The sequence below is a fragment of the Meriones unguiculatus genome, chromosome 7, assembly GCF_030254825.1.
Source record: "Meriones unguiculatus strain TT.TT164.6M chromosome 7, Bangor_MerUng_6.1, whole genome shotgun sequence".
In the NCBI taxonomy this organism is placed as follows: Eukaryota; Metazoa; Chordata; class Mammalia; order Rodentia; family Muridae; genus Meriones; species Meriones unguiculatus.
The window spans coordinates 46,983,427-47,044,341 of record NC_083355.1 but is presented as its reverse complement, the minus strand read 5'-3'; the positions used below and the strand labels follow the sequence as shown (position 1 = coordinate 47,044,341).

At 53.0% G+C, this 60,915-nt stretch overlaps 3 protein-coding genes and 1 long non-coding RNA gene across 7 annotated transcripts; 3 read left to right on the top strand and 1 right to left on the bottom strand.

The window, feature by feature from the left end:
- The first annotated feature begins 1,278 nt into the window (after nt 1–1,278).
- On the top strand, nt 1,279–5,036 carry Ggt6 (gamma-glutamyltransferase 6). Its single transcript, XM_021657352.2, has 4 exons — nt 1,279–1,888; nt 2,493–2,695; nt 2,773–2,886; nt 3,198–5,036. Exons 1-4 carry the CDS (start codon nt 1,752–1,754, stop codon nt 4,235–4,237), a joined length of 1,494 nt encoding a protein of 497 aa, XP_021513027.2. The 5' UTR covers nt 1,279–1,751; the 3' UTR covers nt 4,238–5,036.
- A 1,665-nt stretch (nt 5,037–6,701) lies between these two features.
- On the top strand, nt 6,702–17,867 carry Mybbp1a (MYB binding protein 1a). Its single transcript, XM_021657363.2, has 26 exons — nt 6,702–6,950; nt 7,046–7,141; nt 7,738–7,821; nt 7,901–7,975; nt 8,068–8,175; nt 8,870–9,045; nt 9,137–9,304; nt 9,413–9,530; nt 10,089–10,384; nt 10,532–10,642; nt 10,979–11,104; nt 11,238–11,405; nt 11,493–11,592; nt 13,008–13,104; nt 13,190–13,341; nt 13,614–13,700; nt 13,795–13,956; nt 14,038–14,211; nt 14,285–14,445; nt 14,905–15,148; nt 15,244–15,375; nt 15,461–15,529; nt 15,971–16,084; nt 16,217–16,318; nt 16,926–17,074; nt 17,178–17,867. The coding sequence occupies exons 1-26, from the start codon at nt 6,759–6,761 to the stop codon at nt 17,773–17,775; spliced, it is 4,059 nt and encodes a 1,352-aa protein (XP_021513038.1). The 5' UTR covers nt 6,702–6,758; the 3' UTR covers nt 17,776–17,867.
- A 67-nt stretch (nt 17,868–17,934) lies between these two features.
- On the bottom strand, nt 17,935–55,611 carry Spns2 (SPNS lysolipid transporter 2, sphingosine-1-phosphate). Of its 4 annotated transcripts, none has more exons than XM_060387344.1 (13): nt 55,060–55,611; nt 40,995–41,060; nt 29,770–29,906; nt 25,318–25,469; nt 25,048–25,114; nt 23,449–23,591; nt 23,087–23,239; nt 22,818–23,007; nt 22,620–22,685; nt 20,503–20,601; nt 20,258–20,421; nt 19,743–19,934; nt 17,935–19,309 (listed from the first exon to the last, which is right to left on the bottom strand). In XM_060387344.1, the coding sequence occupies exons 1-13, from the start codon at nt 55,427–55,429 to the stop codon at nt 18,811–18,813; spliced, it is 2,298 nt and encodes a 765-aa protein (XP_060243327.1). In that variant the 5' UTR covers nt 55,430–55,611; the 3' UTR covers nt 17,935–18,810. The 4 variants fall into 4 exon arrangements, 3 of the variants coding, with proteins under 3 accessions (XP_060243327.1, XP_060243328.1, XP_021513062.1); XM_060387345.1 differs by having other exon boundaries at nt 19,743–19,913; XR_009592924.1 differs by having other exon boundaries at nt 19,208–19,309; nt 19,743–19,903.
- Nucleotides 23,922–32,557, top strand: LOC132655214 (uncharacterized). The gene is made up of 2 exons (XR_009592925.1): nt 23,922–24,820; nt 27,417–32,557. It is a non-coding gene; the product is annotated as an uncharacterized LOC132655214 (long non-coding RNA).
- Nucleotides 55,612–60,915: the final 5,304 nt, after the last annotated feature.

Sequence of the window (60,915 nt, the reverse complement as noted above, 5' to 3'; positions counted from 1 at the left end):
GGAAACACAATTGCTGGTGTTTTGGAGCCAACAGTTCAGCTATGCAGTCACTGTGATCAGACACAGTGTGCTATTGGCACCGCCGTCTTAGATTCCCTAATATTAACTTTTCATTTTGTCACTCACAGCCATTCACATTTTGATGTTAATTTTTTAATTAAGCTAGGCATTGGGGAGGTAAAGGCAGAAGTTCAGGGCCATGCTACCTCAGCTACACAATGAGTCTGAGGGTAGCCTGGGCTACATGAAACCTGTCTCCAAAGGGGGACTGAGATGACTCAGGGGATAAAGGTGCTCACTGTCAACCTGCAGCTTAAGTTTGGTGTCCTGGGTCTAGGTGATAGAAGGAGAACAACGATTGCCTCAAGCTGTTCTCTGACTTCCACATGCATGCTGTGACATCCAAGCACCACACCACAAGAATACAAACACACACACAAGAAAGAAACAGAACTTTTTTTTAAAACTTAAAAGCAAACATAGCAGCACAAACCATTAATCCCAGCCCTCAGGAGGCAGAGGCAGACATATTTCTGTGAGTTCAAGGCCACCTTAGTCCACATGTGAGACCTTTCTCAAACAAACAAACAAAAACTCAAAAAAACTTTTAGTTTAATAAACATTAGTAATCGTTAAAAAAAAAAAAAAAGATAAGATGGCCAGGTGTGGTTGCCCATGTCTTTCATGCCAACACTGGGAGGCAGAAGTAGGCAGATCTCTGAGTTCAAGGCCAGCATGAAAGCAAGTCGAGGACAGCCAGGGATACACAGAGTAACCCTGTCAGGAAAAACCAAAACAAAAGAAAAAAGAAAGAAGAGAAAGAAAAGCAGACATCACCAGTGTCTTCCCAGATACCCTGCTTCTATTCCTACCCCAGCTGAATTCTGACTCTAAAAGCTAGTCTTTCCTGGTTTTGAGCCTTGCATGAGACACCCAATGTGTTCCCTTTCCTGCCTGGCCTCTTTAACTCACTCTGTTCCTTCTGATTCACATACAGTATGACACATTAATTGTAGCTTGCTCATTCTTTCTGCTACAGATAGCCCATTGACTGAAGGGTAGCTTATTCGATTCATTTTCCCAACAATGGGTTTTTGAGTAGTTTCCAATGTGGGACGGTTGCAAATAGCACCTCTTTGCCCAGGGCCAGGTCAGGTCCTTGATGTGAGTTGCAGGGAGAAAGAATTGGAGCCATTTTTCCAAGTGTTTCCCTACAGAGATCTCTGATGCCACCTTCTGGACAGGATCCACATGACACACCCAGGGTGGCCCTCACCACCCAAGTTGTTCTCAAGATCTAAGATTGGACCCTGACCCTACCTGGAAGCCACACCCTGACCCTATAACCTGGTTGGTGGTACTAAGCCACCACCCAGGCCACCCTTGTAACCATAGTTCTAACTCATGCCCCTGGTTCCTGGAAGCCTGGGTAGGTTAGGGATCTCAAAGGTTAAGGGGACATCCCCCAACCACCCCCGTGGTCTATATAACTACGATGTGGGCTCGTCCTAGACCTGGATCAATTGTGACCCCTGTATGGCAACTGCTTGGGGAACCTTTATGGGAGCCCCGTGTCCTAATGAGGAAGGCCCATAGCAGCCTCCCTGGCCCCGCCCTGCCCAGACCTGTTCTCTTTTCACCACCTCCATTCCCCAAGGCCACCCAGCAGCACCAGCCACAGCCTGCTTGCCTACCTACCTGTCACTCTCAGCAATCAAGGCTCTCAGCAGAGGTCTGGGGCAGCACAGGCCATGGAAGCCTCCACAGGGGCCGTGCTCTACCATAAGCTACAACTCTGGGAGCCTGGCATGGAGTCAGGAGGGGAGGAAGAGGAAGAAACAGTAGAACCTCTGGTTCTCTCCCTAAGAAGACTCCAAAATAACCCCCGGTGAGTCAGCAAGGGCCTGGGAACCCCATAACTCAGGCCAGAAGGCTGGCAAGGTCCTCTCTCTGGATCCCCTAGGCGGGATCAGGCAATCCACACTTGGCTGAGCTCCAGGGACTTTCTACATGAGTGGGAGAGGGGGCTGCAGACCCAACATGGCACTTAGCCAGTCAATACTCTGTGTATCTTGAGAGGTGTTTCTATTAAGCTGGTCCCTATCCTGTCCCAGCTTTGCCAGCCTCACCCCACACCCATGCGACAGCACCTGCTGAGCAGGTTGGGACCTGGCTACACCTGGCTGAGTCCTGCTCCTCAGCCTCCTCTTTCCTGTGTGCCAATCCTCTTCTAGGCTTCCTTCTGACTGCCTGGTTCCTTCTTCCCCCAGCTCTTCGGTAGACACTCCCTCCAAGCCAGACTGCTTCTCCAGCTTTTCCCACATCTGTGTCTTTGTCAATTCAGTCCCCTGGGCCTGGACTCTCTCTCTTTCTCTCCTTGGCCAGTTTATACTCTTGCAAAACCAAACATTTTGGGAAACATTCATTGGGTCCTCTTGGGATTCTTGGGTGCTCCTCCACCCCACCCTGCCTCAGGACTCCTTTTTCTACAGAAACCAGGTTGGTGGGCTGCCCGGAGCCTGGGCCCGCCTGCTGGCAGGCCTGTTGCTGCTGGCTGTTAGCAGCTCCCTGGCTCTGAGGCAGCTGCACAGGAAGGATAGCCCAAAAGGAAACTTGGGCCCCGCAGCCCCTGCAGCCAGCAGACACTCCCATCGCCCTGGTGTGTACCACCACAGTGCCATTATCAGCCCCGCAGGTCAGTGCTTGGGAAGGGGGTGGGGGTTAGTGGTCCAGGGCACCTCCCCATCACACACAGACCTTTCCTTACTGCAGCCACCTGTTCCCAACTGGGCCAAGAGCTGCTTGTTGCTGGAGGCAATGTCGTGGATGCTGGAGTTGGAGCAGCTTTGTGTCTGGCGGTGGTACATCCTCATGCAACAGGGCTAGGTCAGTGTGATCTGTGGGCCCTGAAGACAGACTCCAACCTGGGGTCCAGTCAGTGACCTGGAACTCATTCGGGCATTCAATGGCTATTACCTCAAGATTAGCTAGTGAGTAGGACATAGGATCTGAGCACCAGGCTTAGTCTTGGGTGACCTTTGACCCCAGGCCTGGTTAGTAACTCCTGATTTCAGGCTTAGTCAGTGACCTCTATTGCAAGCAAGAAAGTGACTTTCCACCTGGGACCGCTAGAGGATCCTGACCCCAGTTCTGGCCAGTGTCTCTGACCCCTGTGTGGTTTCTATGTCTCCCAACAGGTGCCATGTTCTGGGGTCTCTTCTTCAACAGTTCCTCGGGAAACTCAACTGCCCTGACAGCAGGTCCCACCCAAATCCTGGCCCCTGGCCTGGGGCTGCCCACAGCTCTCTCTGCCCTGCACTTGCTTCACACACACTTTGGCCGCCTGCCTTGGCCACACTTGCTGGCCAAGCCTGCCATGCTGGCTCAGAAGGGCTTTGAGGTAGATGCACTCCTGGCAAGCGCACTAGCAGCTCAGGGCTCAAAGGGGCTCTGCCCACTGTTCTGCAATGCCAATGGGACCCCACTGGGTCTTGGGGCTCTAGCCACCAACCCCAACCTAGCAGCTGTGTTGCACAGAGAGGCCCTGGCCTCCAGCCCGCATCTTGCTGGGAGTGCCTTGCTGAATCTGCTGGTCAAAGACCTGGGGCTAGAAGAGCCCCCTGCTCAGCCCATGCCCTCCCTGGAGCCTGCACTGCAGCTTCTCATGCCACAGGGCGTCGTGTTCACTACTCCTGGCCCCTCAGCAGGCCCCAGACTCCTGAAACTGCTGGAGTCGACCCTTCACTCCAGCACACCCAGCCCTGCTTTCTGCCCATCACACCTGCAAATGCCTAAGGCTCCAGTGAGCAGTGCCCTAGCCAGCGTGGACAGCAGTGGCTCTATGCTCCTTCTAACCTCCTCAATCAACAGCGTCTTTGGCTCTGGACACCTGTCCCCAAGCACTGGCGTTCTGCTCAGCAGCCTGGAAGCCAGCTCTACACCGAGTGCCTGGGCTTGCCCACTCATTCTCCGTGGCAGCTTGGATGACACAGAAGCCAATATGTTGGGGCTGGTGGCTTCAGGGGCCCCCAGAGAGGCCAAGGCCATGACTTGCACCTTGCTCAATCATCTGACAGTACCCCAAATCCAACAGCAGCCCCAGCATCAAAGCCAACAAAGACCCACAGAGAGCCCTGGCATTTGTGGTCAAGGGACTCTACTTCAGGTGGCAGTCCATGCAGAACACGCCTATGTCTCCAGTGTCCCCAATGGCTGCAGCCCCTTTCGGGGGTATTAACAGAGGGGCAGAGCCTGGAGAGGGCAGAGCTGTCTGGAATCTGAGGGCCAGACAGAGAAGGCCTGGCAGCAATGAATGCGTAAAGAGAATGTATCTGTGATGTGTTTGCTGCTCTATCAACCTGCCTGCCATCCTGTTCTGGTATCTGACTCTAGCTCTGGCACCCAGGACTGGTCCAGTCATGTTTCCTGATACCTGTACTGATGGAATTCCTGGCTTTTTTAAAAAATCAAATTATGGACCCAGGGAGTGACAAAAAGAGCCTGAGTGCAACTTCCCTTCAGGAAAGTTCATTGCAAGGATGCTGATACGCACTTCAGCCCCTGTGTAGTGTTTGGCAGGGTGGGAAGCTCCATCTTCCACTGGATCATTTCTGCTGGTCTTTGGAATGGAAGCTAACTTTCTCAATAACCTTTGAGATTCCTGATGCCATGGGCAGCACAGATGATGAACACCAGACACAGATGGAGCCTGGCCTGGTCTCTTTCAGCTTCTCTTGTTCCATGCACCTTCTGCTTCCTGTGTTCCACCTGTGCAAGGTAAATGTCTTAGTTTCACGTGTGGAGCAGATGGTGGAGAAGTGCTGGGAAAGTGAATAGGAGGTGCCCTAAGTACAAAAGGGCTGGAACTGGGTTGGCCCCGCCCTTCCCTGAGATCTCTTGGATACAACTCTCTAGAAATAGTTCTTCAGACCTAGGGCAAGGACATCCAGTAGTACTTCCCCTAGCTGACAAAGTAAAAGCACTCCGATGTAATGTTTTGAGCGTTTAATTTTTTAATTAAAACCTTATTTTATGTGTATGAGTGTTTTGACTACGTATGTGCATGTGCAGCACATGCATGCTGGGTCCAAGGAGCTTTGGCTCCCCTGGAGCCGGCGTTACAGTGACACCGGTGCCGGGGACTGAACCTGGGTCCTCTACAGTAGTAGTAAGTGCTTTTAACCCATGAGCAGATCCCCAGCCTCTATAATTTTGGGGTTTTGTTTGTTTGTTTGGTTGGTTGGTTTTGGTTTGGCTTTTCTTTTGTTTTTTTCTAGACAGGGTTTCTCTGTGTAGCCTTGGTTGTCCTGGGCCAAACCAGGCTGGCCTCAAACTCACAGAGATCCTCCTGCCTCCTGAGTGCTAGGATTAAAGGCGTGAGCTACCACTGCCTGGCAAGAACTTTGTTTTTTAAGGCAGAGTCTCACTAAGTAATCCAGTCTGACCCAGGCACTAGGATTACATACATGGGCTACCAACACACTCAGCTAATTATTTTGTTTTGTTGAGTTGGGGATCAAATTTAGAGCCTTGCCATGCTTAGCAGGTACTCTACAACCATACCATGTCCCCAAACCCAAGCTAGTAGAACTCTTGATTGCACCCTCTCCACCTTTCTCTCACACAAAACACCCCTAGACTCAAAGATTCCACCATCTTCTCAACTATTGTAGCTTTTAGCCTGGCATCCTCTCTAGTTAATCTCCTTTCAGCCTGTTTATTACTCACCCTGAGCAGTGCCAGATTAGCCCAGGACTGACTCCAGCCGAATTCACTCTCTGTATTTACAGCCACAGGCCATGCCTGCTCAGCCAATAGTTACCTTTTTAAAAATGTAAATCCTTCTTTCCACACAGGGAAGAAATTCTGAGCCTGGCCTGGGGTCCTAAACAACCTTGCTTCCCAGGCACCTGTGCCTGCATCCCCTAACTGACCTCACTCCCCTATCTTCAGAAATGAGGACCCTTTGAAGTAGAAATGTCCTTGGCCTGTTCTTTTGTCCCCTCTTCGATTTTTTTTACCCTGGCAAACAGTTGAGTCCATCTTGTCCCTCAGCTGTCAGCCCACGTGTCACAGTCTTAACATAGTCTCATCGAGTTACCATTCTTTGAAATAGTATCTTAGCATCTATTGAATTCTCCTTTTAATTTTTGTTGTTGTTATTTGCCCCGAGACAGGGTTTCTCTGTGTAACAGTCCTGGCTGTCCTGGAACTCTCCTTGTGGTTTCGTCTGCCTCTGCCTCCCAAGTGCTGGGATTAAAGGCGTGAACCACCACACCCGGCATTTTTTTTTTTAAACAGATGATATTTTCACGTATTTTAACATTTAAAGGGCTCCCTCTGCGCTCCGCCTTTCTTATTCTCCTGGTAATTGTAGTTTTAAAGGTATTCGGCTACTTCAACCATCTCTTCCTACTAAAAAGGAAGTGCTCGGAAGCCGCGGCTGTGTCCCCGAGCACACAGCAGACGCGGAAGAGCTGCTGCACGAGTCTTGGAACGCCTCCCGAGCAGAGCCGGGTCCGGGAGGACTGCAGGCACCGCCGCTGGTCCGCAACGCCTCCAGCGTGGAGGAGGCGGCCCACCCCGCGGTCCCCACGCACGAGGGACGCCCGGACGCTGCTCCGCCCACGGCCCCACCAGAAAGGCGGGGCGCTCCCGGCCGACCCGCCAGGCCCCGCCCCGGCCGGCGCTCCCAGTGCGCACGCGCCGAGCCCTGACCTGGAAGAGACTGTCTGCCGAGCCCACGTGTTCCGAGCAGCATGGCGGAGATGAAGAGCCCCTCGAAAGCTGAGCCTGCGCCTCCCGCAGAATCTCCACAAGGCGACCGCCGCGGTCTGCTGGAGCACAGCCGCGAGTTCTTGGACTTCTTCTGGGACATCGCGAAGCCGGAGCAGGAAACGCGACTCCAGGCCACGGAGAAACTGCTGGAGTACTTGCGCGCAAGGCCGAGTGTATGATGGCGGGGCCTGGACGCCTTCGCGGTAATGGGGCAGGGGCGGGCCCCTCAGGTCACTGTTGAACACAAGGGATGTTCTTGGTTCCGCAGGGTTCAGAGATGAAATACGCCCTGAAGCGCCTGATCACTGGGCTTGGGGTGGGCCGAGAAGCCGCTCGGCCATGCTACAGTCTCGCGCTGGCACAGGTGAGGCGGTGCGTCTGAGCAGAAGGTGGGGTGTAAGGATGGGGGCCATCGCAGCTGCAGGGTCAGGAGAAATCGGGGAAATGCTTCTTAGCGGATGCAGGCATAGGTGGGAGGAGGTACCCAAGCACGGCCTATCTACAGCACAGTCCAGGCCGGTGGGAAGTTTGAACAAGTCTTCTCTCTGATACATGTTTATCAGGGGTGTTGGCTACAGTTACTGGAAGTAGGGAGTTTTGAGGTTGGCTTCTGCAAGGTTGGGTAGCTAAGTTAGGAATGTAGCTGGCGACAGGCTACTTAGAAATTTGTACAACAAAGCAATGAAGACTCAAAGCCTCAGCCTCAAGGCAGCTGTGAGCAGGATCTGTGGGTAGGATGGAATTTTCAAGAGGTACAGGTGAGCAGCCTTCGCCTTCTGAAGACCTTGGTGGAGACGGCTCTTGAAAGCAGGATATGCTGCCTTGGCACTTATGGTAGGGGAAGGGAGTAGAAGGGAGTAGTGATTACACGGGAAAGCTGAAGACAGGAAATAGACTTGGACTTGGCGGAGGGTCACTTCTTGGGCCATTCCTCTGAGCATGTTTTGGTCTTGCTGGCAGCTGTTACAGTCTTTCGAGGACATCTCCTTGTGCAGCATCCTGAGTCAGATACAAGAGAAACACAATCTGCAGAGCGTGAACAAGGTGAGTGTGGGCCCAGGCAGGCCAGCTTGCCCCGAGCAGGTGTGGGGCGTCCTCACCTGTGTTTGGGATCTTCTTTCAGGCAATGATGAGACCCACTCTCTTTGCAAACCTGTTTGGAGTGCTAGCCCTCTTTCAGTCAGGCCGCCTGGTGAAGGTAAGGGCTTGGGATACAGGAGGCACAGGCTGGCTTAGGGGTATTGGGAAACTAGGGTGCCCCATTCACACTCTGCTTTCTGTGGGTACTAGGACCAAGAGGCCCTGATGAAATCAGTGAGATTGCTGAAGATCCTGTCCCATCACCACAACCATTTGCAGGGCCAGCCAATGAAGGCCCTGGTGGACATCCTATCTGAGGTGCGGGATCACGGTCATGCTGTCTGTTTTTGGAAACATTGAGATTTGGGTTGACATACGGGAACATGAGGACAGATGGTGACCGTGCATATAAGGAGCTGTTCTACGTTCCTTTTTCTGTGATGTCTTAAATCCAAGCCTGTCTTTCAGGTTCACAGTACAGCCCTATTCAGTTAGGCACTTCAAATGCTCCATAACCCTCTATGGTGTTATCTTTGGATAGTGAGGGTCTGGAACAGTGCTTGCAATGTCTGAATATATAAAATACATTTGCCATAGTTATTTTGGCCAAGCTCTGGTCTGTACTGTCTTCCTTGGGAGACTGAGGCAGTTTTGTATCCAGAATTCTTTGGCAGTAGCTCACCCCTGATTTGGCCTTTCTGCACAAATGAAGAAGGACCAGAGTTCAAGTTGCAGTTTCCATATAGGATGCTTGTCTATGAAACAGGCCGGTTCTCTAAAAATCAAAAGAGGAATAATTTTAAGTGCAGCCTCAGGCCAGTTAGCCCTTAGTAGGATGCTGGAGGGTGTGTGGGTATGTGGTTGGGGAAGGGGACAGTGCTTTCCTATGGGTCTGATGCTTAGCAAGTTGGTTGACTAGTGTTATATCAAAAGCCTGTGGGTAGAGCAAGACCCAGAGGAAGAAACCAAGGTGCTGGGAGAGCTACCCTCTCCACCCACTCTCCCGCTCCAGGTCCCAGAGTCCATCTTCCAGGAGATCCTGCCGAAGGTCCTCAAGGATGACTTGAAAGTGATCCTCAGCTCCCCTAAGCACTTGGAGCTCTTCCTTTTGGCTCAGCAGAGGGTACCAACAAAGCTCGAGTCGCTGATGGGCACTGTTGACCTGTTCTCAGAAGCAAATATTCCCAGGTTTGAGGAAAGTGTGGGTGGGCTCTTGGTGGGAGTGCCCTGTACTCCTAGTCCTCTAGGCAGTGTTTGCTCAGTCCTCTCTGCCCTCTAGTCTGGTGAACATACTGAAGGTGGCGGCCAACTCTGTGCGGAAGGAGCACAAGCTACCCGATGTGGCTCTGGACCTGCTCCGCCTGGCACTTAAGGAAGACAAGTTCACAGTGTTCTGGAAGGAGGTTTTGGAGGAGGGGCTGCTGAAGAAGCCCTGCTGGACATCCAGGTGTGTGTAACACTAGCCTCCTCTCCCCACCAGCCTGGGTGGAACCTGTCCTGAAACCCGCCCAAAAGAACAGGCTGTCTGAGCAACCTCTGCCCCAACCCTTCTTAGCTACATGTGTTTCCGCCTGCTGGGTGCATCCCTGCCCCTGCTGTCAGAAGAGCAGCTGCAGCTGGTAATGCGGGGAGACTTGATCCGCCATTTTGGGGAGCACATGGTGATTTCTAAGGTAGGTGTCATCCTTTCCCAAAGGCCAGACACTGGGTTCTTTCTCTGATGATAATGACAGGATAGGGAACTTGACAAGAGTTTGGCCCTTTAGTCCTGCAACCCAGTCACCAGCAGGTCCAGCCAACCATCTATTTGGAACACTGCTGGGGTCACACTGGTTATGACCCTAGTGTGTTCTGCATTTTTGTGCCTTTTTCCCACAAGACAATGTGCAAAGGGTTGTCAGAAAGCAAATATCCTGCTGCTTGGCACATAGGGAGTAATCATGAAAATTGGTAGGTATTGGTCTGTCAGGATTTGAACCTAGGTCCCCCCATGCCACATCAAACCAGGAAAACATCTTGTCTTCAGTCTTTCAGGCAGAATGGCAGCCTTCTTGTGCTGGGGGTATAGGAATTTGAGGGAGCAAAGATAGGTCTTAATGGGAATGTTAGAATCAGCCCTGCTGTGTACCAGTACAGGCGAAGTCGTGGGGCTAAGTACAGGGGAGAGGTAGGAAGGCCGTGGTGCCTGCCTTTTCACATTGGTAACCCAAACTCATGCTCATCTCTTGCAGCCCCAAAACCTGTTCAAGTTCATCCCAGAGATAAGTACATATGTGGGTACCTTCCTCGAAGGCTGCCAGGATGACCCTAAGCGGCAGTTTGCTATGATGGTAGCCTTTACGTCCATCACCAACCAGGGTCTCCCCGTTATGCCTACCTTCTGGCGTGTCACGCGGTTTTTGAATACTGAAGCCCTGCAGAGCTATGTGGCCTGGTTGCGGGACATGTTCCTCCAGCCTGACCTGGATGCCTTGGTTGACTTCAGCACTGTCAACCAGAAGAGAGCTCAGGACGCCTCGATCAATGTGTATGTGGCAGGTGGCTTCAGACTGGAGGGGGAAGGAGGAAAATTAGCTCTTGATGGTGGTCTTCGTGTGTCCTGACTGATATTTGGAGGTTGGCAGGGTGTAGGTGGTCCTGCCACATGTTTGACTTATGTGACCTCTGCTCCCAGGCCTGAGCGATCTGTGTTCCGGCTCCGGAAGTGGATCATCCATCGTCTGGTCAGCCTTGTGGACCATCTGCACCTGGAGAAGGATGATGCTGTTGTTGAGCAAGTAGCCAGGTATGTGAGGGACATGCCCTGCGGGTGGCATGGCTGTCCTTGTTTGGGTTCCCTTGGAGCCAGTAGCCTTTGGGTTAAGTTGTTAGTGGGGATTTAGGGGGTACCTTAGCCAGTGAGGGAAAGAAACCCAGAAAATCTACAGCTATGGAGCCCCAAAGGTTCAGGCTTGGTCCATGGATCGATCCTTTGGACAGCTTTGCCCACAGTAGCTGCATCTGTGTTGGCTCCAGGGAGCAGCTCTGGTTCTGCCAACACCTTACCTGTGTTCGAGGGAGACACTGGGGAAATGGCCCTTGTAGTTGAGTCTTACCCATGCCGCTGCTGGTTTGTGCCCAGGTTTTGCTTGTTCCACGCCTTCTTCAAGACAAAGAAGGCCACTCCCCAGATCCCAGAGACAAAGCAGCGCTTCTCCTTTCCTTTGGACAACCGGAACCGGGGGTTCATCATTGGTGCCTTCTTCAGGTAGGCCTGGGCTGCCCAGGAGATAGGGGGGTGCTTGTTCTTTCCTAAGCTGCAAGCAAGGTCAGAGAACCTCATGGGTCCAAGGGTTGGATGTACTAGTATAGTCTTGTGAACCCGATTTCCCCTTACGCAGCCTGCTACAGACCCTCAGTGTGAAATTCAGGCAGACGCCAGACCTGGCCGAAGGTGGGAAGCCCTGGACGCACCGCCTGGTGCAGTTGGCAGACATGCTCTTGAACCACAGCCGAAACGTAACCATCGTGACACCCTTCACAACACAGCAGCGCCAGGCCTGGGACCAGTGAGGGCGAGGGGTGTCTTGGGGTGGAGGAGGGTACCCTGTCTGCCTGCCAGTGGGGCTCACGTGTGTGTCCCTGTCATCCTTCAGGATGATGAGTACTCTGAAGGAACTAGAAGCCCGCTCCTCAGAGCCCAGGGCCAGTGCCTTCCAGCACCTGCTGCTTCTAGTGGGCCTCCACCTCTTCAAGGTACTGTGGCGCTGCGCTCTGAGGCACCGTGGGCTTCCCCTTCCCGAGAGGCTTGGGGGGCAGTGCGAGATAGAGATTGAAGTTAGATTCCCTAAGCCAGCCCAGACCTGCATGAAAGTTACAGCACGGGGAAACCATTCCATCTCTTGAACACTGGCCAGCATCCCACGTTTTCCACCTGGGGTTGCCCTCTGCAGGTGCCAGAGGCAGAATAGCCCGCTTTGGGCCACCTGGTGGCCAGGACAGTTCCTCCTAGACAGGATTTACTGATTGGAAGTGATGAGTTATGAGAGAAAGTGTTGCCTCCTGCAGGAGGGAGGCCAGTATGGCATGTAGGGCGCTTGCCCAGAAAGGGCTCCCGGGCTTCTTTATGTAACTGAGGGCTTCCCTCCACCCCAGGCAAGGGACAGTCATGGCTGAGGTTAATGTTTCCCAAAAAAGACTCTGGCCTGCTCCAGTTTCCCAGTGCAGCACTTTCTGCAGTTTGTTTGCGCTCTAGTCTGGGCCCTCCAGTACCATGCTGTCTTCCTCTCTGTTTTGCTTTAAGAAGCTTAAATTTTTCTAACTTTAAATTTTATTTTGTATGGTGTTATGTGCTACAGTGCACATGTGGGGGTCAGAGGACAACTTGGGGAATCTACTCTCCACCATGTGGGTCCCGGGGACTAAACTCAGGGCGGCAGGTTTGGCAGCAGGTGCCTTTGCCCTAAGTCATCTTGCTAGTCCCCTGAGCTCTCTTACCAGTGCTACTTGAGGTCTTAGTGGCCTGAGGATGCAGGACTCTTGTTAGCTCTCTTTTGGCTACGTGGCTGTAGAATTTGCTTCTGGTGCTTGCTAGCAGGCCTTGTTAGCAACAATCCTGTGGTTTTCAGATATGTGTCCCCAGACCCTCTGCATCTCTGAACTTGACTGGCAGAAAAAAACTACAGTTTAGGTTTATCAAACCCTTGGAGAAAAGGCACAACCCAGAGAGCAGATACCTGCCAGTTCTCAAAGCCAGGGAGTTAGAGACTGCTGGCCAAGGCTTGGGTTCCTGCCTCTCCGCTCACAGTACTATTAGGCAAAAGAATGTTTTCTTGGTACCCAAGCATATCCCCAGCAAGATGCATTTAAGTTTAATTAAAACTAATGATTTTCAAGTTCTGTATCTAAAACCAAGATGCAAGGATAGATCAGCATGGTGGGGTTGGCATTTGTTAGTCCTGTGGCCCAGGTGTCCTTTTCAGCCTTGACTGTGGGTGTTAATGGGGGACTTGGCCTCCATGGTCTTCTGGTTATACACAAGGTGTGAAAAGGCTCTTGGGGTGCCTATTTTGAATGGTAAGGGTGACTGGCCAGCATAGGCCAGTGCCTGGCATACATACCTAAGGACTGATTCCAGTTCCTCTCTGACATCTGTTTTGTCCTGCCTACAGTCTCCTGAAGAGGCCTGTGATGTCCTAGGTGACATCCAGACTTGCATCAAGAAAAGCATGGAGCAGAATCCCCGCCGATCACGCTCTAGGGCCAAAGGTATGTCATTGCCCCTGGGGCAGGCTGGGTAACCAGGTTGTAGCCATGGAGCCTATTCAACCTAAATCTGCTTTCCCATTTGTAGCCTCCCAGGAGCCAGTGTGGGTGGAGGTGATGGTGGAGATCTTGCTGTCCTTGCTGGCTCAACCCAGCAACTTGATGCGCCAGGTGGTCCGGAACGTATTTGGCCATATCTGTTCCCACCTTACTCCACGTGGTCTGCAGCTGATCCTGGCTGTGAGTTAGGGCCTTTGGAGAGATAGATTAGGAGATGGGTCCACTGAGGTGTGGGAGTGTGGCATCTTCCCATCCTCTGTACCTCTGCAGCATCACGATTGGGTACCGTTCTACCCAGGCCATTTCCATAGGCTTGTCAAAAGACACTCCTTTTTCTCCCTGGGGTGGTGGGGGCCTCTGGCCAACATAGAAGAGACTGCAGGAGTGGCCTAAGGAGGGTGGGCAGTTAGTCAGGGTGGCAGGTGCAACTGTGGTCTGGGATTTATTCTCAGGTCCTCAACCCTGAGAAAAATGAGGATGAGGATGACAACCTGGTGGTCACTGATGATACCGATGAGAAGCAGCTGAAGCATGGAGAGGTAATTATCAGTGAGGTTCGGGCAGGGTAGGGTGAATGGCTAGAGAAGCTGTATGGTGTCATTAAGGTGTGACTTACCTGCCTCCCACCCACAGGAAGAAGACTCAGATAGTGAGGACAATAAGAGCTCAGCGAGTGATGCGGAGAGCGTGGAGAGCGAGGATGGTGAAGAGAGTGAAGAAGAGGACCGTGATAAGGATGTGGACCCAGGCTTCCGTCAGCAGCTAATGGAAGTGTTGCAAGCTGGGAATGCACTGGTGAGCAGGAGCCAGGGGAGAGAGGGGGTTTGTCCATCTACTACCCAGGGCCAGGCTGATGGCTGTGCTTCTGTACCTCAGGGTGGAGTGGACGATGAGGACAATGAGGAGGAGCTTGGGGATGAGGCCATGATGGCCCTCGACCAGAGCCTGGCCAGCCTCTTTGCAGAGCAGAAGCTGCGCATCCAGGCCCGGCAAGAGGAGAAGAACAAGGTGCAGAAGGAGAAGAAGCTCCGGCGGGACTTCCAGATCCGGGTGAGTATGCAAGTAGTTGCTGGGCACCCTGAGCTGCCTCTGCATGAGCTGACTCCCAGCCTTCTGACCGTAGGCACTAGACCTGATCGAGGTGCTGGTGACCAAGCAGCCTGAGCACCCCCTGATCCTTGAGCTACTTGAGCCACTGCTGAACATGATCCAGCACAGCATGCGCAGCAAAGGCTCCACCAAGCAGGAGCAGGACCTTCTGCACAAGACCGCCCGCATCTTCATGTGAGTGCACAAGCCCCTGGCGAACACAGAGCCCTGGCTAGCCTTCTTTCTCATGTTTGCACTCCCTGTGCAAAGACTAGGGGTCCTGAAGCTCTGGTCTCATCCCAGCCATCAGTGTTAAGCTGGCTGAGAGTTCTGACAGGAGGGTAGGGCTGTCTTCACTCAACCCTGTGCCAGTCAGATCACTGCGTGTTCAGACACTATCTGGTTTGTCCTTGCCCCACTGTGTCTCTGTCCCTGAGCACATAGGATTTGGTCTTGCTTTACAGAGGTCTAAGGCCACTATCCACAAGACAGATCCAGATGAGAGAGGTGGGCCAGGTCAGAGGCATCAAGGCTCTGTCCATCTCTAAGTCGGTTTCCTAATCAATGCCGTGGGACCTAGGGCTGTTCTTGCTGTTTGTGGCAGAGCAGAGTGGGGAGCCACCTTTTGACCAACTTTGCCTTGCCCATCCCCAGGCACCATCTGTGCCGTGCTCGCCACTACTGCCATGAGGTACAGCCCTGTGCAGAGGCTCTGCATGCCCAGGTGGAACGGCTTGTGCAGCAGGCCGGAAGCCAGGCTGATGCCTCTGTCGCCCTTTACTACTTCAATGCCTCTCTGTACCTGCTGCGAGTCCTCAAGGGCAACACCACTAAGAGGCACCAAGATGGTCAGAAATTACAGGGCACTGATGCCAAGCCTGAACCCACGGACTCGAAGGTGAGTTGGGGTCCAACCCAGGCCATTTCCAACGAGCACTTGAGGCCAGTTCTCGCCCAGGACTTCTTCCGGTCTCACCCTGGCTCTCTCACCAGGACCACACTGCCAACTGCTTGGACTTGGACTTTGTGACCCGGGTGTACTCAGCAGCACTGAAATCTCTTCTGAGCAAGCGTAACAGCCCACTCACTGTCCCCATGTTCCTCAGCCTCTTCTCCCGATACCCAGTAAGTGCGGGAGCCAGCCTGCTTCATGGGAACCCTGTCCAGCCCAGTCCCCAGCTAATGGCTCCTGTCCTTCCCCAATCCCTAGGTGATCTGTAAGAACCTGCTCCCTATCCTGGTACAGCATGTGGCTGGCCCATCACGGCCCCGCCATCAGGTAAGGGTCTGTCTGAATCACTTGTGCAGACCTTCTCACTTGAGTCCTAAGATGCCTGCTTCACTGACCTTGGCTGTGCTCAGGCCACAACACATGGTAGGCACAGAGGAACTGAAGGAACCTTGCTGTCTTGCCAAGGCCTCCAGCTCTGCTGAGACCTCATCTCTGGCCTGCACAAGAAGGCATCCCCTATCTGCTTAGATGCCTGGGTTCTCAGGGAGATAGTTTGAAGTCAGTAAGGACCAGAGCTCCAATATGAGCTCTTGCTTCAATCCAGTTGGGACCAGTCTTTGCAGGCCTCAGCAGCCCTCTTCCCATATACAAAGAGAAGAAGTGTTGATTGTAAGGCCCAGCACAGGCAGCTTCCTAAGGTTGTGTGGATTCCTTAGCCTTGGCCCAACATTCTGGGGGGCTCCAGCTGACTACATTATCTTTGCTCAGGCCCAGGCGTGCCTGCTGCTCCAGAAGACCCTGTCTGCACGGGAGCTGAGAGTATGTTTTGAGGATCCTGAGTGGGAGCAGCTGATTGGCCAAGTCTTGGGAATGGTCACCCAGGTAATAGCTGTGACGCTGTTCCTGGGAGCTTGAGGCTCCAGACATTTCCTTTCCTTGCCACTGTTCTATGTGGGGTGTAGAAAGATGTGGAGTTGTTTTCAGGGGTGCCTCAGTGTTGGCCTTCCTCCATAGAGCCTGCAGACACTTGGGGAGGCCCAAAGCAAAGGGGAGCACCAGAGGGAGCTGTCCACCTTGGAGCTGCTCAACACGCTCTTCAAGACAATCAATCACGAGGTAAGGCAGCTGCCTAGATGGAATGCACAGCATCTCAGGGTGCTTACAGCAATCCTCTGGGGAGGAAGCCCACCAGCTGTGTGGCCTGGGAGCCACATGGAGGGGCTTCAGGGGGATGAATCTGGCCTTTCAAAAGATTACAGCGCCACTGTGTTGATAGAAGTGATTGGTTTGAAAGGGTGGAGGGCCACATCTGGACCTGGCAGATTGGGGGTGTCACTGTGTGCCAGAAAGAAAGCCAAGAAAGAAGGCTTTAGTGACCATGAGAAGAGTCAGGTGGGCAGCACAGAATACAGGGGCAGGGAGGAATGGTGAGACAAGACCAGGAAGGAGCAGGACTTACTCATGGCCCATCAGGGTAGAGGCCAGGAGGCCACTGGAGATGGGCATCCACTTCTGCAGGTGACTGAGGAGCTCCAAAAGCAGAGCCACAGGTCCCTGGCTATGGAAAGGGAAACAGTGTGAGGGGCTCTTGTTTCCTCTACAACAGAAGGACTAGTGACTTAGAGACAAGAGTGGCTAAGGACCCAGAAGCAAGTGGGAAGACCCAAAAGCTGGCTAGAGGCCAGGCCATCCACTGCTACTACAGGCTGCCTTTTCTCTGCAGAAGCTGTCTGTGGACCTCACTGCTCTGTTGGCCTTGCTGCAGAGCAAGCAGCAGAGGCTGCAGCAAAACCTACAACAGGGGAATCACTCTTCTGGCTCCAACCGCCTCTACGACCTCTACTGGCAGTCCATGAAGATGCTAGGAGTACAGTATGTTCTGGGAGAGGGACCCACACTTACGGAATATAGCTGAAAAGACCCTCATCAATACTGGTTTCTCTCTCTTTTCTCCCCTCTCCCTGTCCCCTTATAGGCGTCCCAAGTCAGAAAAGAAGAATGCCAAGGATATTCCTATCGATACCCAGAGCCCCATTAGCATGAAGCGAAAGAAAAAGGGATTCTTGCCGGAGACCAAGAAGCGAAAGAAGCTGAAATCTGAAGGCACCACACCAGGAAAGGATGCTGCCCCGGGGCAGGGTGCAGTACCAGGGGATGCCACGCCAGCTGCCACTGGTCAAGACCAGACCCCCAGCACAGGCAAGAAGAAGAGGAAGAGGATGAGGATGAGGGCCAACACCCCATCCCAGGTGAATGGGATACCTGGGGCCAAGTGTCCAACTCCCAACAACCCCACTGTAAGCCCCAACACCCCTGCCAAGACCCCAAAACTTCAGAAGAAAAAAGGGAAGCTGTCACAGGTGAATGGAGCCACTCCTGCGTCCCCCATAGAGCCTGAAGGCAAAAGGCACCATCAGAAGGCTCTGCCCACAAAGGAGGTCGTAAGAAAGTCCCCCCAGTCTGCCCTACCACAAAAAAGGGCCAGGCTGTCTTTGGTTAGCAGGAGCCCCAGCCTGTTACAGAGTGGGGTCAAGAAAAGGAGAGTGGCCAGGAGGAAAGTTCAGACACCTTGAGTGTGGTGTGGTCTGTTTTCCCCCTGCCTTCACCAGCCCCAGAGACTCCTATTTTTTCACCACTATTTTAATAAAGAAGCCGTGATGGATGATACCAGTCTCTTGGCTTTGGGAAGTGGGTACTGCCCCTCCCCAAGATGTTCACTGGAGAGCCACCCAAACATTTAAATAGGTTTATTTCTTCATTTACAAGAGGAATATATATTTGGCTTCTCTCTTAAGACTCTGAAATTCACAATCAGCAGCTCTAAAAAATAAAGGAGCAGTTCAGCTTCCGGAAGGAAGAGGAGGCAACACTTGGACCTGGTTCTTGTACAACAAGAAAACATCGCTGGGGCCCCTGCTGGGATTAGGGAGGGAGCCAGGCTGGTCTTTAGAGCTAGCACCCTCTGCCCACCCACATCCAAACCCTTAGGGTGCCCCAGAACTTGTGGGGTTGGTACCACTATGCCACTAAAGCCACAGTCAGCAAGTGGGGGACAGCCACAGGGACTGTTGCCCAAGCTGGTTCTAGAAGTTTCCTGTAGGTTACAATGGTACCACAGGACCAGAGCCAGCTCGGTCACGACGTGCAGGGGGTGTGAAGCTGGGGGTAAGTGCCCAGAGGTGGCTGAGGTGGCTGCAGACAAGTGAAGGGTATATATGTGTGGGTAAAAGCCTGGCCCCATGAGTCAACTGGAGTACGAGCAGTCTCCAGCAGTTAAATACCCTAGGTCAAGAAGCAGTATGGACAGCTGGGAACTGCGATCTGACTACTCATTGGAAGGGCTATGGTGGTCATCCTTTAGGAGAAGGGGGCTTCTGGGGGGCTGCAGGGCTTGGGGTGAGGAAGTAGATTCTCAAGGTCTCAGCCCCTGGTGCAGCTGCCTGCTGCCAAGGCCTTCGCTTCCAGTGCTGCTGCTGCCTCCAAAGGGGTCGTCCCACCTGGGAGTATCCTCTTTGGTGACTGTCCTGGCCAGGGTGACTGTCCTATCCAGCAGTGGGCACCCAGCTAAAAGTGGGGTGGATACCAGGCCAAATTTGTTGTCCCCAAGGTCAGAGCCTAAAAGTTGGGACGTGGTCCCATACACCAGGGCATTTGGGGGACTTTAGAACCGGAACTGAGGTCCTGATACCTGGGCTATGTCTGTACAGCCCAAGACCTGTTTCTTCAAAGCTGTGGAGGGTGCCTGGTGTGGCACACAATGGAGGAAGCTCCAGCTCCTTGGCTCCACTGTCAGGGAGGACAGGGGCTCCCTCAGGATCGCTTGAGAAGGGCAGGCCAGGCTCTCCCCAAATACCCACTGTAGGCTGGCTTCTCTCTTGGCCCCAACCAGGGCTGGAATTGTGTCCAGCTAAGTGGCTCCAGCACACATAGCCCTCCGGGTTAACTGAGGGTGCAGCTTCTTCTTGGAGATAGGGCCACTCAGTCCTAGGCCAAAGAGGGTGAGTACCCAGCTGTGAGTCGCACAGGAAGCTTTGGGACAGTCCTACAGGTCCAGGATGCTGGAGGACCTCTCCCAATCCGAACTGTAGTTCATTGTCCCAGCGGCACCTGGAGGAGGGGTGTCAGGTCAGAGGTGGAGATTTGGGAATTGTTCCAAAGAGGTCTTAGCTTTAGACACTGCTGTGTGCTTAACTGGTTTTACATTACTAGGAAGCTTTAGCCTCCAAGGGCTAGGCAGCTGGGAAGGTCAGGGTGGGAATTGTACCCTGACACATCTAGGAGAATTTAGGAGGACAGCAGGAGTTCCTGGCATGTTCCAGGGATGACCTGTGCTCACAGCCCTTCTAGGGAAAGGGAGGGAGCTGATTTACTGGAAGAAGCCAGCTCCCACAAATCCACAGATGCTTTGTCAACACCTCAGAAGGAAGAGGGCAGACCCAGGGCAGAGGGGATATGCTGAGGGAGGAGGTGGCTTGAAAAGTGTTTGGTTCCCTGCTTCTTCATGGCCTCCTCCCACAGGGGTGTCCTGGCCTGCACTCACCACCTCAGACTTTCACGGATGCAGGCGGCATCACCAGCTGGTTCACCCTGAGGGAGAGACGGGCGGGGGTCAGGGTGGCACGTCAGCGGGTACTGGGCCCAGGCACGGCTCTGGCACGTGGCATCACTGGGGCCGGTAGACCGGAGGCGCTGGGCAGGGACCTCGTCAGCCCCAGGGGGAGGTGGGAAAGCCCAGGGGGAGGGAGAGGAGAGAGAAAGCAATAGAGAAAAGAAGAGAAAGAAGTCAGAAAGTGAGAGAAGGGTGGGTTCCCAACTCTAAACCCCTGTTAACTCCGGAGAAAAGCCATGTCTAGAGCTGGCACGAAAGGGCTTGGCATCTGCCAGCCTGGGCCACCGTGGGCTGGGCTGGGGGCATGGGAAGACCTGGAGACAAATGTTACGGAGCTGGCCTGGCCTCCAGAAGGTCACCTCGGCCTAGGGGTACAAAGTAACCACTGTCTCCTTCCCCCCCCCCCCCCCCCCGGTTTATAGCATGCCCATCCCCACCCTACTCACTGCTGCTCAGCCTTGGCACGATCACTGAGGAAGAAGAGAGCAGTGGCAAGGAAGAACATGCCACCCAGGACCACAACAAAGGGGCACAGCATGAGGGCATAGCCCAGGCTCAGGAACTCCCAGAGCGGGGAGTCCTTGGTGCTCTGGCGGATTAGGTCTGAGATCTGTGGAGATTGGGGTACAGGTGTCAGGACAGGACTATCTTCTGCGCCCCACCCAGGCAAACCTCACCCGCAGCCACTCACAAAGCCAATGAGGTAGGGGCTGCCAGCGTCCCCCAGCAGATGGGAGGTGAAGCTCTGCAAGGCCACGGCAGTGGCTCGTCGCGTGGGGATGACCACGTACTGCAGGAGAAAGCGCAGCTCAGGCTAGACAGTCCAGGGCCATGCCTAGGCTCATCTCTGCCACTGTGACACTTCTGAAGCCCCACTGCCTCGGCTTCCCATCCTGGTATCCTCACCCCTCCCACCCAGCCCTGTACTTCCCTGCCCACCACATAGGCATGGCTGCTTTTGTCAGCTCCTTGGGGCCTCTTCTCCATTAGAGCCTCCTCTATGGAATCTTGCAGCACCCACATGCACCTTCAGTCCCCATCACCCCGACAGCTCTGACAGGACCTCCTCCTCCTCAGTGATGGGGATCTGCACCTCCCTCCCTACCACATTCAGCCATGGAGCACAATTTGGGCATCAGTTAGCCCAGGTCTTGAGGCCAGAGCTCTTGGAGCATGGAGGAATTGAACTGAAATGCCCAGAGGCACTTTTTCTTTTCTTTCTTTCTTTTTTAAAGATAGAGCCTTCTTGCTTACCCCAGACTGACCTCAGCTTGCTATGCTCCTGGAGACAACCTTCATTTCTGAGGGATCACATGTGGAGTTGTGCAACTCTGGACGCAGGATTCTGGCCTCTAGGCTTCCTGCCCTCCCTTTCTATAAGCTAAACACCTGTCTTGATTCCCTCCCATGAGGACTTGGCAAGGCTTATGCTGTCTGAGGTGGAGAGGATGTGAACGAGGATCCTGCCCCTAAGAGCCTCTATTTGAACTCAAGCACCCCAACACAGGAGGCTAAGAACCACTGGGCCCAAGGCCGTCCTGGACTAGACACTTTAAAACAGATGGCAGAGACTAGGACACAGTACCAATGTCCCTTGCCCTGGGCTCCAGCTACTCTCTCTGTCCATGAGACCTGTCACTGTGCATGGCTGGAGCAGCCAGTATCCTCAAAGTATCCTGCTGGTGGTGAGGAGGCAGGGAGGGATCTAGACCCAAGGGTATTGCATGGCCCCATTTCCACCACTAATTAGTCACTTAGACACTTACTAAAACTGGGACATGATTTCCCTGGGACCCAGACCCTGCCGACAGCTCTCAGGGGCTGATGGGGGAGGGGGTTGTTGTCAGGAGAGGGCATGATGCCCAGTCCCGAAGATGCTTGATGAGTCTTGCCACCCGCACTCAGGTAGTGCAGTGGCCCAGCCCTAGCCCTGAGCTTGCCCAGCTCCTTGTTGAGGCACATGTCTGAGTGCCCCCCCCCAGAGTGCACAGATGGGAGGAGAACAGAGGCCCGGGTGTGTGCGGGACACAGGCATGTAGGAAAGTGCAGAGTGGAGCAAGGAGGGCTTCCTGGAATGGAGGAACCACAGAGGCCTGAGCACCAGCCCTATGCCCAGAGGTATTTCTCCCCCTGCCCCACACCTACCACTCCATCTCCAGTCCTCTGGAGTCTTCTGACCCCCATCTAGTGGTCCCCACAAGGGCCAAGGACAGGAGTCACACTCACTCCTGCCCTCTCAACCCTGCTTCACTCAGAGCTACAAGTCACTAGGCCCACTGCCCCTCCCTTGTCCCTCCTATCCCCACCCAGGAACACAAGACCAAGCAGGCTACTCAGACAACCCTTTGTCCCTGGCCTGCTGGTCTGGAGGCCATTGTTGGGCCCGTAAAGACAGCCTCTGTCTGTCTAGCCAGCCGCAGGCACTCGGCAGGCATGCCTGGGACCCAGCCTGAGCTGGCAAAGCAGAATGCAAGGACACTCCACTCCTGGGGGAGGAGTGCTGGCAGGCAGCACTACCTCGGTGCCAGCCTGGCACCACCAGCCTCCTAGCCACAAACCTGAGATTGGAGGCAACCCTGCCCCTGCACCCCAACATCTACCTGCTCAATTCTGTTTCCAGGCCCTTCCCAGATCTAACCCCCATATATCTCTGGTCCCCTTCCTGCCTCTGGGTTCACCTCTCCCACCAACAAGAACTACTTTCTCTTCACCCACCCTCCAAGCCACCCCAGTGAAGTTTAGAAGCCTGAGTCACTTCTAAAATTCAAACTTTCTAAGCACAAGGTGACTGTGGCCTTCCTGGCTTACCATGAGGATGTCTGCAGTGATGGCCCAGTTAGAAAACAGCAGTGTCTCCCCAACAAAAATGCAGATCTATTCACAGAGGAGAAAGCAACCATGAGGGGCACAGGGCAGGGACATAAGTCCATCTCTATGGGGACAGAGGGTCCAGCAAGTCAGACTGCACCTCTAGCCCATCCCCAACCCAGCCTCCCCCGCACTCACATAAGCTCCCACAATGCTAGTCTTGGCAGCCACAAAGATGAGGCAGATGAAGATGGCAGATCCCAGCATGCCCACAGCACACACTAGTGGGTCAGCGCGCTGAGTCCGCAGACGGCACCAGCGAGTGGCTCCCGCACCTGTGACTACGCCCAGGAAGCCAGTAAAGCAGGTGATGGCCCCAAAGATGAGGCTGTAAGGACAAAGAACAGTGATTTGAGCAAGGCTGTGGTTGAGACAGAGGCATCCAGTCCCTTGGTACCAGGCTTTACCTGTCTTTGGCGCCACATGGTGGGCTGTTACAAGTCTCTGCTGTCTTTTGTACAACTTGAGCACGGTGCAGGTAGAGGGGAATCCACATGCCCAGGGCCCCTGTGGCGAAGGACACAGCAGATGTGGCCAGGGAGGAGAAGACGTAACTGCGGCTGGGGGAAAATCCAGGGAGGAAAAGTGAGCCAGCCAGCCCAGGAGGCAGCCTGTCCTCAGAGCCTGCTGCATTCCCCAGACAGAAATGCTCTTTCACAGGCCTGGGAGGGTTCAGGGTACAGGAACAAATGCCATTCAGCACCACAGGCCATGGGTGGCAGGTCAGCTGGCCCCTCCTACCACACCCTGCACACACGGCAGCACTCACTTTCGGATCAGAGCCTTCATGTCTCGGAGCCATGAGGTCCGTGCTTTGAGCTGGCCCCCGAGTTGATCAGCATGGCCTCTCTTAGTGGCTGGGACCAAGATGAGAATGAGTGTTCCTGTGATCATGCCCAGGACGGGGGATACCTGGTAGGATGGGAAATTGAAGTTTAAATGCCAAATTGACTCTGTGCTCCACAGGAGGGCTGAGGCAGCTCATCTGGGCTCAAGCCCTTTTCCTAGGATAATATTTGCCTAGCAGAGTAACAGAAGGGCTGAGCAAAGCCACTGGGGATGAGGCCAGGGAAGTGGTTACAGGGCTCAAAGTGCATAGTCCAGACCAAACGCAGGACAGGAAAACAGGTTCAAGAAAGAATGACCAAGTTTGGGAATGGAAGAAAGAATGAGGAAAAAAAAGAGAGAGGAGGAGGAGAAAATGAGGGCAGAGAGGGAGAGGTGGCTGAACAGATGGATGAGAATAGACTGAAGAACAAGGAGATGGATAGATAGATGCTCTCACGCATGGACAGGTGGACAGATGGGTTGATGAGTAATAAGGAAAAAAGACGGGTAGATAAAAAACACAGGGAATGATGTGTTTGAGTGGAAGAGAGTTCATTCATGGTGGTAGAGAGCCATATACTAACTTGCTTAATCCCTGCGGTAGGAATGTTCCAAGATGTGTCCCTTAAACATGGACCTTAGGGAGGGACTGCCCAGGCAGGTGGCCTGTTCTTTACAGGGCCCTCTATGGGCTTTGGGTCTTCCCTGTGTCTGACCTCACATGAAGAATGAAATCCCTGCCAATAGCAATGGTGCATGCCTGTAATCCCAGCACTCAGCAAGGCAGAGGCAGGCAGATCTCTGTGAGTTGGAGGCCAGCCTGGTCAGTCAAGGACAGGACAGTCAAGGCTACACAGGGAAACCCTGTCTCCAAAAACTAAAACACAAACCAAAAAATGAAATCCCCAAACCTCTCTCCACACAGAACCAAACAACCATCCCAGGAGAAAAGAGAAGATTGTTTCCCCTGGGTCTGGATGTTGTGAGCTGAGAGGCTCTTCTGCAGGCACTCCCCATCTCCACCCCATGGCTCACCCCCCTCCCCATCATGAAATTCCACGGTGGCTGCTTCCTTCCTGCTTTTGAGGAAAAAACACTTTGTCTTAAGCTTCCGGTCCTCTGAGAGACAGGGGATCTCTGTTTCCTCCGATTGCACTGTCCTTGGGCCTTGGTGACTTGCCCCAACCCTCCAACAGAGCAGGAAGTGGCTCCAGACCTGAAGGACCCACACACAGAGGTCCTGTCCCAACCTCGCCCTAGAACAGAGGCTGGAAGCAGGAAGCTACGCTGTGGACCTGGAATTTCCTGACATGGTGAGAGAATCCTTACCCTCTCCACTCCCGGGGGTTGGGGGTAGGGTTCCAATCCTGGACTGAGGCCCAGTGATGGCAGGACTGTCTAATGCCCCTGATACCTCAGCCTGAACTGATCTAGAGAGACAAGGCCTTAGAGTCCAGGCTAGAGAAGGAGGAAGCATGGAGGTCTCAGCCTGGCCTCTGCGGATAAGGACTGGAGTGGGGAGGGAAACAGGAGGCCTTACCCTCAGAGCCCAGTGCCAGTCTCCGGCTGCCTGCTTCACGCTGGAACCTGTGATGTAGCCCAGGCCACTGCAGACAAGACAGACTTATGTCGGCTAGAGCAGCAAGGCTGAGTGGGAAGTTCTCGCCTTCCTCCCTCCCAGCCAGCCTAATGGAAGAGCAGGTCTAGGAGTCCCCTATAGCTGCCTGCTTCCATGTCTGCTTCCTGCAGGTGTTGGTGAATTCGAGGGGACCTTAGGGCTCTCCCACTAATCATGGAGCACCACACTTACCTTCCCAGTGGGATGGCAAAATAGAAGACTGATAGCATAAGCGTGCGTGTATTCTTGGTAAACAAGTCACCGATGATGGTGGGTGCTATGGTGGAGTAGCTGGCTTCACCGATCCCTACTAGCCCTCGGGATAGGACTAGCAGCCAGAAGTACTGTGGAGGAGGACAGAGAATGCTGAGGGTCAGATCATTCTTAGGCTTGCTCATCCCTATCCCATTACACCGTAGCCCCGGCAGGGTCCAAGAGCCAGGGGGGAGATGAAGTCGGACTAGCCTAAGCAGTGACCATGCAAGGCCCTGGGATACCATCAAAATGATGATGTAACTGGGACTGGTCATTCCCAGGTTGGGAGAAGACAGGGCTCTGGGTGCCTAGAAGCACCAGGGACTACTGTCCACTTGGGGCATCTTTGCATCTCTGGCTTCACCTCAGGATTCCAAAGTCACCTTTGCTCTGTGCTCCTCTCCAAGCAGGGAGTCTGAACCACACTGGCCACACTGAGGACCCACCATGGCAGGGGAGAGTGGGCACAGCTGCCTACTGGGCTCAGAGCCCCTCTCCCATGCACACATCAAAGGCCAGCAATGGGGGAAGGGTGTGGCCATGCCAGCTGCCAGTGGTCCGACCCTTTTGAAGTGGACTTGTCCTCCTCCAGCCCCCAGCTGCCCAGGGCCTGAGAACCCGTTGGCAATGATTTCCCCACCCCACCCTTACCACCCATCCGGCCAGCGGTGCCCACATCCAGCGTTCCCCTGCTGTCCCTGCTGTCTCCCTCCAGCCCTCTCCGGCCACCGCTCTGTCCCCAGCTATCTCTGCTGGGGGCTGCTGACCCTCCACCTTGACCTCATCTCTCTCCCTGGTTCCTTTCCCTGCAGATCAACTGCCCACAGCCTTTGCCTATTTCTCTTGGATTGTCTTGTCTGTTTTGTATAGATCTACATTAGCTTTTCCTACATTCCAGGACTAGGTCCTTGTCATCTGAGTCACCAATGTTCTCTCAGCCTTTTCTTTCCTCTGTTTACCCAGTTGCACCATCCACAGACTTCCTGATGTCTAATTTAATGTTGTCAAATCTTGATTTCTTTTCCTCCTTGCCTTGTTCAAGAAAGCCTACTCCAGCTCCAAAAACATCCTCTTCTATTTAGGGTTTAAAATAATTTGGAGAGGGACATCAATCTTTCTCAGCAAAACAGCTCCTTCCCCACCCCACACAGGGGCCTGCAAGATTGATGCCATCTCTGCCGACGCTGCAAACTTATGTCCCAAGAACCAGCACTTCCAACAAACTGACAGATGCTTCATCATCTCTTAGATACATGAACAATGACTGGCATCAGCTCCTTCTGCCACTAGCCAGTCAATATAACACACCTTGAGAATCTGCACAGGCCCAAGGCTGGTCATCTGAGTCATTCCTTCCTTCCTTCCTTCTCCTTGTGTGTGCATGAGTGTGTGCAAGTACACATAGATACCAGGAGTCAATGTTGGGTGTCATTCTCTATCATTGTTCTCCATCTTATTTTTTGAAATAAGGTGTCTCACTGAACCCGGACTCAGTGGGCCCCCAGAAGCCAGCTGTCCCAGCCCTGGGGTTACAGGAGCACACACACTTGGCTTTTACACAGACTGCTGGGCTCTGATTCAAGCACTCTTATATACTGAGCCATCTTTCTGGCCTTTCTTTTCTTTCTTTTAAATGTTTTGTTTTGTTTTGTTTTTTGAACAGCTCTGGCTGTCCTGGACTCGCTCTGTAGAACAGGCTGGCCTCAAATTCATAGAGATCTGCCTGCCTCTGCCTCCCAAGTACTGGAATTAGAGGCGTGCACTAAAGATTTATTTTTAATTATGTGTATACAAGAGTGTTTGTGGTGTGTGTGCCTGTGTGTGTGTGTGTGTGTGTGTGTGTGTGTGTGTGTGTGTGTGTGCTGTGCCAGAGGCCAGAGGGCAGAGGAGGAAGACAGATGCCCTGGAGATGGAATCATAGGTGGGTCAGAGCCACACTTACTTACTGTAAGTGTGGACTTACTATATGGAGAGCAGTAAGTCCCCCTAACCACTGAGCCATCTTTTCATCTTTTTTTTTTTTTCCTGTCCCCTAGGAGAATCCTCACACTTGTTTGTCCACACACTGGAGTGTTTCTTGGCTGTGTCCCTCCAGACAGAAGCTGGGCTATGCAGGGACACAGCAGGAATTTACAGTATCTTGCCATTGTGATCTCCAAAGAGGCTCTTCCAATGTCCGCACCCACCAACAGCAGGCATCTCAGCGTCTCCACAACTGTACCAACACTTGGCATTGTCAGCTTTACTTGTTGCTGATCTGCTCAGTGTGAAATGGTATCTCGTTGTTCTGCTCTGCATTTCTCTGATTCCTCCAGGGGCTGAGATACCTCTTCCTCCACTCATCGGCCACTGCGCATGTGGAACACCCTGGAAACCCTTTGCTTATTTTCCCATCAGTTATTGTCTTTTTCTTGTTGGTTTATAGTGGAGGTTCCTTAGTCTTGTTTTGGCTTTCACATCCTCACTTGAAGTTTATTCTGCATCATGGTTGACATAGTTCCATAACTGATTTTTCAGTCATGAGGGGTCACCCATTTTCCTTGGTGCCACTGGTGAGAGATATGCCCTCTGCCAGCTCTGGCTCCTCACTCCCCAGGGACTCACTTCATGGATCAGTCCTTACTTAATCTGTCCCTTGGTTGCTTTAGCCATAATGTTCATTGTTTTAACAACTGATAGGGCAAGCCCATTCACTGTTATTTTTTCATTGTTCTTGGCTGATTGAAGTATTTTCTATACCAATTAACTTTAAAATCACATTTCCAATGTCTCCCAAAAGCCCTTGTGGTGCTTGGATGGTGATCACAATGAGTTCACAAAGCAACTGAAAGTGAACTGTTTCTCTCTTTGCCTCTACTCATCTCTTCTCCCCTACAGAGAGGGCATCAAGACTCATTGATCAGTCCCAGAAGCAGTCCCAGCCAGGGACCATGCTCAGAGGGCACTGAAGACTCCTGGACCAACCTTTGTTTCTACAGTGGCCACCAGGATCCATTCTGCAGTGGGTCTGGAGTTGCCACTTCCCTGGAGCAAAGGCTGCCCTACAGACCTGTCTGGTCCACTTCTGAGCATCTGGCTCCTCCTTGTCCTTTGGACTCTTCCAGGGCTCAGCACTGTCATAGCAAGAAGGGCTCAGCCTCAATCCTGGCACGCCTTCCTTTTGCCATGACACCCTTGCCTTTCTCTCAACACCATCCACCATCCCTGCACCTCTGGGTCTGGTCCCCTGCCTATATCCTTATCACTGTAGGTCCTGGCTTCCAAGTCATGTCTGCTAGATTCATGTCACCTCCTTCCAGGAAGCCTTCCTGGAATCCATGGAACACAAAGGGACAGTTCTCCTTCAATGTTTGGCACTTTGCACATCATGAAGGTGGAAGCCTGAAGATACTGTTTCATTTTCCAGCCCTCAAGGAAGGGATGGACAGAAAGTTCTTGAGGACAGATGTTGGTTCTTCTTTTTCTTCTTTTTCTTCTTCTTCTTCTTCTTCTTCTTCTTCTTCTTCTTCTTCTTCTTCTTCTTCTTCTTCTTCTCCTCCTCCTCCTCCTCCTCCTCCTCCTCCTCCTCCTCCTCCTCCTCCTTTTCCTCCTCCTCTTCCTCTTCCTCCTCCTTTTTCTTCTTCTATTACTCTCTAGACACTGTCATGTGGCTAGCTACTCCTAGCCATAAGACACTCACTGCCCTCATGAGACTACACAGGCTTTCTTGGAAAGAACTAGCAAAAAAGAGGATTTTCTGGGTGGCCATGCTCCACGGACATTCATCAACTCAGTTGCTTCTCACAGAGGACCAACCTGAGTAGGATTGTTCTCATTTTAACAATGAGGAGACTGGGCTCAGAGCAGTGAAGTCTCTCTCTTCAGGTCACAAAGCTGAGTGGCCCCTGGGCTGTGAAAGCCAACAGTGTTTCTTAAAACACCTTGATGATGAGTTGACACTTGCCTTCCTGGGACTCAGGTTCAAAGAGTTGACTGGTCATCAAAGAGCGAACTGAGCCAGAAACAGAGAGAATCAGAGACTAGCCTACATTTGCACAGCAAGAGAACTGAGGGGGCCAGGACTGGAGGCCAAGGCCCTTATTCCTAGGACAGACTTATTAAACTTTTTCCTGGCATTCTGCCAAGCTAGAGGCTGATCAGAGAGTCAAGCTGCCACATCGGGCTGCAAGCCTCTTAGTCTAGATCAGCACAGTGAAGGCCTTGTCTGCAAGGCTAGTTTATAACTGAACCTAAAGATACCCACCGTGGCTTTGAACCCAGCATGGGGTTGAAGCTCAGAAGCAGCCCTCAGTCTACAAAAGCACAGCACAGCACTCCCAGAGGGACCTGAACACTGGGTGTGTGTGCGGGGGGTCTTGAGTGTAGCAGGAGCACCATGGAGGATCTCACCTGTTGAGGAATGAAAGAGCTAGAGAAGGTGACGGCCGACCAGAAGAAGATGCCGCAGCTAAGGATCACTTTCCTATTGAAGCGATCGCCCAGGTAGCCGAAGATGGGGGCAGCCACCATGAAGCTGCAGATGAACACTGTGGAAAGAAGAGAGGAGAGCTGGAGGGTGCGCTGGTCCTGGTGAGGGCCAAGAGCAATGAGACACAGCTGAACCTGATCCAGACAGAGAAAGCAGCCCCAGGAGGACAATTTTGGCTCACAAGGACCAAATATATCTGGGCACAGGGGTCTTTTCTGAGACTGTTTCTCCAACCAGACCATGTATGAAGAGAACCTAGAACCCCTACTCAGATGTAGCCCACAGTAGCTCAGTATACAAGTGGGTTCCCTAGTAAGAGGAACAGGGACTATTTCTGACATGAACTCAATGGCTGGCTCTTTGACCTCCCCCCTCCCACCTGAGGGAGGAGCAGCCCTGCTAGGCCACAGAGGAGGACATTGCAGCCAGTCCTGAAGATACCTGATAAGCACAGAGCAGGCAGGGAGGATGTGCAGGATTAGAGGATATGGGGACTCCTTCTCTTGTATCATCCCAGCTCATTCCATATTCTGTGAGCCTGGGAACTCTCCCTCAAACAAGGTGATAGCCCAAGGCTTACCATGTCACCTCCAGGAGCTTCCACCTCATAAATGAAGAGAAAACTCAGAGGAAAGATGACTTGCCAAGGTCCCACAGGCAATAAATGTCCCAGTGGAAATGGAAGTTTTGTATGCCGAACCCTAGAACTGAGTCTTAGGCTTTGCCACTTGTTTTGCTGCTTGCTTTTTGAGACAAGGTTTTCTGTAACCCAAGCTGGCCTTAACTTTGCTATGTAGCCAAGGATGACTTTTGTTTTGTTTTGTTTTTTGAGACAGGGTTTCTCTATGTTGCTTTGGCTGTCCTGAAACTCACTTTATAGACCAGGCTGACCTCGAACTCACAGAGATCCGACTGCCTCTGCCTTCCAAGTGCTGGTATTAAAGGCGTGTGCCACCATGTCTGGCTCAAGGATGACTTTGATCTTTGGATCTCACCACTCTCTATCCCCAAGTTATAGGATTAGAGGTATGCACCACCATACCTAGCTTATGTGCTGTTGGAGGCCAGAACCAGGGCCTCAGGTACATCAGGCAAGCACTCTACCAACTGAGCTACAGCCCCAGCCCACATCGTTTGGTTGGTCTTGAGAAGGTCTCACTATGTAATATAGCCACGGCTGGCATAGAGCATGCTATGTGGACCAGGCTAGCCTCAAACTCAGAGTTCCTCCTGCCTCTGCCTCCCAACTGCTGGGATTAAAAGTGTGTACCACTAAGCCTGGCCTTCATTGCTTCATGTATTATACTTGAGAAAGGGGTTAAGAGCAATTATTTCTCTTGTAGAGGACCCAGGTTCAGTTCACAGCATCCATATGGCAGCTCACAACCATCTGTAACTCCAGTTCCAGGGGATCTGATGTCCTCTTCTGACCTCTGTAGTCATGAAGCACTCATGCAATGCTTACACATGCAAAGAAACATTCATACACATAAAATTCAAAACCTTTAGAAATACTTGAGAGAAAAAGAGATTCAGAGAGGGTGAGAGCTCTATCTACCTAAGGTCACTCAGCAAATCAGGGCCAACTTGAGCCTAGACTCCAGGTCTTACAGTGCCAGGTCACTCTGCCACCCTCACTCCCAGTGGGTGGCAGGGGCTCTCCTGAACATTAGAAACCCCGCCATTAACTTATTCACTCAAGCATGCACGGATCTTATTCATTCAGCAGCTGGGGGAGGGACATGTCTTAGTTACTGTCCTATTGCTGTGAAGAGACACTGTGACAAAGGCACATTATAAAAGCAAGCATTTAATCGGGGGCTTCCTTTCAGTGTTAGAGGATGGGGTCCATGAGCATCATAGGGAGCATGGCAGGCAGGCAGGCATGGTGCTGGAGCGGGAGCTGAGAACTTACACCCAAAAGTTGAAGGCAGAGAGGGTGTTAACTGGGATGGTGTAGACTTTTGGAACCTCAAGGCCCACCCCCATGATATGCTTCCTCCAAAAAGACCACACCTCCTAATTCTTCCTAAACCGGCTGCCAACTGGGAACCAAGCCCTCAAATCCATAAGCCTGTGAGGTCATCTGCATTCAAGCCACCACACTTGTAAGTTGCCCTGGTTATGGATTTCTTCACAGCGACAGACTAGCAACTCACACAGGGAGCCTAGAACATACTAACGCTAGGTGTTTGGGATTCATGGGTGAGTGAACACAAGATCCCTGCTTGCCTGGAACTTCTAAGGAAGAAAAACGAAAATAACACGATAGCAGTAATAACTAACAAGCTGTATAAGATGGTGAGGAATTCTAAGCAGGATCAAAGCGGGGGACAAGAGATTAGAGAAATGTGTCTGAAGGACCAGGGCCTGGGGAAAGGAGTAGCAAGAAGTGGCTGCTGAGCAGATGGATGAGGGACATGAGCCTGCACAGACACAGAAAGGTGTACTGAAACTCAGGAGCCAAGCTCCCAGGGAAGATCCTGCAGCCACAGGCAGAAGTAAGAAATCCGGCAAAGGGGCCAAAGAGTTGGCTCAGCAGGTAAAGAGCACTGTCTGCTCTTCCAGAGGACCCGAGTTCAATTCCCAGCAGCCACATGATAGCTCACAACCATCTATAATGGAATTTGATTCCTTCTTCTGGCGTGTGTGAAGACAGAACACACACAGATATGAGATAAATAAATCTTAAAAAAAAAAAAAAAGAAATCTGGCAAAACCAGTCATTCCTTGTGAATGAGATAAGGATGTCGCATTGTCATTCCTGTTTGCATCCCCTGCTGAATGTCTTTTGATGCTGCATAGAGCCAGAATCTAGTGTTGCCTCAGAGAGTATGATGAACATTATAATAAATTCTTATTTAAATAGACGTGTGAGAGAGAAGATTGACATGCAGTATTAAACAGAAGAATGTGAGAAGTTTCACCTCAGGAAAGACCTGTAGGAGGTGAGGAAACATTCATAGAAGTTCTTGGGTAGGGAAAGTGGAGCAGGAGTGTACTTAGCATGTTTGACGGGAAAGAGGCCAGAGTTTCTGCAGCAAAAGGATGGAGGGGGGAGGGGTGGAAGACAAGGTTGAGAGGCCAGACGGGGTAAGCCAGGAGATGCTGGACAAAGAAAGAATGACCTGGTTTTGTTCTGCTGGAACAAGAACATGGAAGAATCTTCAGGGACTTTGGGAAAATGTCGCTGTTGGTGATGGAAGGGATCTGGTGTTCCAGGTGAGATAAAGAGGCTCAGGTCAGGCAAGGTAGAGGCCAACCACACGGAAAGGCAGCCCTTGGCAGCCCTCTCTGTCCCAGAGAAAGCGGTCCCACCGCCAGTGGGCAGATGGCCAGGCAACATTGCCTGCTGGGCTCATGTGCTTAGTAGCCCCTGAGGAAATAGTATTCAGGAGGGAGGACTAATGAAGAGAGGAGGGACGTGTGCAAAGCGGGCTGTGCAGAGCAGCATAAAGGGTCCTTCTCTCTGCCGGTCTTGAGAACACAGTATAGGGGACCTGGTAATTCAGGTCTGGGATTTAGGCTTTGGGTATAATCAGTCCATGGGCCTCAGAGACACCCTATCCAGGGTTCAAGCCTAACTCTGGCCTTCTTAGCTAGGATCCTTCACCAGGTCACAACATCTGTGTCCCAGCTTCATTGGTATGTTGGTAAATATGTAACAATGGGTTCTCTAAAAACAGGGAGAGAAGGGGCTCCATTATGACTGGGGATTGTATATCTCCATAGTGTAAACACTCCCACCTAGCTGAGGCCACCAAAGAGATGTGGATCTTAGACCTCAGTACCAGTACCTTGTCACGTCACGGGAGTTTCTGCCATTCAGATAAAAGGAGTTAACCTTAAGCACAATGATAATAGCCCAGTGTAGGAAAGTAATTAGGAAGTGATGACTTCTGAGCATTTATCAGCTTCTTTTAATACAAATTACTCAGTTGTAAGTTTATATAATTTAGTTCTGAACAATGGCTGTGTCTAACAAGCAGCTCACATCCACTCTCATGAGCCAGCCTCAGCCAGCTCTCTATGCCAACTTCCTCGTCTGTAAAATGAAGATAAAAATAGCTGCTGCTCTGGGTGGCTTGAGTATTGGATGAGGCAGTGCGGGGGAAGGTGCTTCACGCCCTGCCCTCCGAGGCACAGCCTGGGTCAACAAGGCTTTTGTTTACACTAGCCAGGGCTAATATTATTTCCTTACATCTACAGAAAGAATGCTTTCTTGTCAGCCCCACCTCCCAAGACTGCCCGAGATCAGATCAGGATATGGGCAAGGCAAAGCTTAGTCGCAAAGGGCTTACACATGTTTAGGGGAAGAGGAACAACTGCGTTCTGTATGCCTGCCTGGGCTGGGTGGGGAGTGAGCAGAGAAAATCAGAGCAGGCAATGCCTCTCATCTCACCAAAGTCCATGAATTGCACAACTCAATGTACTGAAAGCCTGGGGACCAGTAAGGAGCACCAAATCCTGCTGATGTCAAAGTGCACAACGAAACATGGGTTCACCATGATGTTGACACTTATTGATGTGTGTACGTGTATGTGTGTGTGTGTGTATACATATATAAATTTCAGGTCCTCTAATCATGTTGTGTAATGGTTAAGGAAGCATGATGCTCATTGTTAGTAACAGCTGCAGTTGTCACTGGCAGCTCGCTTATTACCGTCCCTGGATACCCTCTTGGCATACATGTTCATTATCTCAGTCGATTCATGGTTGGAACTTCATCTTGCAGAGATGACCTGGCTGGAATAGCGATGCCACAGGGCGACTATATGTCTGAGCCAGTTAAACCTCAGCTTAGCTGACTCTAAAGTCCTTGCTCCAAATCACATCACTTGATGCTAGACTGGGACGAGATGGTCCCCTCAGACGGCCCTAAAGTCAGAGAATGTTCAGGGTGTACTGCAAACGCAGGAGATGGGTCAGGCTACAGGGTAAGAACGCTGCTGAGGGAGACAGGACCCTAGAGGCCAGGACTGGGCTTGCATTCTGAGCTCTAGCATGCCCTCCCAACCCCTGTGAGAAGGAGCTCTTGGAAAAGCCCCCTCTTGGTGACTAAAGGAACTTGAAGCAGGTACCCAGGCCTTGGCCACATGGCACTGTCTTCACCAGAGCAGCCCTCTGGCTCTCCCACCCCTGGCTTTTTGCCCCTGCAGTGGACGGGAACACCGGGGCTGGATAGGCTTCTGTGAGGAGCCGTGCGCCTGTTTCACCTGCCAGCCCAGCCTGCCATGATCCTGAGCTCCTCCGCTCAGTCAGAGAACTTGAGGGCTACTTCTCTGTACCTACCTTATAGCTGGGGGCCACTGAGGCCCCAAGGGCTAGAGGAACACACCCTGGATGATATAGCTAGCCCATCAGGGACCTCAGCGCCTTCCCCTTAAGAACAAAAGAATGCAGGGGCAGGAATGTGTTGGGTCATCTTTGCAGCCTCATCTCTCAGGCTCCTCCTAGCCCTCAGGGGCGTCGCTGGCCAGCACAGGCAATCCTTGCACACTGTCAGGATAGGGCTAGCCCAGGAGGAACAGCCCAGGCAAGGGACGGTGAACTACATCCCTTGGGAACAATGGGCACTGAGAGGCTTACAAAGCCAGCGGGCAGTTCTGCTGGAAATAAAGACCAGCAACAGCGAGAAGCTTCCTGTGCTGTCCCCCTAGCCCTGGTCTTTGTGGGAGGAGAGCTTTCAGACCAGACTGCCTGCCCTGCCCCCAACCCAGTGTAGGCAGAGTGGCTTTCCTGGCAGTTCCCGCATACACGAGGACATCCTGTGGCCAGGGTGTGGGGAAAACCTCACTCAGCTCACGCTTGCTGAGCCTACAGGTCTCAGACAATAGAGCTGCAGGGCAAGGAGCCAGGCAGAGGGGGGCAGGGTACCCAGGCTACTGCTAATGGGAGGAGGTCAGCTCAGCATCATGGCTCAGACACCGAGCCTAACTCTCCTTCACAGAGCTGGCTCAAGGCCATCAGAAAGAGATGGAAGGGAGCCTGAGCGGGCTGTGTGTGTGTGTGTGTGTGTGTGTGTGCGCACACGCGCATGTACACGTGTACCCTACTGCCAAGTATCTAGCGCATGGATGATTCACACACGTAATCCTAGAGCTCCAGAGACTGAAGCAGGAGGATCTCAAGTTTGAGACCTCTCTGAGCCACAGAGCAGGCTCTGGGCTAGCCTGAGTAACCTAGCAAAGGCCTTGCTTCAAAGTGAAATGAAAACTGCTCAGGAAGCTCAGTGCCAGAGCACTGACCTAGCAAGCGCCAGGCCCTGGCTTTGATTCCCAGCACCACAAAAGAAAAATAAGATGGATGGCACGCTGAATGACATGCCTAGGGTGCCACCTAGCTCCTGTGGCCGACCCAGGGCTCAGAAGGTGGGAGCAACACTCGAGGGCTCTGAATGCTGACAGGCAACCACAGCTGTAGCCCTCTCCCACCACATAGGCAGGGCCACCTGCCTGACCCCAGCAAGCAGCAGCAGAGTAGGAGCTGGCAAGGTGGTGGCCCTGGAGCCTACCTCCTGCCCCTGTCTGGCCTTGCTGGACCAGGGTTATGTTTTCCAAGTCCAGATTCCATCTGGCTGCTATTTCAAGAGGACACACCACCCTCTACATTCTGTGGGCAGGGAGGATGCTCAGACAGCTGTGGGCAGCCTCCGCCATCCAGGCCCAACCCAGGCCACCCCAGCGGATGAGGAAGATACAGGACACACATGGAGTCCCTCCATACTCAGCCCTCAGGAAGGAAGAACAGCACTGCTCTCTTGATACTCTACTTTGGACAGAAAGCCTGTGCTGGCCTCTCTGGCCAGAGGTGGGTGGATTTTTTTGGCCCCTGGGAGGATGGCTGTACAGCTACTCAGCTTGTCTGTGAAGCCAGTGGAGCAGGTTGCTGGGCTGATAAAGATGAAAGAGCAGCAAGGCCTAAAGACACTGTGTGGTTTTGTTCTGAGCCAGCTCTTCCTCCATCCCTGTCCCATCCTGGCACTTCCTGTGGCCCCACACACTCAGGTCCTGAGTAGCCTCCAACCTCTTATGCCATCCATTTGTGCACTGAGCAACAGTGTGAGTGTATGGGTGAAACGGCATAGACCTGCCTGCTCTTAAGCCTTTCCTGGCTCCCCATTGCTCCAAGACACAAACCCAGGAACCTTAGCCCAGCCTTCACACCCTTCACAGGAATGCCTTACTGATTCTTCTGCCTCCCCTTCCTCCATTCTCCCCATGTGGAAGCTCATGGCTGACCAACCACAGGTCACAAAGACCATCGCAAACAGCCATCATACCCACTGCCCTTCCCTGCACCGATGCTAATTCCCTCAGATTCACCTTCTAATCTGTTTATTTCCTCTTCAGCCAGGTCTAGTTTACTCAGTAAGTCATCTAACTGTCACCTTATTCTACACTTAATTTTTTTACTTTTATTAGTTTCAGGAATTTTAAACATCTTCCTGTTCTCTGTTCATTTATATATATCTATATGTATGTATGTATGTATGTATGTATGTATGTATCTATCTATCTATCTCACACACACACACACATAAATATATATATCATATATATTAGCAAATAACTTCCTTTGAGCTTTGCAGACTAAGCATTCCTAGGGCTTTTTTGAGACAGGATCTCACTCTAGCTCAGGCTATCCTAGAATGTGTTCTGTAGCCCAGGTTAGCCCAAAACTTCTGCTGCCTATCTCTCTTAAATGCTTAGGATTTCAGGTGTGAGTTTCCATACCTGGCTATTTATAACTATTTTTAAGTCATTAAAAACAAGACTATTCTCTGTAGTTCTTCAGGCTGTTTCCAGGACCAAATGCCTGCCTCTCACAAAGATGAGTTGTCTCTGGCCTCTATTTTTATCCCTGGTGTTGGGAATAGAATCCAAGGCCCTGGCCCTGGGAGGCAAGCATTCTACCACCACATCACACACCCTTCCTGCTGTATGCACTGTTCGTTTTAAATGTAAGGTTGTCTGAGCAATTGCCTGTGTCCGTGCTGGCTCTGGATGGTGAAGGTTTCCCTAAAAGAGCCACTTGGGTTTGCTTTTACTGGGGTCCCTGGAAACAGATGGCTTCCATGAAAAAAGTAGCAGGCCCAAGGGTGCCGGCACTGGCACCAGACTCTGCAGAAAGTCAGAGGCAGGCAGAAAACACATGCCTGAAACAGAAACTGTCTGCCAGCCTGGCCAAACTTGGGATCAGGGAGCTTGCCTGAGTTCTGAGGAGAAATTGAGTCAGCCTCTTGTCCCTGGAAACCCAAGGCAGCACTGGCCTAAGCTTCAGGTAAAAAATCCCCCAGCAATGCACTGATGTAACTGAGAACTAGTACATGGAGGAAGCCTGTTGTGCTATCCAGCTTTTGAGTATGTTTGAAATTCTGAGAAAATGTCATTACAAACACTGCCAAATGCCCAGCACATAGACCTGCCCCCAGTGCTCTAAAACACATGATTTCAGCTCCATCTCCCGGGCTAGCTTTTGACTTCAGCTCTTTGCTTCTGGCACCTGGGAATTCCCTGTTAGCTTTAGCTTTCAAGTACAGCTATGAAATTTAAACAGGTTTTCTCTTCATATTTCTTGGCACTTGGAGAGCAAGGTGTGGGTGGGTGGGGGTGGGAGTGGGGCTGGGGCTCTGACATCTACTGACAAACTAGATATCTTTTCCCATACATGAAAAAGCCACTGAAATGCTCCCTCTTCAGGGAATCCCTTCCCATCTTCCACCAGCTCCAGGTAGGCACACACTCTGCCATCTACCAAGCCTCCCACAGTGGACCCTGAGCCTGAGCGGTAACTGAGTGGCATTTTCTACTCCCCCTGACAGAGGGGACCTGCTTGCCGGCAGGGTCTAAGCATGAGTAACACCTAGCCCAGGGCATGCCAGGCAACAGGTTGAGTAGCTGCTACCCCTTTCAGTGTGGGCTATGGGGATCCCCCAATGGCTAGAGCTCTACTGTGCTCTGCCACAGACGCCAAGCTGAGCCAGCAGCGGTGTGCAAGTGGATGCTGACGATGAACACCTTCCCAGGGGGTAACAGAAAGGGCAGGCCCAAGCCAAACCCTCTATTTCCTCACATGCCTCCTAGCCCCAAAGCCCCTAGAGCCCACAAATAAGCTGGTGCTGTTCTCAGCCCTGGCCCTTTGATCAGGGCAAGCAGCAACACCTCGCTGGCGCCCTCCACCAGCTTTGACCTTATCAGGCTCAGGGAAGAGACAGGTGCCTGGGGCATAGGCCAATTAGGTGCCTTGCTGTGGTACCCACTGAGTCACATCCTGGTTGAGCTTGTCCAGCTTCTTAGCTCAAATGTCCAACAGGGTGAGGACTGTGGGGAGCCATCCAGTGTCAAGTAAACAGCAGGTCAAGGCCATGATGGCAAAGATGCACAAGACTCTGAGAAGGCTGGGAATTCTCAGGGCCCAGAGGTTCCCACTGTGGGGACACTGTGACGCCAGACATTCAAAGTCTATAAACCACAAGGGCAGCAGCCTACAGAGACAGGGTCCATCTGCAACAAGACCTCAGCAAGTTGTTCCCCTCTCTTGACCACCTCCTTCACCAGCAAGTAAACTTGGCAAAGGGAGCCTTTAGGATTCTGGAAGAATCAAAGGAGACCATACTTGCAGGAGACCTGTCCACTTCCATCCTGGTCCCTGGAGGTCAGTCAGCACCACGTGCCACGTGCCCTCTCAGAAAGCAAGAATCCAGCTTGGGAGGTACTGCTGAAGAGATCAGGGCTTGGCCTGCCACATTCTTTGGGGCTGATCCCCCCTCCATGTCCCTGAGAGGCCAGGTAGGACTGAACACAGTCAGCGCAGTTGATGAGGGAAGCTGGGGTACAGCCTCCCTCCAGATCACCAGCAAAGCTAAGACCAGAGGGACGAGGTTCACCAGGGACCACGTGGGCCAGGGTCTAGGAAAGCTGTGTAGTCCACTCTTTCCATACTACCACTGGCCAGGACCCCTTCCTCTGGGTGATCACTGTGCACAGAGGGACCCAGCCAGAGAGGTCAGGAAGGGGAAGGAAGGGCCTAGGCTCACAGCTGCTAGGGTAGGGACCTAACCACCACAGGGACATGAGACTACACACCCTTGCCCCTACTTAGTTCAGGGTTTAGAGCCAGTAAATAGGTCTCTCTCTAAGCCATAAGACCCAATCCAGGATTTTTGCCCAGAGACAAGGGTCTGGGTACTTGCTGAAGGGCTTGGGCTGTGTGCTGCGTGCCATGTCATTCTGTGAGCTCTAGGGGCCATTGTGCATATGGAATGCCACCTAGACAGGTCAGGCAGGTTCCAAGGCAGATTCCCTCCACCCCCACCCTGCCAGCACAACCAGGCTAGGGAAGGGTTCATGGGCTGGAATGCAAACCAGAGCTCTCCCACACACAAGCCTGCCTAGAGCTCACAGCCAGATGAACTCTAGGACCAAGGTCCCAGAGACAAGCTGCAGCCACACAGCAAGGTTGGAGCCCAGTCAGGACCAGACATCCTGGGATCCCATACTGGACTGAATCTCCAGCAGGCCTTCAAGAGCCAGTTTAAGTCATGGTAGTCTAGCCAAGGCCAGTGGGGAGGCCAGGGAGTCAAGAGTACAGACCCTATGGGGCCCTGAAGGGTAAGGCAAGGATAAAGGAGACACGCAGCCTCTGCTGTGTTCACCACAGCCCAGAAGAGGAGCTTAGGTCCCAGGAAGGGGAGGCAGGGACTCATGAACTCACATTCCTCAGAAGCTGACAGGTGGTGGCATCCTTTGTCATTCAAGAGGTGACTCCTAAGTGGATCAGAATGAAGGAGTAGAGGGAGGAGCAGCGACAGGAACAGCCATGGAGCCTCAGCTGGCATCACTAGCTCTCTTTTAACAACTAGGCCAAGACACTGGGTACCAGGGATGTCTTAGAGTCCAAAGGGAGGGTCACTGTGGTGGGCTTTGGCCCTAACCCCATATTTTCCATTTTCTCTTATACTCACTTGGGGCAGATGCATGTGTTTGTTTTACAAGAAGCTGAGGCTTAGAAGGACAGTAGCTACAGCGGGACTTTGCTACAATGTCCACCCACATTCTGATGCAAGGACAGAATAGACCAAGAGTCTGAAGGCTGAGCAGCGTCTCTACCCCTGGGCAGGGAGTGAGGTAGGAACAGGCCTCACCTGACTGCAGCAAGCCGGCACCCCGGTCCTTGACCCCAAAGTGCTGCTGGATGTCCAGAAGAACACCTAGAGGAGACAGAGGGTGCTTACTGCAGAGTATGATGCAAAGCCATCCTCATTACCCCTAGCTGCCCACCTCAGACCAGCCTGGCCCATCTCCTGCACTCCTACCCTGATGTGGCCTCCACTTTTGCCCAGGCTAGCAAAACCGCTGGGAAATTTGGAGTTCCAGCCTTCCCTCCTATCCCTACTGAGGACCTCCCATGTTCAGCCTAGGCAAGATGTCCAAGATGCCATGGCAGGATCCTGAAGTATAAAGCAGAGCAAGGCCCCTCCACCTCAATAAGGCTGACCTTTGCCTTTCCCGTGGCTCAACCTGGCCGAGAGATCAGGCCCTGCTCTCCGCCATTCACAAAGTCCCCAGATAAGGAGCAGAGTGCAGCTTCAGTCAGTTGTGGAGACAACCAGCAGCTTAAACAGGGACAAAGGGGCTTAAGGCAGCATCCGCACAGGCTCTCATGCCCCTCTGTGCAAGCATATGCGCGGGCGGGCACGCACGCACGCACGCACGCACGCACGCACACATAAACCATTCAAGCCAGCTGCTCTCATGACCAGGACTCAGGGAGACCCCAGGCTGGGGAAGGTCCAAGAGGCCAGGACCGCTTCCCAGTCTACCGCCTTTGCTCTCCCCTGCCGCTCAGTCAACCTGCAAGCTGTCCATTGCTGACAGACAGAGCCATGGCTGCGTGGGGGCGACTGACCCCAGATCACTTCCGTAGCTCTTAGCCAAGTACCCAGAGTTAGCACAACCCTAGCAGCTCAGCCCCAGACCTCACCGGGTTATCTCTGTGGACAGACCGACACTAGGCCGCAGTCCTTTACCACAGAGAAGGGGTTAGGAAGAGAAGAGGAAGAGGCAACGCCTTCCCGTCAACAGCTGCCTGCACAGAAAGTGGAGGCCCTTGGGGACCCTAGAGCTTCCTCTGACAATAACAGCATTACTGAGATGGGCAGTTTGTGTTGCTGGGTTACTCATCTAGCCTTGTGAGACTCCCACAGTTATCCCACTAGACAGATGAGGACACTGAGGTACAGGAGATTGAGCCATAGTCTCAGAGTTACCAACATGGGAGGTGGAGACAGAGATTGCTGAGCACTGCGTCCGGGTTTTGTATGGTAGATGGGGCGGGGCACCAAGCGCCATTGTCCCTCTACAGACCCTGCTGGGAGGCTGGGCCATCTCTCTGGTTGGAGGACCAGGCCTGGCTGGTGGCTGGCAGCCTGACAGCCGGAAGAAAGCAGCCTCCTCTCTAATTCCCTGAGTGGATTCTCCATAATTACCCTAATGAACAGGCAGTGCGAGGCCCAGCTAATGACTTAATAATCAAGGTCTAATGGGGCAATGCCCTTGCCACAAAGTTGGATAGTAGGAGCTAGGCCTGCGGATGGCCAGGGTCACTACGTGGGACCAGAGGTGCCCTGACCAGCCGCAGAGGCCAAGAGGCAGCACCAACGGGTTCAACCCTGGGGAATCACCCATACTCACTTCCCAGCCAAAGCCCGTTCTCTCTCCTGAGCCAGGCTCTCTCTCAGCCACTGTCACCTGTGGCTTGTCACAGACAACAAACAGGTCCACAGCTACCCTGCCTTCCCATGTCACTTCTTGGTTGACAGCTCCTCCTCCCAAACTACCTAGTGCCTGCTTCCTGCTCCAAATACCTCTTTTACCCTGGCCCGAGGCTCACTGCAGTGATCCTGTGACTCCTTGAAGAGTCTCAGTCCTGCATCATTCCTCTCCCTCCTACCACCTCAGCCAATCAGTGTCCAGTGCTTCCTGGTCCATTCTGATATTAGCACCCTCCCAAAGATGGCTCAGGATGAGTTAGTTCAATGGGGGAAGACACACAGGGTCATGGGGTGAGCTGACTTATGTCCTTAGCAATTGCTTCCTGGTAAATCCTGGTATGGAAAGGCTCTCAAGGCAAATCTAATCCTGCCCTTTGCCTGGTGTTGAAGTTGCCACCCCCACCACGCACATGAGTAAAGTAAACCTGAGAGGAGGGACCACTGCCGCAGAACGCCTCGGCTCTGCACATCGGCGGCTGGGACCTCAGCTCTTGAAATACTGAAGGGAAAAAACAAACTTTGTTTCTGTCATCGTACTCTCGTAACAGATGGCCCCTGGGAGCAAAGGTCTAGGCAGGGGTCCCACAATACACAAGCCATGGCATCTGTAACAGATAGGACGACGGGAGGAAATAATCACTTCGGCTCTGACAGTATCCACCTGAGGAAGCAGCAGACCCCTCCAGGGCGAAGACTCAGTCCCAAGCTGCTCCCCATTGCAGGTGCCTATCATAAGCCCCAGGCTGTCCTGTGAGATTTTCACACTCCCAAATTCAATTCATTTGCTAACACAGCTCACAGAACTTAGAGCGCGCGCGCATGTGCGCGCGCGCACACACACACACACACACACACACACATGCACAGTCTGCGACAGAATACACATAGAACAATGCCTCTGTTGAGACACGTGGGGAGTGGCACAGGGCCGCCTCACCTCCCAGTGGCCAGCTGTCCAGCCTTTTGGGATTTTTCGGAGGCTGTCACACAGGCCTGACTCGCTGAACTCTTGGCCAGCAGTGATCAACGCAGTGCTCAGCTCTCCTCTGGCCCAGCCTTCCAACCCTGCCTGGGCCCTCAGTGACCAGCTTCTACACAGAGGCTCCCTGGAGTCAGGACTGTCAGTCAACTTATTAGCATGCCAAATATGCTAATCATCTTGAAAATTCGAGTGTCTAGAGACAGGTGAAAGACCAAAGGCAGATTCCTCCAGTCACCAGGTTTGTGGTGAAAAGCTGAGGCTCTCTTGTCACCCAGCCTCTTCCTGCTTTGCCGCTATCCCCTAGCTCAGGGCCCAGAGCTGGTCCCCAGAGACCGTGTGGGTGGGGTGGATGTACAGTTTGATGGGTGGCCATGGGTAGGGCACAGGTCATGGTGAGTCAGCTCTGGGGCCCACAACAATGACAGCTTCGGTGTTGGGTAAGTTAGGATGGGTAATCAGGAGCGGGTAAGGAAATTAACCCCTCCTCCCCATCCTGAGGCTGTGGCTATCCACCCACTGCCAAAAAAAAGGGCATGGTCTGAAATAAAGAGACCACTCTTTCAGGAGAGGAAGTTGTATCAAAATCCATAGAACCTTCCAGCTGGTCAGTCCCCGTTCAGTGTTTTTCCAGCTTGACATTTGCCTCTGCTTCCAGGAAGCTTTCCCTGACTTCTCCATTTTTCCACATGCAGCTGGGCATCCATGATGCCCAGGAAGTCCTGGGAAGTCTAGAGGCAGGACACAGGAAGCTTGGAACCCCTCTGCCCCCTGCCCTAAAGCTGTGGCATAAGGCCAGAGTAACCTTCTTGGGGAGCAGGGCTGCATCAAAAGAGCTCTTGCCCTCTGAGCATCTCTAGGTCATTTGCTCTCTTTCTGGCCTGGAGGGAGGCAGGGCAACAAGAGCGCAGGATCCCAGTAGCCACTGACGCGGGAAGCATGTGTCATGGCAGCTCACAACTGGTTCACATTTTCCTCTGGGCTTCAGGCGCGCTCACACACATCCTCCCTTTTCTACCACAGCCTTACATTTAGTCTTTCCTGGAGGCTGAGGTTTGCTGGGTCACAGGATGGGCCTCACGCCCAGGAGCAGCTTCCCACAGCTCAGCCCAAGCCCAGCCCCCTGGGCCGCCAGTTCCAGCCAGGGACCAGCAAGGTGAGGTTCCTGTCCTGCACGGCCCCCACCTATTCCAGTCATAGACCAGTCTTTCCAGGAGGCCACCAACCCAAATTCACAGGGGCTTCCGGGCCACATTCACAGCCATCACACCCCTCACAAATCCCCAGGGGAAGCTCTCCGCTCCTCATAGGATTCTGCAAAAGGTCAGCCTCTTCCCGGCATCTGCCTCCTCCCATGCCTTTCGCATCCCGGTTGTGGGTGCACCCCAACCTGTCCCCTTGGCTAGCACCTCGTCCTTCTTCACAGCAGCAGCTCTTGAAACTGCCCCCCCCATGGGTCTGAGGATGTGGCTCAGTTGCTAGACTGCCTGCCTAGCATGCACGAAGCCCTGATTCCCAGCACCCCATCTACTAAGTGTGGTGGCACAGGATGCCTCTAATCCCATCACTCAAGAGGTAGAGAGACAAGAGGATCAGAAGTTCAAGATATTCTTGGTTATTTATCAAGTTCGAGGCCAGCTTGGGCTATATGAGACCCTCCACACAAAACAAGACAAAAATAATTGTGTCCTTAGTCAGGATAGACAACACTCCCACCGCCTCCCCCACACTCCTGGCAGTTTACCCCAGACTCTCCTCTTATCCTTCAATTTCCCAGCCTCTTTCTGCAGCTTCTAGCTGGCTCTCTCCTGTGCAGACTGCTGAACAACCCAGGCTACCCTAGGAGTCACCTGGAGCCCTCCCTAGCGCCCTTAGCCCATAAATAAGCCCCAATGTCTTCCCTTCTTCATTGCCTGGCCCAGCTGGCAATGTCCCTGCTTCTAATCCTTGCTGTCCCCTGTTCATCCCTCCTGCAGCTAGACCTCACAAACAGTTAGCAGTTGCTGACTGGGTTCCAGGTCCTAGGCTGAGGCTCTAGAACCCTCAAGGCTATTTCTGGACTCAAGGGGCCAATGCTGTAGCCTGGTGGGTGTCATGATTTTGGCCATGCCTCAAAATCACCCACAACTTCCTCAAGATGTGCTGACTCAGCCTCTGGCTCAGTGATAACAGAACAGGGTGAAGAGTGCTTGCCATGTGCTGTGTGCCGTGTGCCATATTCTCTGAGGGTGTTCACTCACTGCCCATGGCTGCCCAGGGCCTTCTGTGGTTCTCCATTGCTGCCTAAATAAAGCCTAGGAGTCTAAACTCAAGTCTTCTGTGATCTGACCTGAATTGGCATGCATGTACACAGACACAGACACACAGACACACACACAGCACCAAGCTCTAGCTGTTACCACTCACTTCCCTAGCCCCCCCCCCCACCTTTCCGGAATAAATAGACAGAATGGAGAAACCAGGTTGGTTGAAAGTCTGCCCAAGACTTTCAGTCACTCTTAAAGGGTACCTGCTTTCCAATATGGCCCCCCTCATTAGGCCTGGGGGTACACCTATAAACCCAGTTACTTGGGAGGCTAGGGCAGGAAGATGAAAGGGTTAAAGCCATTGCAAGAAACTTAGACAGTGTCTCAAAATAAAAAGGAAGAAGAGAGTTGAGCACTCAGCACTCAGGAGTCAGAGGCAGGTGGATCTCTGTAAATTGAGGCAAGCCTGATCGACATAGTGAGTCCAGGACAGCCAGGGCTACACAGAAAAACCCTGTCTAAAGATAAAAATTCATTTTTTATAAGTAAAAGAAGACTGAGGTTGTAGCTCAGTAGCAAAGACCTTGCCTAGCATGCACAAAGCTCCAGGATGACTCCTCAGTACCAAGAATCTATAAACACAGTGGCCAAAAGTCCCCAGCCATGCACATCAGAAGCCCCATGACTGGCCCTTCATAGCCCCGCCATACCCCTTCCTGGGATGTCCAGCGCTACCTGTTAAGATCCACTTTATCTTTCAAGGTCCAGACCCAAGGTCACACCCACCAGAGTATCCTTTCCATCTCTGAGGCTTTTGGTGAGGTGCAGCCTATGACCCTGCAGGGACCCTAGAGCCAGACCCCCTCGAACCCTACTCATATTCCAGCCATCGCAGACACTCATGGCCAGTAGCCCCAAAAGACCAGCTCCTGATTTGGGATGCCAGGCCTCCTCCAGCCAATCCCATCCTGTCCATACCAGATCCCTCAAGAGGCCAAATGTAAAAAAAGGCCACATTGCAGGGTGTAGTGGTGCAACCCTTTAGGTCCTCCCGCCCAAGAAGATAAAAAAGCAGCACTGTCCTTGGAAGCCCTGCCTTAGGCAGACTCGGATCCAAGGTCAAGAGAGTAATCTTGAGGGCTCTTTCTGCTTAGTTATCCAGAGTGTCCCCGGAGGCACACTCACCTGCCTTAGCCTCTCCCGAAGGAGCAGTTGGCTTAGTCTCAGGGCCAGACCATCTGAGTTTACATCCTAGCTTTTCTGCCATCCCTGCTCTGTGACTCTAGGAAAGCCATTTAACCTCTCTAAGACAGTTTTCATCCTTATGACTTGATTTTGCACCCCACAATTCCTACGGGGCTTGGGCAGGTTAACCCATGTGAAATGTTTAGAACACTGGCACATGGTAGGCACGTCACTTGATCATCCCTGATCACTACGTAGTAGGTAGGATATAGCTTCAGCCCAGACAACTGTCCTTTTGGTTTTCTTTTCGTATTTCTCTGAAATGCAGCAGAAACCTGGAAAAGCGGGTCCTTGGGGCCTGATGGGATGTGCCACACTGCCTGGCCAGTGCCCCTCAGAACCCTGGTCCTTGTGTGGAGGCCTCAGCACTGGCTCCCTGTGGGAGTATTTCCCATCCAGTGCTTGGCAGCTCCTACCCTGGTAATTATAGAGGCTCAAGAGCCTGGCTCTGGGTGGCTACGGCCAGGAAGCCACAGCCTGGAGACCCAGCCCAGGCGCACACACTCTCAACCCCGGCCTGTCCTTTAGGAGCAAGCTGAACAACTCATCTGCTCCCTTCCCAGAGCTGCTGCTGATTTAAAGAGCATCCCAACGGTCTTCACCGGGCATGTTCTAGGCTCACATCTATGCGGGGCCTGCTTCTCCAACACTGCCCTGCAAAGCTAGGCCATTAATATCTGGACAGTCTAGGGTGGCTTTTGGCTGAAAGCATGTTGGGAAAGCGCCCCAGGCTGGATGGAGTCTTGGACCGTAGGAAAACCCCTCCCTACTCCATAGACCTCCAACAGCCCTGGAGATGCACCTCCTCTCCTCGTAAACTCCTGCCAGGGTGGGTGGGGCCAGCCACTGGCCTGTGGTTCTACTCTATCATTTGGGGCTGCCTTTCCTGGAACCAGACTCAGCCTTAGCAATTTGGGGGCACTGCATAGCCACTCCTTTCCAGCTTAGCCACACAGCCCTGGCCTGGCCCGGCAACTCCCCAGATCACCAACGAGCAGGGACAAGGTGGCCACAGCCTTATCTTGACCCTCAGAGGTGTGGCAGTATGACCATCAGAGGTGATAGGAAGCCAAGGCTCAGAGCAGAGAGAATAGGGAAAAGATAAGAGGGTTGGTTCAAGCCTTCTGTGTCCTGCACCAGTGACCACAGAGCCTGGGGGACTTCTGTCTTCATATCTCAGAGGTACATGGAACAACAGCCAGGGAGCAAGCAGGAGCTGGGCTGAGCTGGCTTCCAACCTCTGGGGCTTTGCTGAGACTCACATTGTCAGTCCAAGTCTCCCCTCAACACCCACACCAGTTGTCCTCACATGCTTGACAGAAGCCAACCCCCCAGCCCAGGCCTGGCCCTGCATAGTCTACTCAGCCAAATCCTGATTGTTGCCTGGGAGTCTCACTCAGCAGTGACATGGAGACCGAAGCTGGGTGCAGGGAGACTCAGGCAAGTTCTGCAACTGAGTTGAGGGCGGAAGGAGAGGTAGGAGACCAGGCCTGTGTCCCTGTCCACAGCTCTGGCAGTACACTGTCCTTGCCTGCTCACCGCCTCCTAGCCAACAGGAGAGAACCTGACTTCAAGCAGACCAGCTCTCCGCTTCACAGGATCTCACCGCAGGGCCAGGGCCAGCCTCATCCACAGGTGAGACAGGGAAAGCCACCACCGTGTCCTCCTGAATGCCCAGAAGTGGCTCCACAAGGGGTGAGGAGGCCCCCATGTCCAGGCTGAAGACAAGGCCAGCCTTGTCCCACTTCCTCTCATTTCATTCCATCCTACAGGCGCATCATATACCCTAGCCAGTATAAAAGGGCAGAATCCACAGCTAGCCATGCCATGGAGGCCCAAGCCTCTGCACAGGGCCCTGAGCCTCTGCCTGTCCAGCTAACCAGTGCCCTACCCACCCCACAGAAGGCATTCTGAGGCTGGCAGGGCTGGATCATCTAAGTGCTACCCAAGCCTGTGCCAGCCTCCCATGCACACCAGGATCACGGATATATCAGCCTCTTGAGTCGGGAGGGAAATAGTGACCCTACTGAGAGCACATGTGCCATGATGGAAACGAACAAGAAAGGCAGTTTAAAACCAGGAAATATGGCTCAGCAGGAAAAGGTGCTGCCACCCAGCCTGACGACCAGAGTTCAGCCCCTGACATCCACACTGTGGAAGGAAAGAAGCAATTGCTGTATGTCCTACTCTGACTTCTACAAGCATGCTACGGCACATGTACACATGTGACAAATAAATGCAGAATTTTAAATTAAATAACTAAAACCTCGAGCTGGGCTGAGGATGGAGCTCAGCGGCTAGAGCACTTGCCTAGCATGCTGAAGCCCTGGGTTTGAGTCCTAGTACTCGCTAAACCAGGGATGGCATCACACGCCTGTAATCCCAGCACTTGGGAGGTAGAGGCAAGAGGATCAGGAGTCCAAAGTCATCCTCGGCTACATAGCAGCTCGAAGGCCAGCCTGGGCTGCATGAGATTATGTCTCAAAATGGAAAAGGGGGTTGCTGGAGAGATGTATCAGTGGCTGGGAGCACTTGTTTCCCTCGCATTACAAAGGAGCCAGGTTCAGTTCCCAGTACCCACATAGTGACCCCCAAGCATCTCTAACTCCAGCTCCAGGGCATCTGATCCCTTCTTCTCTTCCCCCAGAGCAGGAGGCAGACATGTGATGTACATGCAGACAAAACACACATAAAATAACTACATCTTAATTTTTTTGTTTTGATTTTTCCAGACAGGGTTTCTCTGTGGAGCCTTGGCTGTTTTGGAACTCATTCTGTAAACCAGGCTGGCCTGAAAGTCACAGAGATTCACCTGCCTCTGCCTCATGAGTGCTGGAATTAAAGGCATCCACCACCACTGCCCAGCACATCTAAAGATTTTTTTAAATAAATTAAAAAAAAAAAAGTGTCAGACACCTGGCTAAGACCAGAGAAGATGAAAACTTTGTGGATCAAGGGCAGACACTACCAAGAGCCACAGGGAGACAGAAGCCCGTAATCACAGCTCCTGGGGACCATGGCTGATGGTCCTGAGAGAGGGAGATCCAAGGAGAGCCAGGGCCAGCAGAAAAGCTGTTCTGAGACCAAGTGCCCATTACACCCTTGGAGTGACAAAACAAGAAAGACAAAATCATTGCATATAGATTCAGAGATAGGAGACACCTTGAATCACACAGCAAAGATGGTTTAGTTTGGCAAAGCCAATAAGTAGCAAGACATTAGCCCAGAAGGCACTCAGAGCCTGAGGATGAGACCAGTATTCTGTTTGCCTCCTTTGTTCTTATCTCCGTCTGACCTGGAGATTTCAGGCCCCCACGCCCAGGCAGAAACAAAAGCCACTTCCTCTGCTGAAGGATCTGGGGGAGGGATGAGGGTCTCCCCTCTCCAAACAGTCCCTTGTGTTCACAGAAGCCTCCATCGCAGAGCAGGTTGTGACCCACAGCCCTTGCAGCCTTCCTGCCCCAACCACAAAACGGGACACTGAAGCCCAGCCAGGGCTGTAAGGGACCGAGCACTTCCTCTAAGAGGTGCTGACCTCTGAGAGGTCAACAGTAGAGGTGCTGGCAGGAACACGAGGAAGAGCCTTGAGGAGGAAGCAGGGCATGGGACTGCCAGCCGGCCTTGAGTCACCAGGCATTCTAGGACTGTGAAGTTTACCTGGGCACAGCCGCCAGGAAGATGGGCTCTGGACACCACACCTAGAGCCCAAGGAGGGATTTCCCCGGTGCAGACGCGGCAGCAGCCAGGACCAGGCCACGGAGGCGGCAAGAAGCATGTTTACTCTCAGAGTGACTATCTTTACTCAGAGTAGCAGTCACAGAGCCGAGAAGTGAGTCCTGATACCCTAGGCCTCAGTTTCCCCATATGTCTGCCCTAATAGATTCAACTAGACAAAAAGCTGGTAGGAGAGTGAGCTCCAGCCTGATACCACAGCTCAGGACTCGGCCCTAAGGCTCAAGGGAAGCCCCACGCCTGCTAGGCCTGTGTTCCTGGTGGGGTCCCTGTGCTCATCACTTCTGGGATTGTGTTAGTGAGTGGTTGCCATGGATACTGGTCTCAGCTTCTTTGGCAGCAAAGGACTCCCCCAGGGCAGGGCTCTGTCTCTCCTCACCAGCCCCCACAATGACACTCAACTCCAGGTGCTGAGAGTGCCACGAGCTGGATCAAAGGGACAGGAACAGGTCTTGGGAAGGGCACAGGTGCCCTGAAGAAGTTGGGGAGGGATGTTGGTTATCAAATAGTCACTCATCAACCACAATTAGAGGCCAGCCCTTTTTGGCGGGGCCTGCTTCCAGGAGCCATCCTTGGAGGATGGGGAGCCCAGGGCAGAGGCTACTCTAGCTCCAGGAAGCAGAGCCAGAAAGGGAACTTTCCCTGGGGCCTGGAAACCACAGGTGTCTTTGTTCTCCTTTCCAGAATCTGCATGAGAGGGTGGAGGAAAGGCTCTGGACCAGGCTGCTGGGCTGACTCCATGTTATCCAACTGAGCCAGTACTGTAGGAACAGAGGAGGGGGCCCAGCCGTCCTTCCCAAATCTGAGCTGGCTGCCCTCAGGGGGTTCCCATGGGCAGGAGAGCCCATTAATTACCTGGATCACCGGGTGGCACTGGGAATGTCAGCACAGGGGCAGAAGCCACCGGTTCCCAGGACAGAGACCAGCCCTGGTGCAGAAGGGAGGGGCTCTCACAAAGGTATCCCAAAGGACAGCCTGAAAGGACTGTCAGACAGGAAGAGAATGAGGAAGGACATACTGGTTAGGGGCACAGCTTGGGCCTCTGAAAGGGCAGGCAGGTGACAATCTGTGAAGCCCTCGCAGGTATCTGGCCTCCGCCCAGGTGCCGTGGGTACATTCTCATTCATTCCATACCACCCGATGTGGAGGGAGAACATGGCCCACGAAGGCTCAGATGATGGCCGTATGGCCACACAACGGGCAAGCCGGTAAACCAGTGCAGCTGCATACACACTCTGGCGGCGAAGACTCCAACACCACACGGTTTCTTCTGTGACCCCAGCCACCGTGAGTCTGACTAGGCTGTGATGATTTGGAAGATAGTATGAAAGGAAATGCAAAATACCCCAGGATAGCAAAACAAATTTGTTGAACATGTCCTACTAAATACAACTTATTATGTGGGGCTGGGAGTGCTTGAAACATGAAGGCTTGAAGCATGAGGACCTAAGTTTTATCCTTGGAAGTGACCTCAGGCCACTGAGATGGTTGGAGAATAAGGGCCTTTGCTCAAGACTAACAACCTGAGTCCAATTCTCAGAACTCATGGTGGAAGGAGAAAACCAATTCCTGTTAGTGTCCTCTGACCTCCACACCCACCCACACATAAAACTTTACTTTTTTTTAAGTAAGTAGTTTTTTTTAAAGTCAGGCTCAACAGCATGCGATTGTGCTCCTGTAGTCACAGGTGACTCCATAGCACTCATAGCCATTGAGAGACCCTGCCTCAAAGAACAGGGAACAGCCGTGAGGAGCCACACCTGAGGCTGACTGCTGGCTCCCACGCCTACCCACATACATACATACATGTGCACACATACAAATAAAATAGATTACTTGCACCTGTTTCTTTTTTGTCTGAAAACCAGAAATTTTGGTCCTCCTCTGGACAGAACTGGTTATGCTATGAGAAAACAGAACTGTACAGGAAGGATATAAAGAAAAGCAGAAGCTCCAGTGCCTTGATGAGGTTGCCAGGGCCAGACCGTGGAGTTCTTAGGGACCGGGTGGGCACAGACATCAAAAGTGCACACACAGCAGTGAGTCTGTGTGCCTGCCTCTGTCCCAGAAGGCCAGCAGGCAACAGGTGGACTCAGGTCCTGGCATGAGACCCTGAAAGCCGCAGCAGTTGCATAGAGATGGTAAATATTCCTAAAAACTGAGCTCAGCGGCAGGGGGAGGGAAAGCCATCATTACGAAAGGGAGGTGGGCTTTTCCGGAGAGGAAATGATGCTGCATTGGGGATGAGGTGGGGGCAGCAGGCACACTCACACCCTGAGCAGGACAGTGAGGGACGCACAGCTCAGGTGTGTGTGTCCAGAGCTTCCCAGGCCTTCCTACCCTGTGCCCTCCCTCACCGGTTCACCAGAAATCTGCTATCTCACTCTCCCACACTGACCTAAGCATTGGTGAAGGCAGATAAGCCCCCGCCCACTTGATCACACCTACCCCTCTCTGCCCCTGCCCAGGGGCTCCTCTAGGAACCCCAGAAGCAGTAGTCTGGGGTCAGACTAAAACAAGTTGGAAAGCATAACAGCACTAACGACCACATCAACACTTCCGACCTAAGAGAGAAGAGACCCAGGCCCGGCTGAAAGGGAGGAATAATACTGCCTTTGCTGATCAGCCCCTGGGCAGTCTTGGATTGAGCTGTCCACAGGCCTGGGTTCCCAGCTGGGGGGGGCCTGCTTCGCAAAGCAAAGGCCCCAGTGTTCTCTGGCTGGCTTTCACCAGGGTGGCACCTAGAGGTCTCAGTCCCAGGCATATCTTACATGCGTGGTAGGTTGGCACACTTGAGGGTACACTATGCTCTTGCTCACCAGAGCAAGGGGAACAGTCTTTTGGGACAGCCTGACCCAAAAATTGATGCCATTGGCACCTACTTCAAGTTCACCCCCATGGAGGAACAGAGAGCCAAGGCTGAGTGGGTGTACAAGCAAAAGAGGAGGGGCAATTTCTGCTCTCCCACTAGAGTTCTTTCCTTACACTTGACACGAAGCTGTTCAATACAGGAGAAGACTGAGGCTCAAAGATGCGTTCCCGGGTACCCAGGTGGCACGCGATTGTCAGGGCTCTCTTTTCCCAGTCATCCTTGAGTTTTCTTTAGCGTCTTGCAAAACATCCAAACCTCCTATCTCCTTTCCCTGTCCCTCTCCCCTCTCTCCTTAGGGTCTAGATTGTTGGGTCCCAGAACTGCTCTCCTGTACAGGGAGCCCCAGAGGCCGACCTGGCCAGAGTCTTTTCCTTTCAAAGCGGCATTATCCTCAAGCAGGGCCAACTCTAGGACAAGTCCCTGCGTCTTGACCCCTGCAAAGACAGGGAGAGAAGCCAGCAGAATAGAATACCAGAGCCACAGCCACCTAAGAGACCCAGGGATCAATCAATTCACAAACGGAAACAGACCTAAACACAAGCTGAAACTGGCCCAAGGTCACACTTCAAACACATTCAGAATAAAAACCCAGTTGTATCCATTTCAGTCCCAAACCTGGGACTGATTGGCAGAGATGCGCAAGGAGCATGAGGCAGCCTCTCTTTAGACCCCCGCCCCCAAGTCTATGCCCTGCCCCAGGCCCCAAGCGCCATGGAGCAGAAGGAGGCGTCTCCAGGCCTCAAGCCAGGGCCAGCTGCAAACCGCATCCTGGGTCCCCAGGCGGCGCGGACCCGCCCCGCCCCTCCCTCCGCTCCCCGCAGGCCTGAGCCTTTGTCAGCCACGCGCTTACAAGCTCTCACACACACATACCCGCGCCGCCACGCGCGCACACACTCGGGCTGCTTGGTGCACACCCGCAAGCGGCGTACACACTGGTCGCATACATGCAGGGGGGTGGCGGAGGCCGAGAGGAAGGAAGGAACAGACGGGCCACACACGCACAGACGGCCTGGGCTAGAGGAAGAGGAGGAGAGGCCCGGGAACCTGCCGCTGCGGAGGGAGGGGGCGCACAGGCGAGAAGGCAAGAGGGACAGAGAGGAGACTTTGGGAGGACAACGGATGGGCCGTCAAGGGCTGGCGAGGACTCGCTGGCTGCTCCAGGGATGGGAACTCCACCGGCCCCTGGCACGGGGAGCGTGGGGTGCTCTGGATTGGACCCGTGGAACACGAGCATCGCTTGAACAGAGGGTCCTTAGGGACTCTCCAGAAGGCTTGGACCTCGGGGGCTGGCAACCCAAAGCTCCCTAGGGCATCTGGGATGGAAGGGCCTCTGGTCCTCGGGCTGGATGGGCATTTGCTCACCTGCCACAGTGTACCTGTCCAGGTAGTTGAGCACGTTGCCCAAGCTCAGGATGGCAGCGGCTGCCCCCCGCCCTCGGCCCAGGCTGGCGGGCTTGGGCTGCGGCGCGCCGGGGCCCTTGGCAGCGGCTGCGCAGCCCGGGGTGCTGGGGATGCTGGGGAGTCCGGACGGGACCCGCCTCACGCTGCCGGACAACGTCTGCACCTCTTCGTCGGCGGACACGACTCCAGCCGCCCCCGCACCCCGCGCCCCGCAGCAAGAGCTACCTCCGGCCCCTGGCTGCGCCCCCCGGCGCCGGCGCCGCCGCTCGGCGTCCGCCTCCTCCTCCTCCGCGCCGCCCGCCGCCGCCGAGGCGCATTCCAGGCACATCATGCCGGCCGGGGCCGGGGCGGCGGGGGGCGCGGGGGGCGCGAGGCCCAGCGCGGGCCCGGTCAGTGCGTGCGCGCGCCTCCGAGCCGCCGCTGCAGCATCCCGGCCCGGCCCGTCGGCTCCTGCGTTCGGGCTCCAGCCCCGGCTGCACCGCTGCTACTGTTCAGGCAGTCGGACGCGCGGCCGCCGCGGCTCTGACAGCTGCGGCCGGGCCCGCCCACCAGGCCCGCGCCCAATCACCTCCCGGCTCAAGCCACAGCCCCGCCCCGCACGTGCTGCCTCGGGGGGTGCGGGGGAGCCTGGCCGCAGAGCCCCACCCGCCTGACGGGGGCGCAAGGCACGCAGGAGCGGGGCCGCGGCGGACCTCTGGGGAGCAGAGGGCCTTGCGGGGAGCTGCGGCGGCACCGGGTAGGGTTAGGTGCGGAAAGTAGGGTGCTCTAGACCCTCCTCAGCTTCCACCCTGTCCCTGGGAGAAGACTCCTGGCTGAGGCCGAGGGAGGCCCAGGGCTTGAGCTACGCATTTGAAGGAAAATGTCTCAGATGGTCAAAACAGGGGTACCTGTTGGAGAGCTGGTGGCTCCAGCACTTACTCACCTTGATTCCGTCAGTATAGACAGGACTGCCTAAGAAACACGGTTGGTGCACCCAGAGCGCAGACCTCATGAGGGGTACATTGCTCCCCTGTCCAGGCCACGACCTACCTACCGTGGGCCCGCTCCTGCGTGTGCACCCTGACCATATTCCTACCCCCGCAGAGTGTAGCTGTGAGAACCAGGGCTCAGATTACGGCCCAAGAAAGCCAGGAGGGCCTTCTGAAAGCCAGGCATGTGCCACCCCAGCAGAGTGGGAGGCAGAGTCAGGAGAGATCTTGTCTCAGACAAACTAGGGGAAAGAGGGGGAATGGGGCAGGAAAAGCCTATCCGAGGGCATCATCTCCCCAAAGCCTTTAGTGAAAGTCGGCAAGCTGGATCCCGCCTCAGATCTGCTCTTATGTGTGGCTTAACGCTGGACACAACCTCTGCTATCTTTCTGGGTCTCTGTTTTCATCCAGGGAATCATGGGAAGGTGAGTCAGACAATCTAGAGACTTAGAGTTGGGAGAGGGCTTCTGTCGGCTCCGGAGAATGGCCGGGTAGCTCCTGTGTACAGAACCATCTTCCCACTCTGACCCAGACATGACGTGGGTCTGAGGAGCTCTCTTGCAGTTCTCGCTCATTCATCTTTTCGGGGCTTTGCTTAAAAATAAATCCATGCTAGCTATGGATATACGCGCTTGTAATTCCATCATTTGGGAGGCAGAGGTAGGTGGATCTCTGTGAGTTTAAGGCCAGCTCTGAGGTTCCAGGCCAGCATGTCTCTAAATAAATAAACGTTAAAAAAGAAACTATAACCCAGTATAACACACACTCCCTAGTGTGTGCCAGGCCCTTGGTTCAAATGAGAGAGAGAGGGTTCATTCAGACCCTGGGAAATCTAGTGGTTTCTGCTTCACAGATTCCAGGTCACCAAAGCGACCCAACATGAACAGACAACTAGTCAATGGTCTGGTTGGTACTATCCAGAGCTCTGAAATCATCCTCTAGGCTGGGAGCCTCCGTGCTGTTGCTGGCTGCTTCAGGGCCCACGTCTACAACAGGAGCATCTTGTGAAGGTGTTGGCCAGTGAGTCATGGCATAGCCCGTGAATGACAAAGCATGAGGCGCGCACACACACACACACACACACACACACACGCTCCTCTATCTCAGTGAGCAAAGTTAATCCCCAAGCTGGTGTTTCTTGGCGCCTTCAAGGTGTCTTTTAAATTCTGTGAAGTGACTAAAAATATGCTTCACTGTGTTGAGTATGAATGACTGTGACGGGAAGGTTAGGAAAACAGATTTCATTCTGAAAGTTGCCTGCTGCCTCTTTCCAGCTGGCTGGATTCTGGCTTGCAGAGTCAGTCGGGGGAGATTTTAATGGGTGGCCAGGGGTAACAGGTGATCAGCAGACAAGCGCAGACCCAGAAGCCCCGTGGGCCCCCACCGTGATCACCAGAGCTGTGGGACTAGGCCAGCTAGAGGACAGTGTCTGCCCCGGCTGCTGCCCAGCCGTGGCTCTGTGAGGGAGGCTCACCCATGGCTCTGCGTTCTACCCATGCTGCATTTCCCAGCCCGGCTCAGGGAGGCACGTTTTGGTCTTTGATCCATTGCCCTGCATCTCCACCCCTGGTTGAGTTCTAGAGCAGGGAAAGCAGACTTCGAGTCCTTCATATTTGGGGTGAGGGAGACCCTGGTTTGAGACTTCTAACTTAAAGGCAGTTTCTGGAGTTGATCCTGGGTAAGATAACAGGCTTCTATCCACGGGCAGGGGGATAGAAGCAACAATATGCCCGTTCTGGCTAGGTGGTTGTGAGTGGGTGAGGACTTTGTTTGAACTCCTGGTAGCATTCCAAGACCATGGGTCAGGGGGGTTCTGGGTGTTTTTGTTTGGGGGCGGGTTGAAATAGAGTCCTGGCTGTCCAAGAACTCACTGGCTGGCCTCGAACTCATAAAGGTCTGCCTGTTTCTGCCTCCCAAGTGCTGGGATTAAGGCATGAGCCACCACATCCATCAGACTTGTGGGTTATTATTTCTATCTCTGTGGTGAGAAAACTGAGAGGCTCCAGGGAAAGAAACAATCCACTCAAGGTCTGGCTACCTCCTAAGTCAGTGCTTTCCTGGTCAGCCATCACTCTGCCCACAGTTTCTGCAGGACTCTTTTCTTCTGGGCATGATGGGAATCTAAACTCAGCAATGGTTCCAGGACCTTCTGATGTACATCCATTAGCTGCAGACTATAAGTATTACACTCGAGCTGGCATACACCTATAATCCCAGAACCCAAGAAATTAAGGCTGGAGGACCACCAGTTCCAAGCCAGTGAGATCTACACAGTGAAACGTTGTCTCAACAACAAATTCCATAACAAGTAAGGCACAGAACATTAGGTGCAGTTACTCCAAGGATAGCCATATTTGGGAAATGGTGGGGCAAACAGAGCTATTTCCCCATTGAGAGACCTCTCAGATCCTTTGCTATGAGCGTGCTGACTAAATCTATGTCAACTTAACACAAGCTACAGTCATTTTGGAAGAGGGAACCTCAACTGGGACGCTGCCCCCACTGAGTTGGTATGTGGGCAAGCCTGTGGTACATTTTCTTGATAATGATTGATGTGGGAGAGCCCAGCCCACCATGCATTCCTGGGCAGGTGGCCCTGGGTACAGTAAGCACAGGTTGATCAAACCAAAGAGGACAAGCCAGTGACAAGTGTTCCTCCATGGCCTCTGCTTCCGTTCCTTCCCACAGGTTCCTGCCTTGAGTTCCTGCCTGGCTTCCTTCGGTGATGGTCTGTGATGTGCAAGTGTGAGTGAAATAAACTCTTTCTTCCCTGAGTTGCCTTTGGTCATGATGTCACAGTAACAGAAACTCTAACCAGGACGAGTGTGTACTTGTAAGTCTCCCAGAGGCAGGGAGAAGCTACCATATTTCCACAGAACACTTTGCAAGACTATGGCCCTACAGACCATTCTGTGAGAACCCTCAAGGAGTTCCACCGAGGCTGATGATCTGGAGATCAGCTTCTCTCTCTCACCTCTGCCATCCCCATGTGGTGGCATCTCCCTGGCTCAGGCTTCTCTTGTCACTTGCACACTCTCTGGCCAGGCTTCACATTGGCCCCTGTGATTATGTTTGTGATACCTTGGTTTCCACCTCTAGATGGTCCTCACTGCCGAGCTCTGGCTTCACACAAAATCTATCTCCTATACATCCTCCTATCAATCCTACACACACCTTAAGCTCAGCAGATGCCAAACGGAACTCGCAATCCTTCCCTCAAATCTGCTTCTTACTGTGGCATCATTTCTCTCCTGACCCACAGTAACACCAAGGAGAGTCATGTGGGCTATTTGTGGCTGTCTTACTTGAATCCCTTATTTAGATATAGCCTGTTGAGTCTCAATCTCAGTGTCCCCCACTGCTCACTGATATATCTCAGAATCCCCAGATGTCTTGCTTGGACTGCCTGCTCCCATATGTACCCCAGGCTTTCTCCCACGGTGGTTGTTAGTAATTTGTAACCCCTTCATGCCTGGCACAAAACCTCTCCACAGATTTCTCTGTGGCTTTATAACACTCTCCTGGCCCAAGTGTTTCTGGCCTCAGAGCCTCCTACATATCTCCAGCATATTTTTTCATAGTAAAGCAGCTGAGAATCTCTTCCAAGGACACGGAGCTCCCTGACTTGACAGTCATATACTTCCTGGAGCCTGAGTGAGTGGCAAAAACTGGTTCATTTGTTTATAGTCCCTGTCCACCCTTCACCAGAAAAGCCCTTGGTCTGCTAATGCAAGGATGGTTCAGGACCACGGAGAGCGTCACATGCACACCCCCTCCCCTGGCCCTTTAGTTGGGCTCTGCCCATAGGCCTTCCAGACTAGCTCCTGTACTGGTCCTTCACAAATCCAGTTTAGGCTTCCTTCCTCCTTGGGGCTATATTGTAAGGTATATCCCTCCATCATGTCAAACTCACTCTTCTGGTTGTATGCTTCCACTGCCACTCCAATCCCAGAAGACATGAGCCTCAAGGGCTCACCCCCTGTCTGATTCATCCTCATTATCCAGTGCAGAGGAGGTGCTTAGAGAATGTTTGTTGATTGAATAAGCAAATGGCATTTAGCAGGTGCAGGAAATATGTGTTGATTTGTATTGTATATCTGTCGCTCTGAGTGACTCAGAAACCAGCCAGATTTCAATCCTGCTGCCTCTAGAAAAGGCAATTTCTCCCTAATGACTTCACTCTCCGTGCTTGGAGCAGCTTTCCTGCAGGTCACCACCCTTTCTGGGGAGAAAGCACTCCTACTCCTGCTATTGCCATGCTGAAGACTCACTGGAATGTCCTTACCCCCAGCCTGGGGCCTGCCACATGAGTTTTCCTCTGAACATTTCATCTCAGCCTCTCTTTTGCTCAGAACAGATGGCTCCAAATCCTCACTCACATAGAAGCTCGTGTTCCATCATTTGAACGTTTGCTTTTTTTGAGACAGGGTTTCTCTGAGTAGCTCTGGCTGTTCTGAAACTTGCTCTGTAGAGCAGGATGGCCTCAAACTCAGAGCTCCACCTGCCTCTGCCTCCTGAGTGCTGGAATTAAAGGTGTGCATCACTAAGCATGGCTCATTTGAACATTTTTAACGCTTTTGTAGGTGCTTCAGTCACTTTTGCTCATGGCCTGGCACCATCAGAAACAAAGAGTCTCTGAAAGGGCACTGAGTGTAGCCTCTTCCTCACCTTGTGGAGAGGCCAGTGTCCTGCCCCCAAATTGTTGCAGTAGATGCAGTCATTGTTTGAATGTGTGTGTGTGTGTGTGTGTGTGTGTGTGTGTGTGAACTTTCATTGTTTTTGCATTGGGAATCAAACTCAGGAGTGCTAGGAAAGCAGTCTATCACTAACCCACACCCCTGGCCATTTG

Excerpts from the sequence above, each read along its gene's own strand:
- Ggt6 (XM_021657352.2), top strand. The coding sequence starts at position 1,752 with ATGGAAGCCTCCACAGGGGCCGTGCTCTACCATAAGCTACAACTCTGG. Across the intron at positions 2,696-2,772 it reads TGCCATTATCAGCCCCGCAG|CCACCTGTTCCCAACTGGGC; the intron begins GTCAGTGCTTGG and ends TCCTTACTGCAG. Across the intron at positions 2,887-3,197 it reads TCCTCATGCAACAGGGCTAG|GTGCCATGTTCTGGGGTCTC; the intron begins GTCAGTGTGATC and ends GTCTCCCAACAG.
- Mybbp1a (XM_021657363.2), top strand. The coding sequence starts at position 6,759 with ATGGCGGAGATGAAGAGCCCCTCGAAAGCTGAGCCTGCGCCTCCCGCA. Across the intron at positions 11,406-11,492 it reads CAGCGCCAGGCCTGGGACCA|GATGATGAGTACTCTGAAGG; the intron begins GTGAGGGCGAGG and ends GTCATCCTTCAG. Across the intron at positions 13,105-13,189 it reads ATCACGCTCTAGGGCCAAAG|CCTCCCAGGAGCCAGTGTGG; the intron begins GTATGTCATTGC and ends TCCCATTTGTAG.
- Spns2 (XM_060387344.1), bottom strand. The coding sequence starts at position 55,429 with ATGATGTGCCTGGAATGCGCCTCGGCGGCGGCGGGCGGCGCGGAGGAG. Across the intron at positions 23,240-23,448 it reads ATGAAGGCTCTGATCCGAAA|CCGCAGTTACGTCTTCTCCT; the intron begins GTGAGTGCTGCC and ends ATTTTCCCCCAG. Across the intron at positions 20,422-20,502 it reads GCCCCTACCTCATTGGCTTT|ATCTCAGACCTAATCCGCCA; the intron begins GTGAGTGGCTGC and ends CAATCTCCACAG.